Source organism: Elaeis guineensis, chromosome 5, assembly GCF_000442705.2.
Source record: "Elaeis guineensis isolate ETL-2024a chromosome 5, EG11, whole genome shotgun sequence".
NCBI lineage: Eukaryota > Viridiplantae > Streptophyta > Magnoliopsida > Arecales > Arecaceae > Elaeis > Elaeis guineensis.
This window is the reverse complement of record NC_025997.2, coordinates 17125371-17197459: the sequence shown is the minus strand read 5'-3', so window position 1 is coordinate 17197459 and position 72089 is coordinate 17125371. Positions and strand designations below refer to the sequence as shown.

Sequence of the window (72089 nt, the reverse complement as noted above, 5' to 3'; positions counted from 1 at the left end):
CAATTCCCAAACAATCCACAATTAAAAAAAAAAAATAGACAATACTATAAGAGTAAGAAAACAATACTTTAATAAATGTGTCACTCATTAAAAACTGAAAAGTATGTGTTACTGCTCAAAACCCCATCTGATAGGATGGGTAAGTAAGCTACTTTGCTTAGTGGAGATAGGGTGTAGAACAATGCTTGTGTAATTCTGAAACCATAGAAAACGATCAATGGTTCGCTGGATCACATCCAAAGGGAACCCTCTGTTACTTAAGTGAGGCAGAGTTTTAAGGAAAAAAAAAAAAAGTATTATATGAGAGTTTCTTTCATCGTATCTTAAAATTTCTTGTGCTTGGTATTTATAGAAACGAGGGGATAAATCTGCATGATTGAGATCACGAGATTCATGGATGATCAGTAAAACTCTTTCCTTGTCTGCTAATCGGGGTGATGAGGATATATTTTATCAGGCATGGTGTGATTTATACATTTTTTAATGTCTTAGTTACAATATGCTAAATTATAACTAGACTGTAACCGATTGTTGATTGTTTCGGAGAGTTGATTGGCTATTGATTTAGTTGGACATACGAGCTAAATTATCAATTGAAACTTTTGGGAGGCATATTGCAACCGACCACAAAATAAAAAAAGCACTCAAATCACAATGCACTTCCTCACTACTATAATCATCAGTGGAGGAAAAAAAAAAAAAAAAAGCTCAACTACTCATCTGCAAATCTCGTGATTCAACTCTCTTTCATATTGCTTGTGTCCTCTTGAAATTTTGTCTTGATTCAATTATCAAAGGATCCCACACAATCTTCTACCAAAAAAAAAAAAAAAAATCCCACACAATCCGACGACCTCCTAATCATTTTCTCTGATTGCATATTACTATGCTATAGTCCTCCATGTTTATCCAGCAAAGCGGTTTACTCATGCCTCTTATCAGATGGGATTTTAAGCGGCAACAATATGATTTTCTTGATAAAAGAAAAGGCTAATTTTCAAAAGGCTGGGGTAGGAGACCAGTTTGAAAAAGGGCCCTTTATGCAGGACGAGGCTTTGATGTGGCCGGTGTCAAAGCGTACGAACTGCATCATCCAATTGGTTCTCCTCTCCGCAGGTTCGACCGTCAACGTATCTTTTTGAAAATTCAGGACGCACCTATATTTGGTTAACGCTGTAAGAACTAGCCGGGGCGTTTGGTGATCCAACTTAGATCACTATAATAATTAAAAATTATTAATAATTTAAATTTTAAAATAATCTAATTTTTAATGATCTAAAATTATTATATTTAATTTATTATAATACAGTGATTAAAAATTTCTAGTGCTACAGAAATTCAAAATCATCAAGTTGGGATTAAAGAGTGGGATAAAAAAAAAATAGAATAAAATTAAATAATTTTTTTTTTCTAGTCAGCCCCATTTATCACATGGGGTTGCACGTAACAAATATGAAATAATAGAATTATTTATATTGAAAAATTATGAGGGACCTATTCTTGAATTCTAAAAAGCAAACCAAAGCAGAGGAAAAGAAAAATAATTTGTAAAATTATTTTCTTCTAAATAAGGGTAACCTGAAATTTGTCATGACGAAGGCCACAACCTGTTTCTTATTTGTCGGTACCGAGGCCTTCCGTTGTCAGGTTCGTGTGGTCAACAGGAATCTCATAGGCCATCCAAAAATCTCAGCCGTTTGTTTTTAATTTGGTAAAGTCTATTAAACATTTTTCTGATCAGGTTTTAAGTCAATATTACCAAATGCATGTAAATCTAACTAGATCCAACATCATGCTTAGATAGCTAAATCATATGAGTAGGTTGGCCCCAAGTCCACGTTCTAGCCTCTCACTTTATCAATGCACAATCTTAAAATAAGACAAGATGTTTCGATTTTATTTTTGACGTGCCTTTGATTTTCCTATGTTTGGTTGCAAGAAAAACTACTCGGAAAACTCATCCTTCTTGAAAAATCTGTTTTTTCTGGTTATTTGTTTCATAATGAATTTGGAAAGTTTATAACTAGTTTTGAGCTATTCAACCAACTGATCATATACCTGATATCATAAGGAATAACACCGCCTGCATGCCAATCGACACACATGTTATTAATCACAGTGCTTTTTATAGGGACAAAGAAGGACTAGAAAATTAAGCACTTGAAGATGATAAGACAGGAATATATATATATCTTAGAATCAGATAAAATCATTCTTAGATTTGCATGAATGCTGGGCGAAACATTGGCCTGCTTAGATCTCGCCATCCCAGAGTTCCTCCACGCTTTTGTAACCACTTTGAGGCTGAACAGCAAAGTTGCCCCTAATTAGCCTTGCCTGTACATCACAAACCGCAAGATCTCTCAGGAACAAAAGTTAAGCACCCTTCGACTTCTACAAGCAGTAAAATATCCTTTTCATTATAATACAACTAGCCTTTTTCTCTTGCTCAATAATGTTTAGGTTCCACTTTCTTCCCCCTTGAGGAAAGCTAAAAGAAGCAATCTCATTGGGTCCAAAACTAAAAGACCATTTTCAATGATGGCGAATCAACAAGATTTTTATGTTTGAAAAATGATAAATTGCTCACATTGTTATCATTGTTTATAGAATGACTTCTGACTTTTTATTTTTGTTTTCTGAATTTTCTCTCAACTATAGCTGTTGGGGGATACCCGCTGACCGACCGACTGCTGGAGGGCCCGACCGACTGCTGGAGGGCCCGATCGACTGGAGGGCCCGACCGACCGGAGGGGCCTAACCGACTGGACGGCCCGACCGCCCCCGTTGGACGACTCTGACTGGCCGAAAAGCCGACCGATCGTCGGTCGACCGACTGACGGGACCCATCAGCGACTAATAACCGTCCATCCAACGGCCCATCGCCGACTGGGGGTATGTCGGGCGTATCCATCCCGGCCGACCGAACCTCGAGGTTCGATGGCCGACTTACATGACGCTCGCCGACCAATGGAGGGGCCCGACACCACTTCGCTGGCTACCGACGTTGGGTCGATCGGCTCCTCCAATCGCCGTACGGCCGCCAGACGTTGTCAGCTCTGACACGGACATGCGGCACAGTTACCTAGGGGCATTGTCCCGCCGAGAGCCGGGTCAACCCTGGTGATTAGACGGATACACGGCGACATGACGTTTTCACGGCGGCTCTGACAGCCTACAGTGAGTTGACAGTTCCTCACTTGTCCGCGCCATTAATGACGGCGCCATACCGTGCTCCACTATATATACCGGGGAAGGCAACAGTGCAAAGGGTCGATTCACCCGTCTCTCCCACACACGCAGGCTCGCTCCTCTCTCTCTCCCTCTCTCTTTCTCAGAGCTCTCTGTCTGCATTTCACTGTTGCCCAATCACCTCTCTGACTTGACCGTCGGAGGGTCCCCGCCGGAGCCGCCTCCGGTCAGTGCGGACTTCCTTTTGCATGTGCACGCTTCCCGACGATCGGGCGACGAGGCGATTGGCCGCAACAGATTGGCGCGCCAGGTAGGGGTCAGCATGACAAAGACAAGAGCTCAACGATCGAGAATCACTGGGTCGGCAAGGCGCTCTTCCCGCCGGGAAGAAGCCTCCCCGCCCCCACCGGCGGCGGAGCCTAGCTCTCCGCGCCCTGCAGTGACCACGGAGGCCCAGATTGCGGCCATCGTACGGCAGATGACCGTACTGACCGACGCAGTCAAAAGCCTCCAGCAACAACCGACGGCCCGACCTATGCCTTCCAGGAGCAGCCGCCGACGGCCGCGCCGACCCCTGTCGCCTCCATGCGAGCGCTCCCAACAGCGCTCCCACGGAGAGGAGGAGGGGCGACTACGGCGCGACGACCGACGGTCCCAGCGGCCCTCTCCTTCTCCGTTGGAACGGGCGAGGAAGGAAAAGCGGCCGCGCACACCGTCGGCCTCTCTTTCAGAATCCTCCGGAGGCTCCACCCCCGGGGTCTCCCAGCATCGACGAGCGGACGACTACGAGCGACGGTTCGAGGAGATCGACCGCCGACTCGCCCAACTGCAGATGGACGGCCAGAAGTCTTCGAACGACGTCGACTTCCAGACCGCCCAGCCTCTCTCTCGACCGGTCCTCGATGAGCCGATTCCCAGTCGGTTCAAAATGCCGAACGTGGAGCCATACGACGGCTCCACCGACCCAGTCGACCACCTCGAGAGCTATAAAGCTCTCATGACGATTCAAGGGGCAACCGACGCTCTTTTTTGCATCGGCTTCCCCGCCACACTTCGCAAGGCTGCCAGGGCTTGGTACTCCGGTCTTCGATCGGGCAGTATCCATTCCTTCGCGCAGCTCGAGCACTCGTTCGTGGCCCATTTCAGCACCAGCCGAAAGCCGCCGCGAACGTCGGATAGCCTTTTCTCCCTCAAGCAGGGGGAAAATGAGACGCTCCGACACTTCGTGGCGCGATTCAACGCGGCCACGCTCAAGGTCCGGGACCTCAACGAAGACATGGCAGTTTCAGCCATGAAGCGGGGCCTGAGGTCGTCCCGGTTTACTTATTCTCTGGACAAGACCCTCCCCCGAACATACGCCGAGCTACTGGAGCGCGCATACAAGTATATGCGCGCGGACGAAGGAGCGTCCGACCGACGCTTGGTCGAGCCCAGAGGTCCGAAGGAGAAGCGAAGAAAAGGTCGGGAGCCTACCGAACCAAGCAGGCCCCCGGCCAATAGTCGGCTTTCTCCACCCCGACAGATCCAAAAATCACCTCGCCGACAGACTCCGAGGCCGGTGCGTCCCAGGTATGACTCCTACACTCCTCTCTCCGCTCCCCGTGCGCAGATCTTGATGGAGATCGAAGGGGAAGAATACCTGCGACGGCCTCCGCCTCTGAAGGCAAAGGGCCTCGACCATCGGAAGTACTGCCGGTTCCATCGGAGCCACGGCCACGACACCGAGCGATGCATCCAGTTGAAGGATGAGATCGAAAATCTCATCCGCCGGGGGTATCTCGGCAAATTTCGAAAGGGTCCGCCGACCCGACCGGCTGCCGATCGACGCCCCCAGCCGACTGAAGAGGCTCCGACTAACCAGCCGACGGCTGGAGTCATTAACATGATCTCCAAGCGGCTGGGATCGGGGACGTCTACAGGGGGGGAGCCGACGAAAAAGTCGCGCCCGGACGACGTGATTACCTTCTCAGAAGACGACGTTCGGGGCATCCAGACTCCCCACGACGACGCTGTTGTTGTGTCGGCGACAATAGCCAATTATGATGTAAAACGAATTTTTGTTGATAATGAAAGTTCGACAAATATTTTGTTTTACTCAACCTTCTCCCGAATGCGACTACCGACTGATCGACTTAGTGGGGTCTCCACGCCCTTGATCGGCTTTGCCGGAGACACCGTCACGACAGAAGGAGAAATCACCCTGCCCGTGACGGTCGGTACCGAACCACGGCAAAGCACAGTCTCCCTCATTTTCGCGGTCGTCCAAGTTCCTTCGGCCTACAACGCCATACTCGGGCGACCCGGACTGAACGCCCTCAGGGCGATCGTCTCGACGTACCATCTCCTTGTTCGATTCCCGACCAAAAACGGAGTCAGGGAGATGCGCGGAGATCAACAGCTCGCTCGACGATGCTTCCAAATCTCCGTCCAAAGCGACGAGACAAAGGATCCCCTGACAATCGACAAACTGGATCAACGGGAGGAGGAAGAGCGGGGTTCGCCGGTCGAGCAGCTCGAGGCAATCCCGGTAGGAGAAAATCCCGACAGAAAAGTTTGGGTCGGGTCTCAATTGCCCGACACCGAACGCCACCGACTGGCGGAGCTGCTGACGGCCAACGCCGACATATTCGCATGGTCGGCAGCAGATATGTCGGGCATCCCCCCAGAAACAATTACTCACCGACTCAACATCGACCCGACAATGAAGCCGGTGAGGCAGAAGAAAAGGTCCTTCGCCCCAGAAAGGCAGAAGGCCATTGACGAAGAAGTGGACAAGCTGCTCGAAGCAGGCTTCATTCGGGAATCCACGTATCCCGATTGGCTCGCCAATGTCGTCATGGTCAAGAAAGCCAACGGGAAATGGAGGATCTGCATCGACTATACCGACCTCAACCGAGCATGCCCGAAGGATAGCTTTCCACTCCCGAAGATCGACCAGCTGGTGGATGCGACGTCCGGATTTCGACTGCTCAGCTTCATGGACGCCTTCGTCGGGTACAATCAGATCCGGATGACGCCTGAAGACGAGGAGCACACCGCGTTCGTGACCCCCAAGGGCCTCTACTGTTATCGGGTGATGCCCTTTGGATTGAAGAATGCCGGCGCCACCTACCAGCGACTCGTCAATAAGGTCTTCAAAGACCAGATCGGGCGTAACATGGAGGTGTACGTGGACGACATGCTGGTAAAGAGCACGCAGATCTCGGACCATGTTCAGAATCTCGAGGAGACCTTCCGCACCCTTCGACGACACCGAATGAAGCTCAACCCGACCAAATGCGCCTTCGGGGTGACCTCGGGGAAGTTCCTCGGATTCCTCATTTCTCAGAGAGGGATCGAGGCCAACCCTGAGAAGATAAAGGCGATCCTCGACATGCGTCATCCGAACACGAAGAAGGAGGTCCAACAACTGAACGGAAGAATCGTCGCTCTTAGCCGATTCATTTCCCGATCAGCTGAAAGGTGCCTCCCGTTCTTCAAGACCCTGCGCCAGGCGAACGGTTTCTCTTGGTCGGATGAGTGCGAACAGGCCTTTGAAGACCTGAAAAGGTACCTGGCTTCCCCGCCGCTGCTCGTAAAGCCGCAGGTCGGGGAGACCTTGTATCTCTACTTGGCCACATCTTCTGAGGCGATCAGTTCGGTGCTCGTTCGGGAAAACGAGTGCCGAACCCATCAGCCCATCTACTACACCAGCAAAGTGCTCCACGGCGCCGAAGCCAGATACTCGGAGACGGAAAAGATGGTTTTCGCCCTGACCGTCTCCGCGCAACGGCTCCGACCATACTTCCAGGCCCACGCCATCGTGGTACTCACCAACCAGCCCCTGAGGGCCGTACTGCGCCGACCCGACACATCCGGACGACTCGCTAAGTGGGCGATGAAGCTTAGCGAGTTCGACATTCAGTACCGACCGAGGCCTGCCTTGAAGGCTCAGGTCTTGGCCGACTTCATCGCTGAATGCCCGACGACCGACCGAAAGTCGGGAGCTGAAGGCCCGGGACGAGATTCGGTCTCTGAGCCAGACCCGATCTCCACCTGGGTACTTCACATCGACGGAGCCTCCAACGCTAGGGAAGCGGGGCCGGGCTCCTGCTCACGAATTCGGATGGGGTAGTCACCGAATACGCCCTCCGGTTCGACTTCAAGGCCTCCAACAATCAAGCCGAATACGAGGCACTCCTCGCGGGCTTGAGGATGGCGAAGGAACTGGGCGTCGACAGCCTCCGGGCATTCTCCGACTCTCAGCTGATCGTGGGGCAGGTCAAGGGCGACTTCGAGGCGCGAGATCCGACCATGATCAAGTATCTTCAGAAGGTAAAGGATCTCGTGGCCCGCCTCGAGCATTTCGAGATCTCCCACATCCCCAGGACGGAGAACGCCCGTGCCGATGCTCTCTCCAGATTGGCAACGTCGGCCTATGATTCTTTGGGTCGGACGTTTGTCGAAAACCTCCAACAGCCGAGCATCGATCGGGTCGAAGAAGTACAGCAGCTAACGTCTGAACCAAGTTGGATGGACCCGATCGTCCGGTACCTGTCCGACGGGACCAGTCCCGAAGATCCCGCGGAGGCCAAGCGACTCCGATGGTCGGCGTCGCAATATGTGATCATGGACGGCCGACTCTACAAGAGGTCGTTCTCCCTCCCTCTGCTCAGGTGCTTGGGACCGACCGACGCGGACTACGCCCTCCGAGAGGTTCACGAAGAATTTGTGGGAATCACTTGGGGGGCAAGTCCTTAGCCTTCAAGGTCTTACGACAGGGCTACTACTGGCCGACCATGAGGAAGGATGCGGCAGAGTTGGTCCGAAGGTGCGAGCCATGCCAGAAGTATGCCAATATTCAGCACCAACCGGCCAGCCAAATCACTCCCATTGTCGCTCCATGGCCCTTCGCTCAGTGGGGAGTCGATATTCTCGGCCCCTTCCCACCGGCGTCAGGCCAGAGGAAGTTCATCGTTGTCGCCATCGACTACTTCACGAAGTGGGTCGAGGCCGAGCCCTTGGCGCAGATCACCGAGCGGAAGATGGAGGACTTCATCCAAAAGTCCATCATCTTCAGGTTCGGATTGCCGCGCACCATCATCACCGACAACGGACGGCAATTCGACAACCAAGACTTCAAGGCTTCTGCGCCAGGTTCCACATCCGTCATCGACTAACTTCAGTCGGGCACCCACAATCCAACGGCGAGGTTGAGGTGACGAACCGAACCCTGCTCCATGGACTCAAGACCCGACTGAACGAAGCCAAAGGTCTCTGGGTCGACGAGCTGGGCTCCGTCCTGTGGGCTTACCGAACGACCCCCCGCGTCCCGACCGGAGAGTCGCCGTTCAGTTTGGCCTACGGGACAGAAGCTATGATCCCGCTCGAGATTGGCCTGCCATCTTCAAGGGTCGAGCAGTACCGCGAGCCGGACAACTCCGAAAGCCGGAGGGCCGACCTAGACCTTCTCCCCGAACTGCGAGATGAGGCTCAAATCCGAATGGCCTCATACCGACAGAGGGTCGCCCGGTATTACAACGCCAAGGTCAGACCAAAGCTCTTTAAGCCTGGCGACCTAGTCTTGAGGAAGGCAGAAGTGTCGAAGCCCTTGGACCAAGGGAAGCTGACTCCCAACTGGGAAGGACCCTACAAGGTTGCTGACACCTTCGGGCCGAGGGCCTACCGGCTGGAGACCCTTGAGGGGAAGCCCATTCCCCGGACTTGGAACGCCGACAACTTGAAGCTGTATTACCAGTGAATTCTGTAATTCAATCGTCGGAATACAAGTTCAGTTTGAAAAATCGGAGTTCTAACTCTTCGACTACTGATCGGCGCTCAGCCCCGACGCATCGACGCGGACCTGGCACCGACGACACATCGGCCCCTTACACGGACCGATGCATCTACGATGACGGGAGTTCATACTCCTTCTACGGTCGAATTTTCGGGCAGAATCCATCGGCCGACTGGCCGATCGGGCCCCGACCGAAGAAAGGCTAAAAGCCCACGCGGCTATTGCCGCGACTTTCGACAGGCTACGGCCGGTCGAGGATATTCGGCTTACCACCGTCTATCACATGACGCGACCTTAGTCGCACCCACTACTCGCCGACCGACCTACGGCCGGCTGAACGACACTCGGCTTGCCACCGTCTGTCAAAGGACATGAAACCCGACGCAAGAGCATGGGGACCCGACTTACTATCGTGCCCCCGACACTGCGCCGGACGATGATCGACTAAGTGCATCTACGGAGGTCCGGCTGCCGAACCTTGGCAGGTTCGGTCGGCTTCCGGCTCAACAGATGGACCCGACTGGCAACTTCGACTACCCGAAGCCGACCTAAAGTCGGGACCCATTCCGCTTTCAGGGCTATGCAAGTTGTCGGAGTCCTACCGACTCACGTGAGTTAGTGGCTTACTTAAGTTAGCAACTAAAGTTCGACATCGCAGCAATGGTCGGCATTACAAACAAGAAGGAAAAGAAGAAAATTTCATTCGTTGATAAAAGAAATTACAGAGTCGGACGAAGCCCGATTACATGTATTTTCAAAAAAGACAAAAATAAAGATGGTCGGCAGGGCCGATCACCCGTCCTGATCGATCTCTTCGACCGACGGAGGATCGGGGATGATCGGCGTCTCGGCCATAAGCGACGCTTGGTCGGCCGCCGAGGGATGGGCTTTGGTCGACAAAGGAACTTCGGTCGGCACCTGCTCCGGGACGGCTTCCTCCACCACGATGACGCCTCCCGACGGCTGGTCGGCCATCTCTTCCGTTCCTTCTTCTTCGGCTCCTTCCTCGGCGAACGGCGGGACGACGCGGCTGACGTCCACCTCCGGGTACAAGGCATGGACGGCGTCCCGACCATCCTCGAACCCGACCCGGTATGAGGCGAAGCCCGATTCGAGCATCTCCTCCCGGTATCGGTCGGAGGACCGGAAGTCCTCCACCGCCCGTTCGGCCGACTCTCTCGCCGACACTGCCTCGTCCTCAGCTCGGGCGAGCTCCTCCCTCGCCGACTCCGCCTCGGCCTTCGCCATTTCGGCGTCGATCTGGGCGATGGACAGCTCCTCTTCGGCTTCCGCGAGCTTCTCCAGGCTGGCCCGGAGTTGCTCGCGTTCCCCTTTGAGCTCGCGGTTGCACCATCCCGTTCGCGTCGAAGGCGGCGTACGGCCCGACCTTTGTGCCTGGCCTCCTTTTTGGCCGACTGCAGTTCGGACCCAAGCCGGGAACCTCGTCGACTAACTTGGCCTCCCGGTTGGCCGACTGCAGGAGTTGTTCGGCCAACATCGCCCTCTCTGCTTCGGCCGCCGCCGACCTCTCCTTGAAGGCTGCCCGAACGTTGCCGAACCTTCGGTACCCGGCCTCAAGTTCGGACATTGTGAAAATCAGCTGCCGATCAAAAAGCTTCGTCAGAATTGCATGATAAGCAAAAATTCCCAAGGAAAATCTCTAAGGAAGAGAGGACCCGAAGCTTACCTCGACCATCGTCGGGTAGAACCGAGACAACATCTCGGACACCTGCCGAGTTCGCAGCAACCCCACATCGGTTGGGAGGAGGATTCCTTGGCACAACCTCCTCGCGAGATCGTGGTCGGCCAACGCCGACGAACCCTCGGGGTAGTAGTTGCTTGGAGGCATCGACCGGCCCCCGATCTATCCTCCTCCGCGGGCTCCATCGGGGCTTTCCCCCGATCAGCTGCCCCGACCGACGGGACTGGCAGCGACGGGACGCTGGAGTTTGATCCGGCGCCCCCGGTTGCGCCGACGGACGCCGCCGGACGATGTTCGGTTTCCCGAACGTCATCCGGCTCCACCCGCACGGGCGAAGACACCGATACTCCTTCGGCCGCCTCTTCAGTCGGCCCCTCTTCGACTTGGACCGCCGGAGCCGCAAGAGCTATGACCGGCTCCGACCGGTCGGTTGCCGACGACTCGACGATCGGCGGGGCTGGGGTTGGCTTCTTTACAGGACGCGAAGGGCCGGCCCCCGATGCAGGCCTCTTCCTCTTGGCGAACTGCCGAATCTCGGCATCAGTCGGCCTCATCCTCGGTGGTGTCCCTGCAATACCGACAAAAGAGTTAATGGCTGGACCAAAAGCCGACCAAAAGATGGATAAAAAGAAAAGCCGGAGGATCGGGCGATACCTATTCGGGGACCAGACTCAAGCCGGCGTCATAGAGAGCTTGTTCGGTAACAAGCTCCCTCTGCTTCGGTACCGACATGTCCTTCAGTCGGTAAAGTCCTCCCGATCGTCCGCATCCACCCGACTGTTTTCGTTGGCCTCGGTTCGGGGTGTACCCCAACGAGAAGGAAAGCCCCAAGAGGAGGAAGAGGAAACAAAGAAAAACTGGTTCTTCCATCCATGAATGGACGATGGAAGACCGGTTATGAAGGCAAGACCCTTCCGGGGGTTGAAGAGCCACCACCCTCGGGCTTTAGGGTGGGGTCGGAGCACAAAGAAGGCCCGGAAGAGGGAAACGCGGGGGTCGGTCGGCAAGAGCTGACACAACAGCGCGAAAGAAATGATTAGCCGGACAGAGTTCGGAGCCAGTTGCGCCGGACAGAGTCCGTAGTAATCAAGCAGATTCCGGACGAACTCCGGAATCGGAAGTCGAAGACCCGCACGAAGGTCCTCAACATACAGCGCCAGGTCGCCAGGCGGAGGGTTGTTGACCCGACCGCCGGCCCCTGGAGCGGAGAGCCGAAACTGCTCCGGGATGCGATAGTGCTCCCGAAGCTGATCGACGTTCGGCCCCGAAAGCGAGGAGGCCTCATCTTCCGGAGCCGATCGGGTGTCGTCGGTCGGGTTCCCCGACCGAGCTCCCTGAGTCGGTTTCCTGGTCATTGTGCAGGGACCGAAAGAGGAGAAAGAGAAGAAAGGAAGGAAGAAGAGGAAGGAGGACCACGAACCGGATCCGGATGGACCCTCCGCAGGCGAAGAAGAGCTCTGCCCGCGACGACTGAAAAATCGCCCGGACAGAGTTTCCCAGCGAAATGTGGCAAAAGTGGGTCAGGGTCCGGGAGGTCCTATATATATAGGGCCGACCGACGGCCGAGATCCTTCCGCGCCGACCAAAGTCCTGCAGATGCGCGACGCGTGGCGCCCCCCGGTTGGCGGAAGATTCGGCGCGCCCTGCCTCGGGACGGCCGCACCACCCGCATTAAATGCCGGAGCGGGCGCCAGCCAACCACCTTGACACGCGGCGCGCGGGGCGCGGTCCCGCATTCACGCACCCGCGCCGGTTCGCGTTCCCGATGGGATGCCTGACAGCGGCCCACTCTTCCGCAATCGGCGCCGAATATCCGATCGACTGACGCCGTATCGTCCGGAGCCCGATCTTCTGACACCGACGTGACGACTGGCGACGACAAGACGTGGCGTCTGATGCCCGACGCCGACGTGACCTCTGACATCGACTGGACGTCCGGATCGCTGAGCATTCATGAGGCGTCTGACATCGGACCATCCGACAGTACGGTCGGATCTACACGTGCGACAAATCCACTCCCAGTCGTCCGGGATTGCTGCCCGAATGAAGGCATCGGCCAGCTCTCCACCCGACTTAGGAGTGGAGGGGGGCAACTGTTGGGGGATACCCACCGACCGACCGACCGCTGGCGGCCCGACCGACCAGAGGGCCGACCGACTGCCAGAGGCCCGACCGACTGCCGAGGGCCCGACCGACTGCTGGAGGGCCCGACCGACTGGAGGCCCGACCGACTGGACGGCCCGACCGCCCCCGTTGGACGACTTTGACTGGCCGAAAGGCCGACCGATCGTCGGTCGACCGACTGACGGGACCCATCAGCGACTAATAACCGTCCATCCAACGGCCCATCGCCGACTGGGGGTATGTCGGGCGTATCCATCCCGACCGACCGAACCCCGAGGTTCGATGGCCGACTTACATGACGCTCGCCGACCAATGGAGGAGTCCGACGCCACTCTGCTGGCCACCGACCTTGGGTCGGCCGACTCCACCAACCACCGTACGGCCGCCAGACGTTGTCAGCTCTGACACGGACATGCGGCACAGTTACCTAGGGGCATTGTCCCGCCGAGAGCCGGGTCAACCCTGGTGATTAGACGGCTACACGGCGACATGACGTTTTCACGGCGGCTCTGACAGTCTACAGTGAGTTGACAGTTCCTCACTTGTCCGCGCCATTAATGACGGCGCCATACCGTGCTCCACTATATAAACCGGGGAAGGCAACAGTGCAAGGGATCGATCCGCCCGTCTCTCCCACATACGCAGGCTCGCTCCTCTCTCTCTCTCCCTCTCTCTTTCTCAGAGCTCTCTGTCTGCATTTCACTGTTGCCCAGTCACCTCTCTGACTTGACCGTCGGAGGGTCCCCGCCGGAGCCGCCTCCGGTCAGTGCGGACTTCCTTTTGCAGGTGCACGCTTCCCGACGATCGGGCGACGAGGCGATTGGCCGCAACACTTCTGTTTCTTCTGGAGTAATGAGATTCAATAATATGAGTATTTGGATAATTTTGATTGCATCAAAATGCCAGTACATCCTGGAACTCACCTCTGGATAAATTTACGTGCGTATGATAATATGCCACAGCTTGAACGTGATGCTGGTCGCTGGTTGATTGCTAGGATCGGATGAACTTCTGTCCTCTTGGTGCTTGTTCTTTGGTGTACCGCTTTCGCATCAACAGGTTCATGACTTCAGATGCCTTGGGGTTTACTGCTCGGATGAAGAACAGGTATATTCTCCTCCATTCGAATCGTTACCTGCTATGCTATTGCAAAACTTGTCATCGTTACTGCCCAGCATTTTCAATGGGAGTTCAATGTGAACTTTTGGTAGTTGCCAAGATCCAACTTCCTTGAATAATACTTGCATGGTTTGCTTTATTGAAGTTACTTGTAGCTATGCACTTAATACTTGGTTGAAGTCAGTGGATTCACCACTCGGTTCAAATGTTACACCAATAGAAAGGAACCACATGATTCTGAGTATTACTTCAGGTTGTTTACATATAGGGTGTTTGAAACCCATTCAAGCCCAAGGATGTTCAACATTTACTCAATTTTAGTGTATATTCGTTTTTTTTGGTAGATGTATAGATCCTTAGCTAATAATTATTTGGAAAAACTAGGGATCATTTATTAAAATTTTGATGATTTCCTTACAAGAAGGTTTTTTGGGAATAAAAGCAAGAAGAAGGTGTCTCATTAGAAAACAAAGAAATTAATGTTAAAAAATTGTTACCGGTCGAAAATAAAAACAGATAGGAATTTGAACTATTTCGGGCCATTCCTTCCAATTCTTTATTTTAGTGTGGCTATTCTTCTTGTTGAAATTGTTATGTTACATAGCATTGATGCAGTATCAGATCATGATTTTATCTTGGAGCTCCCATCAAGCCAATTCCATTACCGCAATCAATTTTTCGCAGCTGTGTGAAGAATGAGTTTTGTGGGCATCAGAGGAATTTGGATTCTTGACCCCTAATGACTCAGTATCCACAGGAAGCAGCATTATGCCTCAGAAGAAAAGTGAAACATTTTGCTGTTTAAATTTGCTGCTTATAATTGATAATTATAATTGTTTCACCTGGAGCAAGAAGACAAGAAACCTCTATTTGATAGTGTTAGGACTATACTAAGAATGCTTGAAGTAACAACTGAATTTGCCTACAACATTACCTTCAACCGTGCAAAAATTGAAAGAGCTCTACCAGCTGGGCATCTTGATGCCACAACCCTTGCAGATTACCTTGTGAAGAAGGTAGGCCGATTTTTGTGTTGCATTTCACACGTTGATGGAGCACTCACTTTAAGTTTCTCTGAAGTGCATAGTATAGTACTTCTACTCAAAAGAGACTGTCAACTAAATTTAAAGAAGGATTAAGTGCAAAGTTTGCTTTTAAGTTCCTGAAATCTGCAATTTACTTATTTAAATTTCGGAAATTAGTTTTAAATTCAAATTTTCATGCCACTAAAAGTCTCAGATTGCTCTCTGCAAGTTTGGTGACATTCCTTGCCTTCTATTTTATTAGTTGATCAAAGAACAACTGCTACATATTCATGTTTTAGATTTCCCTCTTAGCTTTTTTTTTTTTTTTTTTGGCACCTTGCCAGTTTTTCATAGCTTTGCCTTTTGTTGCGCAGGGGATTCCATTCAGAACTTCTCATGAAATAGTTGGAAGGTCTGTTGCTTTGTGCTTTGCAAGGAACTGCCAGCTTTTGGAGCTTACTCTTGATCAACTACAGAGCATAAATCCTATTTTTGAGGAGGATATCTATGAATATCTTGGAGTAGAAAATTTGGTGAAGTTTGGGTCCTATGGGTCAACGGGTTCAGGATGTGTGTCCGAGCAACTCAACTCTGGGTTTCAAAGCTTCATATTGACCAAACCCAGGAGTAGATCAGACAATATCGACATTATCGAGTTGTGAATGATTATTGAATTCAGTTCTGTGACTTAAAGTGTATATTCCCATCAGCTGGTTTTTTTGAATTATCATTGGATATCAGTTTCTTGGGAAAAGCTAGTAGCAGGCTAATTTTCTTGGCTTATAAATTTGCTTTTGTAAAGCTCTTAGATTTCATCTGATACTCTTTCATGTCCCTCACACCCTAATCATCACCATACCACACGCACAGACACAGAAATAATCAAGTGCTAATTCAGTTAACACTCCTGAACATCATCTATAACTGGAGTTCTGAACATGTGGCAATTCAATCGAAAAGCCTACAAATATACTCGACTATAGTTTTATTACAGCCTGTTCTTTTCTGCAGCTGCTTTCATTTATAATGAATTCATATCTATGAGGTAGGTGCTACTTCATGTTGATCAAACTTGGCCTCCTACAACTAAGAATTCTCTATAAAGTGTTCTTATAATCCATTAATTAATTAATTAATTAATTAATTTAAGGACCTTATCAACCCAGAGACCAAAATAGATTATGAATAATATCTTTTTGACAATCTGTTTACATACTTAAACTGAATAAGACTCTTGGAAAACGAAAGGAGTCAGCGCTGATCGAACCTTGCCTCCTGCAGCCAAGAATTCTTTAAGAAGTGTTGTCATAATCCATTAATTAATTAATTTAAGGACCCTATTGACCCTAAGGCCAAAATAGATTATAAATCCTACATTTTTGATAATCTGTTTATATACTTCTAGTAACCAGATATTAAATCTGTCAAATGTATATTACAATCCTAGAGTAAAGTTAACCCAAATAATAAGGCTCCCTACAGTCTAGAGAGATGGTGATAATCTGTAAATATTCTTATGGAACACCAAGTTACACAATGATGCTAACTGAGAGTAGCAAAACCTGACAAAAATTTAGTAGAACAGCAAACTAGTAAATGCTTATGATTTTAAAGAAAATTCCAATCAAATTTTAGAATAGATGGGTAGTGAGGATGATTTATTACTTCATTCTCTAAAATAGCACCCATAATACAATACTTGACTATCAGATTATTGAACACCATAAGAAATTTGACATTATATCGGGTATTGCCATCTGCTTTAACCCAAGAAAAAGAAAGAAACCAGGCGACAATCATCCACATTATCAGCAGAACAAACCATGGCTGGAAAATTCGGGAGTCCGCAGCAGCTTCATCTGTCTCTGTCTAGAGTTCATCCTGAAATCATGAACAGTAAATAGATAAATACACCCATAGATTGGCAATTTTTTCAGATCTTTTAATGATATTACAAAAACATTGGAGCTAAAAAAAATACATGTGGTTTGTCCTTGTCTTCGTCTAGGTGTATATCAACATCATCATCTTCTTCCTCTTCTTCATCCTCCTCATCCTAGAGCAGAAAAATATGCCCAGAATGCAATTAAGCAAAACTAGATTTGCTGACAAATTTACAAAGAACACATCATTATGCAGAAATTACCTTTCTAATTGGATCATACTTAGATTCCTGATGGGAAACACACAGAAACACACAAGTTATGGAGGGTTAATTAATCTAGGAGGAAGGAAAAAAAAGTAATTTACCACCTTTCACTACAGCACTGATCACATATACAAATATATTTTAACCAAATTATCAGACTCATGCATTAAACAAATCAGAAAAGGTGAGAGGTCTCGTCAAATGCTAATAACAAGTTTGATGATGAAAATACTACACATTCATGTACCCATTCATAATAAATACAAATCACTTTGGTGCATCAACTACCATGATCAAATTATACTGTGTATGGAGAAAAATAAATTTCTTCCACTTGATAAGTCCAGATTATTTCATGATGCAGCAGCATGTAGAACTCTAATTCTCTTGCATATGGGAATGCACTCCATTTAGGGCTTGTGAAGGTGAGCCCAACTGCAAAGTAAGTAGAGAAGGGCATACTTTTTCATTGGAATAATTTATCAGAGGGGTAATGTGGAAAAGTAGGACAGTTCGGTTTTTGAAATAACATTATTTTGATTTCAGAATTTATTAACCATCAGATCTTATGCAAAATAAAAGAGTTCTGGCTTTTAGAGTAGTCGCACATGTCCACATCTACATGCTTGCTAAATCTAGTAACCTATTGTTACTAATAATTTTACATAACAAATCAATCTTTAATTTTAACATTATACGAGGGGTTATACATAAATGTAAAATTTCTGGACAAGCATCAGCAAAGTCAGCCTACTTTAGTTCAGTTGTGATACCTATACTGCATGAGGGATTATGTGTAAATGTGTAATTTTTTTTTTTTGCAAGTTAGCAAATAATTCATTCTGTGGACTTCAATTATATTCTAATATTTACACATTGTGAGGGGTTATGTGTAAATGTGTAATGCTTCCACATTTTCCTACTTAGGTTAATTATAATGTTTACATTATGTGAAGGGTTTATGTGCAAATGTGTAACTCTTCAGTGTAAGTCAGCATCGACATGCAGACTTTACATTAACAGTAAGCTTCCCATTTATGAGGGGTTATGCATAAATGTGTAATTTGTCATCCTACGTCGGCAAGTTTGTTGCCGGCTTTCATTCAACTCTAAACTAGAGCTGGTGGTCTATTGCTGGATCAGCTTCAGATTTAAACTAATTTGCAACTTATGCTGAATTAGATCAACGCAAATATTACATTGTGCTTGTACCTAAACTAAGTCGGCATTTATGGATATTTGTTCAATTTTAAATATGAGTTTCAAATCATTTTGTGCTTTCTCCCTCTTACTACACCTTAATTTGCATCATTGCTCTCTGTCTTAATCTATTACTTTGGGGAGAACCCATCTCTCCTCGCCATCAAATCCTGCCTACGTTGAGACACTGGCATCAATCTCACCATCAATCTTTCCATCCTTGGACGCCCCCTTCAAAAATGCTGGAATGCCAGAGAATTCCTCCAGATCCATGGAGAGAATATGTAGTCAGCCAAGGAGAGAACATTAAGCCATTGACATCATTCCTACCATCAAAGCTAGGACCAGGGATCAAAAAAAATACTTAAATCTACCTATCTGATCAACATGACAAGAGTACTTTCATAATAAAAAATAGAAGCATTATCGATGCAGTAATTTTGGTGACCATACCTCCTCTTCTTTCCTTCTCGCAGCCTCATCGAATGCTTCCTTAGCTTCCTTCTCAGCCTGCAAATATGTTGCACCTTAGAGTGAACTCGTAAGCAAACATGACAAAAAGATTCTATTGAAAACCGGAATGCTTAAAGACATACATCCTTGTTTTTGCCCCAGGTTTCTTCAGCAAAACTCTTTGCATATTCAGGGTCATCACAAATTAAAATGTTGTCAAACAGGGTTCCTGATTTAACCTGGAAAATAAATTTATAAAGTCAGTAGAATGCACGAAAAGTTCCGGTCAGACCTCATCATAGATTTACCTGCCACAGCTCATGCCTACATATCTTAAGTTGGGATAAACATAAATGTCTGGATCTTCCTTGTAATCTGCAATGAAGTGGCAAGTTAGATTCCAATTAAGTAATTACAATCTGACCAAATGGTTATGAAAAAAAATAAAATTATAAAATAACAAACATAGATACGAGTCTAGAGATAAGAACCTGGATTATCAATCATTGGAGGCTTCCATTTTCCCTTGTAATTGGGGTTCTTGATTTTCTGTCCAGAAAAAAAAAAAAAAAAGAAATCATTAATCACTTCTTTTATTAATCCTTCCTTAGAGTTGAGCTCTATAGTCAGAGGGATAATGCTTAGTTTTTGTTATTGCTGAAGTAATTAGAGTTACTTGTTTTACCACGCAGCTAACAAGTTAAAATTGGACATATACCTTTTGTTTCCATGGCCCCTTGTATTCAGGATTTGGCTTCATTGGGGCCTTCCATTCACCATCCTTTTCATCATTCCAGTCTTCTGGCTGCATCACAGTTTAAAAAAAAAAAAAAAAGAATAGAGTAGCCGTAAACTAACAGCACAACATTTCCCTTCAGCATAATGTTTTCCCAAAGTCTTAAAAAAAAAAAAATAAAAATAATTTTTTTTAAAAAAAAATGCAAGGGTGTGAAGCTCAATCAACCACCTTCTTAGCATCAAGATCAGGTATCTCCTTGGGGATGTCATCATAGCCCTTCATCAATGATAGAAGTTTGTTAGTCCACTCAGAAAAATTGTTTTTGTATTTATTATAGTGATAATACATATCAAAGAAACTGCTAAACAAAGTAACCTACGGCACAGATTGGACATAAATGGGCTCATTTAGAACTAATATGCCAGGGGTATATAGAAAGACGTATATGTACCAACTTCAACCAAACTCAGGCTTCAATATAATGCACTCCATGTAATAAGTCATATAGAAAGCAGAACATAGGAAAATTTCAATGTACTAAAAATGCCTAAACATTCTCCTAGCCAGAATAAGTTGTTCAACAAGTTAAACCAGATAAACAGCAAAAAGAGATAGAAGTTTCTTAACTTCTGAACCAGTGAGAGAAAAATAAATACAAAACCTCTGGTTTCTTATGTTCAGGATCAATAATAAATTTCTTGTCGTCCCAATCTTCAGGCTGTAGATCAGCAACAACAAAGCTTTCAGTAAATTTTCAAACCAAATTATGCTCCTGGAAATCTGAAGGAAGCAAGAACTACTCATGGAAACTGTTCACCTTTTTGGCTTCGGGATCCTCAATTTGCTTTGGAGGAAGAATATCCCAATCAGTATGTATGCTCCCTGATTCCTTCTCTTTGTTATCTATTAGAATACTGTATGTAGCATCCGGGCGGATGATGAGAGTGTAGACATGAGTCAGTTGATCATTCTCACATGGCACATCCTTCTTGTTCATGTGGTTCTTTCCATTTCGTGAAAGAATGGCATGAACCTTCTTCGTGTTCTGCCCACAGATGTCTGGTCCAAACATGATACTGAAATTTCCATGCACACATGTTTGGTATTGCAAATTGTCAGGCCAAAAAGTAGGAAAGAGGTATTAGTGACAAGGAGTTAGTATACCTATAGGGTGTCTCACCACCAAACTTCTTTTGATCAATTTCACCACTAAGCAGCTTCATGTAGGCGCCTGCACAACCAAATTTTTGCTCGCGTTTCGCTGAAAATTGGAAAACCAATGTTTGTCTTTGTTACTGAACTCTGGAAACTCTGCTGAAATTGCATAGAATCTATTGTCCTCCATGGTTTGGATGCCTGCGCTCAAAGATAGAATACCCCACAAAAATGAAAAAACAAATTACATTTGGATGATTTTCATAGTGCAGAGTCAGAAGTGGTTTGAGGATATAAAAATGATACCTTTATCATTTGGATCACCACTCCAATTACCCGAAGTATGGCGCCACTTACCCAACATCTTCTCATCCTTCTTCCAATCAGATTTTACCCACCATTTCTCCCAGCCATCTTCAAGTTGAGGCAACATCAGTGAAGGAGAAGGCAAAAAGAAAAAGAAAAAGGAAAAGAAATATCAACTCAATAACAAGTACTTCAGAGAAGTTATATAACTGGTTCATGTGATCTTTGTTTCTTTCACCACCCTCAGGTTTCATGTAGTCAAGGACCAAGTGAAAAGAACTGGCAGTGCTAAGCATACGATGGAATCTTATAGAGTTCTTTGCAAATCTAACCAATTTTTTTTTTGTTGAGATTACATATAAAACTTTCCTTTATCACAATTTAAAGATCAATCCAGAAAATATCCATTTCTGCTAGAGCAAGAGCAGCAGGCTCCACTCAATGCCATTTCCTCCTCCTCCTCCGCCTGTAGCCATACCACTCGTGCTTTTAAAATCAAAAGAAGCGTATGACAAGGGACGATGGTGATTGTATAAATTTGGAAGTGAGAGAAATGGAGAGACCCCACGATCCTGTTTTAATTGGCCAGGCTTCTAACAGAAGTTCATGACAATGTACTTGAAAAAAGACGGAAGAAATTATTTGTTCATCATACATATTGGAAGAGATCACAATAACTATTTTTTCACTCTTGTGCTATGGAATCCAATACCAAAAATCCATAATCGGATAAGGGAGAAGAAAAGGAGTTCGGATCCTCTGCGATGTGTCTTTTGCATTACACAATACCGTACCAGGCCAATAGCTGCCGCACCATCCATCTCAGAGACGGACGGCTGCTGTTTGCTGTAGAAATCCAAGCAGTTGTGCTCAGTGCCACACATAAGACACGTGCTAGACAACCATTGGTCTCCGAGATGGATGACATGGCAGCTATTCACCATGGTACAGCATTCTGCGATGCAAAAGGCACACTGCAAAGGATCCTAGGTAGAAGATAAGAAAGGAGATACATGCTTAAGATTTCATTCAGAGGATATTTTGATCATTAAAACATGCAACGATGTCCCTCAACACATATAGTAATGGCTTCTTTGGGGTCAGTTCATGGAAACTTAACACAAAAGCCTAACTACAATTTAGACAGATATTTTCCAGACCGAACTGTAAATAGTGATATGAGATGTACCGCTGGCAGGAAAAAAAAAAAAAAAAAAATCTTAATTATATACACCAAGAAGGAAAAGTTGAAGGCTCTGCTCTTTTTCTGTTCTTGAGTCCAATTTGATCAGATTACTGTGACATGAATAACAAACTTTAAAATTCGCAATGTGACCCTGCTTACCACCATCAGTTATAAACAAGCAAATATTAAACCATACACCTGAACTATGAACACACTGAGACAGTCAAAAATCAGCACATATGAAATAGAAAAAACAAAGGTCCTCCAATAGAGTGCAAGACTTACTAAGCAAAAGCATGAAACTAGATAACTCTTGCTTTAATAATAACCAAGATTCCAGAACACAATGACATATTCATCTGAACTACAACTAAAACAGCAAGTAATGCAAAGTACGACAGTTAGCAAAAGGCATGATATCTTCAAAGAAGGCATCAATAGAGTTCTTTTTTTTTGTTTTTAACTGATCCAAAGGCAAATAGTGATCAAACAGAGGAGTAGAGAACAGAAGAAAGGTCAGCAAGAGCCAGAGCGTAGTACCATTGAAGCGCTCCTCAAAGAAGACTTCTGCGGAGGCAAGCGAGAGGAGAGAAAGCAAGAGGGAAACGAAGGAGATGAGCGGCGGCTTCCCCGAAATCGCCATTGGCCAAGGGAAGGCAAGGGAAGAGGAGAGCTCCCTTCCGGAGAGGAGGCTCGGTATTCGGCTCCACTGTTGCCAGAGAACGAAGAAGCCAGAATATAATATCGACGTGGGAGCTGACTACAAGCACCACCCGTCAGATTACCTCCACATGCACGACAATCTTTATTATTTGTTAACTCTTCTTAACGAAAAAGATTATGTGAGATAAATGCTACCTGTCCCGCAAAAAATTATGAAAAATCTATTAGTTTTAATTTATCTTTTCCTAGAAACTATTGAGGGACAAATTTAGCATCTTGGTCTCAAATGACCAACCTAACTTGCCTTCTGTCGCACCATAACTAGATTTATACTAATTTTTGCATATTTATTTTTTCTAAGCTTACGGTGAAATTTTGCATTGCCCAAATATTAATTGATTTTTCTAAATTTTGATAAACACATATCAATAACTGAAATAATGCTGCATCTAATTAGCAGCATTTGTATGGGGATAGTATCATCAGACCATGCTGCTTGAATAGAATACAATCAGAAACCTTTTCTAAAAAAGATACATTAGCATTTTTGTTATTGTAATATAAAGCCTTTCATCTATATGATGTATTACAAACATTTTCTCTCCATAATTCTCTATACATACATCCATCTTTACTAAATACATTTTCACGAATTTAAGGCCTGTTTATTATTGCTTTATCTTTTGTTTCCATTTTTAGAAGCCCACTGACAAAGAATAAACTGGTCTGAACGGCATGCATGATAAACCTTTTTGTTTTCTTGAATTGTTTGTAAAGTCATTAGATTTTATGGTAGATGAAATTATTGTTTTTTTTTTTTTTTTTAAGTGAGAATAAAAGTAACGAATAGTACAAATGCTATCTTCATCAATCTTCGTGTGGCATTTCACTTCTGTAACGAATAGCACAAAGTCTGTAGATTTTTCCTTTTTCTTTTTTTTTTTTGTAATCTCTTAAGATTGATTTTTCCTTTGAGGTGCCTCTCACCAGCCATATACGAGTTGACGAAGGCATATATATCAGCTTACGGTGCGCATAACCGGCGAATAGCCGTTGCTAACCGGCTACATTGGTGCGAGTATAAGTTCCACGGGTTTCTGTTCTCATGAATACAAGGATTTCCCTGTTTTCCACGTTCTCCTCTTTTAGCCGGTGAATAATATCAGCAATCCGATGGGCAGAAAAGAAGAAAAAGGAAGGTGGCAGGAAACAATACACAATTCTATCTATTTTTGAAACAGCAGGATAAAATATGGTGGAACGTTAACTACGGATGCTAAGAGTTAGATTTCATACTATAAACGTGGTTAACTCCATCAAGCAGATTAGTCATCTGTGTGGACATAGAAATGGATGAATGGTGAAAAGTCTTTTATGATGGCTATATCTCATTTAAGTCTTACGTATTGTCTTCATTAATAAAGTAAACACCCAGAGAATATATAGAGAGAGAACTTCTTTTTCGATGTAAACAGGGAGTAGCAGGAAGCTACGCCCTTTTTATTGAAATAAGGCAAAGAATATGTTACAGGAGAAGTACTACAAAAGAAATAGGATGGAAGAAAGTTCTATCCATAATAAAACAAACAAGGAGAAAAATTAGATATGTAACAGAGCAAGCTAAATCTAACTAGCTGCTGATCCTTGCATCATCGCAAGAGGTAACCAAGATTGCAAAGCATTCCAAAATCTCTCATGATCGTCCACGGTCTTCGAAGAACAAATGTGCTTCTAGTTCTGCAAACTTCACAGAATGTTGTACAAGGCGGAAAGAACATATCCATTCTTCTTCAAGAAAATCGGTTGTTTCTATCCTTCTAAACCTCCCAGCAAATTACTGTCACTAACTGATCCTTGCTGTTCTCTTCAACTTAGATTTATTCCTTGTCCTCCAATCCATTCACAGCTTAAGGAAGGGATTGGTTTACCACTCAACTTCAGTTGAATTTTAAAAATTATCGACAAGCTTCGAACAAAAGAGTATTTGAAGGAGAGATGATTTCTGGACTCCATATTTAACCCACACGATACACAACCAGAACTGATATTCCAATATATCTTAGCAAACATTTCCTCTATATGCAATTTGTTCTTTGTTGCAAGCCATAAGAAGACCTTCACTCTTTTCGACGACGGAGTGTTCTAAAGAATTTTTGCAAATAGACATTTTAGGCCTCCATAATTGAAAAACTTACAAAAAAAATTTACCAAGAACAAACCATCTTGAGTAAGCTTCTACATCGGCACATTAGCAATACAAGATGGTCGAATTTGGGCAAGAGTAGAAAGCAACAAAGTCAACTGAGACTCCTAAACAATGGTCAAGAGTCTTCTTACTTTGATATATAATCCTCAACTCCAACTCCAGTACAATAAAATCAGCATATTCAGTTTTAAAACACAACCGTCCAACTCTTCAAAGAAAGGATATAAAGGCACTTAGTCGATCCAAACATCCTCCAAAAATGGTTCGAATTGCTACTCCCCACCTTAAAAGCTACATAACTCCAAAATGCTGAAATTTTAGAACAAACATCCTTCCAGAGAGAACAGGGAGAAAAATTCAAGATAATATTTGAATATTTGCATATCCCATAAAATACTTGGCTCTTTTAGCCTCGTAGTGCAACTTATCACGTTAATGGTGAGATTCTTGAGGGGATCTCAATTGCATTTATTTGTTGGCCACATGGAAGGGCTTATGTACATGTTTTCAGCTGTTAAAGGCGGCCGATCGGACACACTTTTCATGCATTTTAATTGATATAAGATAAAGGCCTAATTAGTAGGAGCAAAATTCATATCCTTTGCATCTTTGTTTCTAGCTTAGACACTTGGGAGAAGCTCTCAATAGGTGTGCCTTCCAAAAAAAAAAAAAAAAAAAAAAAAAAAAACAGAATTGTTAAGTTACTTTTAAAATACCGGGCACATGCTTCCCCTGAAATGAAAGGTGAACACAGCAATCATAGGAATGTAAAGAAAGAAGGGATTCAGAAAGAAGAGACACTTTTTTTCATCCCTTAAATTTATAGGAGTTGTCATGATGGTCATTGTTTTCACACAATTCTTTAAGATAGGATTCAACTCTAGAGTAAAGAATTCAATTCCAGATTAACTAGTTTCTTATATGAAGGAATTCAATTTCAGAAAAGCCTAGCAGTCAAGTTTCAGGATTATTTTTGTTTCAATTTCTAGTCATGCCTTCTAACTTGGCTGGTCATGTGTTTGTCATGTTGAATTGGATTCTTTTCCTGGCAAAGAAATTCATCTATTATGTTGTTTTGCATGATAAATCATTGTATGATGTACTCCAGTGGTAGCCAACAAAATACCGACTGCAAGCTCCCTTTTTTTTTTTGTTTCAAGATGGTCATCAACGCTTGGCAAAAAGCTAAATCTGAGTGTAATTGCTTACAAATTTCTGCAGCCACTCATGAGAAGCGCAATCCCCGAGAAATAACGAACTTGAATCAGAATATAAAATTCTAATCGTCAAATTACTCTCACAAATATATCCTAAGAAACATATTGGAATCTTAAGAAATTGGGCATGGTCAGCTGTGAAGGCTGTGTACTAGCATGTGAAAATCCTTCAAGGAGAAGAAATCTTGGGCTCATTAATTTTTTATCTTTAGATTTGTCTGCAGGTATTTTTTTTGTTTGATTAGCATCCTTTATTAGAAAATGTCATAGGACACAAATGGTGCACAAATTTCATGTTTAACATTAATTAAAAAAAAAAAAAAGAAACAATGGGATAGATGTTGAAAATTTTCTCTCAAAAAAGTCAAAAAAAGTTACTCAAGTATATTCAACTCAATTTCGTTCTTGATCTTGAAATGAGGAGTGGGAAAACCCTATTTGACAATCCTACATTGAAATGATGTCTTGATATGTCATCCCACGAGAAAATAGCAAGGTAAGGTATTAATGAGCTCGTTCGTATTCAGAAGCGCTTCCATCCAGTCCTTTTACATCCATGTATTGAGCTCCTGGGAACCGCAGTACCATCTTTGGAAGATCCTCTTACCATTACTGGTGCTTAGATACATAGCCCCTTTTTACTGAAAAAAGAAAAAAACCACAAAAAACACGTTGCATTACAATAAATACCACAATGAACTTTGGCTGCTGCTACTTTATTTTTTTGTTACAAATACTAAATGATCCCGACGCAGGGAAGAGGAAGCGGCGTTGAATGCTATTAAAATTTGGTGTATTTTGAGGGGAAGAAACATTCACATTTTTTTTTAATGAAATAACATATGCAATATTGATATTGGCATTGTTTATTGTTGTGATTTACCAACCATTTGTATTTTTTTTTATCAACAAATTATTATATTTTTTATCATGATTTTGATTGCTACTGTAATTTTTTTTTTTGATTATAATATATATTTTGATGAAAAAATTGAACAAAAAAGAGAGAAGAGAACTTCATAATAAAATAGTACGATAATAATTTAATTATTTACAAAGAGAAGTGCAATGATTTTATTCATCCAAAAAGATTAGCTGGAAGGTGTTATTATCCAAATACATGTTCGTCTCGATGAACTCGTGCTGCAGTATCCCTTAGTCCGATTATAGATCAGATCAGATCTGATACCATTTATAATAACTCAAACCTCATTCAAAAAGACTAGCCAGAATGTGTTATTTAGATTCTTTTACCTTATATAAGTATTCAAAATTTTTTTAATGAATAATTGATATGAGATTAAATACACGTCCATACAGATCCTTATAAAATAAAAAGAAAGCAAAAGAAATTCTTTTACCTCATCAACCAGATAAGAGCTAGTCTTTACCTTGCGACACCTCACCCAATAAGTCTCTTCCACCTCTACTTCTTTCTTCCCTTCCTTGCAGCCTAAAAGCATCCGGCTCCATCATCATCGTACGTCCAAAACTATTGCATTGATATATATCCGAACTGATAAGGATAATAACAATTCTGGCAAATCTTCACCCACCTAACTATAATGGAGATATATGCAGATCCATTTTGTTAAAGTTATTTGTTATAGAGTTTATTGTATCTTACATTCATTGTATGTAGACACTTTATTATGCCTATGATTGTGTATAAATAGAGATAGACCAATATCATCATTGGTGGGGTCTTCAAGCTTTCTAAAATTTTTTATGGTATCAGGGCAATAAGGACCAACATCCTCTTCCTTTCTTCTAATCTCCTCCAACACATAGCTTCCTTCTTTAGCCCCTCCACCACCCTCACATTTGTTATCTCTAATATTTTTTATCTTATTTCATAAAACTAGATCATCATAATTATCTATTATGGAGGTTTTAGTGTTTACTTGTTTTTCGTTCCTGTAAACTATTGAGCTTTGTTGATAAGACCCATGAATGCCCAAAAAAGTTTCTTTAGGACACTGATGGAAAACTCACAATTTCATTCAATCCAAAGTACAACCAATGACATGAGCAAGATCAACATCTTTTATCATGGATTAATGCTATGCTTACAAAGGGTATCCTGACCTTTGTTGTCAGCCTTCCAACTCTCATGCAATTTGACTTGCACTTGAGAAAAGGTACTCCTCTCCTCAGACTCTCATATTCTTGAGTTAAAATTTCAACTGCAAAATATTAAGAAAGAAGGATTTAGCATGTCTGATTATCTTCAGAAAATTAAAAGTTTATCTGATAGTTTAGCCGCAGTCGACAAACCAGTTGATGACAGTGATACGATCTTGCATATTTTGAATGGTTTACCATATGGATATAACTCATTCAAAACTTTTATTTGTACTCGTCATCCTCCACTTTCGCTGGAAGAATTGCATGCTCTTTATATTGTTGAAGAGTTAGAAATAAACACTTTTTCCAAAGATTCTATAACTATAGAATATGGCACCATTGCTTTTGCTGCCTCCCATACTCATAACCGGCCACCTCAAGAATGTGACGGTGGTCGATCTAATGGCACCAACAATAGCCGTGGTAAAGGATGTGGCCATGGTAGTTTTGGTCATGGAAGTAGAACATCTTCATCCCCACCATCTTTTAATTCATTTTCTTGACCAACATTGAAGATTTGCAATCGAGTGGGTCATATTGCACTTGATTGTCATCATAGGATGGATTTTGCTTATCAAGGATGAATTCCTCTATAAAAATTTCAAGCTATGGTGGTTACCTCCAATGTTAATACTGACAATGCTTGGTATGCTAATATTGGGGCAACCAATCACATTACATATGATGTGAACAATCTCTCTTTCTGCTCTAAGCATCAGGGACATGATTATGTTGTTATGGGCCGGGTAATGGATAAGATTTGTCTATCTTAAATATCGATTCTTCTTTCCTTCATCATAACAATCACATCTTTAATCTCCACAATATTTTGCATGTCCTAAAGATTTCCACTAATCTACTTTTTATTCACCAATTTACAAAAGATAACAATTGTGCTTTTGTATTTGATTCTTCTGGATTCAACGATTCATCATACAAGACAAAACATCGAGGAAGATGCTTTTCTGTAGACAAAATGAAAATGAGCTTTATCCTTTCAAAGTCTCTTTTCAGTCTTCTAATAAAGTTTGTCCAGTAGCTTTCGTTAGCAAACGAGTCTTTGCTTCACTTTGGCATCTCCGGCTTGGTCATCTCTCAACTACTACTTTAAAGTCCATGTTAGCTCAGTCGCACTTTTGTTCCATGGCTCTAGTAATAGTATTTCTTTATGTCATTCATGTCAAGTTGCCAAAAGTAAATATTTACCATTTCTTTTATCTTCTAGTGTTTCACATGAATTTTTACAAATAATTCATACTAATGTGTGGGGTCCTAGTCCTATTTTTTTCAATGGTTATAGATATTATCTTATTTTTGTGGATGACTTTTTCAAGTATTTATGACTTTCTCCACTATATAATCATTCTGACGTTTTCCAAACCTTTATGGTGTTTAAAAATAAAATATAAAATTTGTTGGGAAAGAAAATTAAAACTCTACACTCTCATGGTGGCAGTGAATTTATGTGTCATCAGTTTCAATCTTTTTTAGCTCGTGCTGGAATCTTTCATCAACTTTCATGTCCACATACTTTTGAGCAAAATGGTATCGTCGAGAGAAAGCATCACCATCTTATTGAGATGGGGCTTGCTCTCTTAGCACACTCCTCTATGCCACCATCCTATTGGGTAGAATTTTTCACTAGTGCTACTTTTCTTATTAATCACCTATCCTCCAAAATTCTACAACATAAATCCCCATAGGAATTGCATGCTCTTTCATTGTGCTCCAAATTATTCTTTTTTATGAGTTTTTGGTTATGCATGTTTTCCACAGCTTCACCCATATAATAACAATAAATTAAAATTTTCATCTCGTCTTTATGTTTTTATTGGCTATAGTCTCCAACATAAAGATTATCGATGTCTACATCCATCTACTGGTCCTATTTATATATCTCATCATGTTATTTTTGACGAATCTTACTTTTTTTTCTAGTCCCATTTTTGATAGACTGCTACCACTATGGCTCGTGGAATGACAAATGTCTCGATTTTTGGTCCAATAATTGCATGGATCCCTACATCCTCTTCTATGCCACCATCCAATACTAGCCAATCACCATCCATATATGCTTGAACCTGCACCATATATGTCTATATCTGAACTACGGCCACCAAGTGCACCTCCTACAACATCACATTTTACATCCTCTCAATCTACTTGTCCCCCATCCACTCAACTTCTAAGTCATCACTCTCTACCACATCTCGAGTCTCATCCCCCCACCTCCTTACTTACATCAATTATCAATTCCCATCCTATGGTCACTCGCTCCAAATTTGGGATCTGCAAGTCGAAGGTTATCCAGTTCACTACCAAACATCCACTACCTACAGCACTTATCAATACCACTGATCTTGTTAAACCTGCTTTCTCTACTGCTACCTCTAAAAGTTTGGATTGGAGGGCTACTATGGCTGATGAATTCAGTGCGCTTCAATATAATAAAACTTGGTCCTTGATTCCATACTCTTCTCATATGAACTTGACAGGCTGCAAGTAGGTCTACCATCTTAAATAGTGATCTGATGGATCCTTGGAACGATATAAAGTCCATCTTGTTGCTAAGGGCTATCATCAACAATCGGGCATCGACTATATGGAGACCTTCAGTCCTGTTGTCAAACCTTCAATGATTCGTCTTATCTTATCCTTAGCAGCTCACTATGGTTGGCATATTTGATAGCTTGGTGTCCAGAATGCCTTCTTACATGATGTTCTACAGGGGAAAGTTTATATGCATCAATCATTAGAATTTGCTGATCCTCAATATCCTCACTATGTATGTCATCTTCATATAGTTCTCTAAGATCTCAAACAAGCCCCTCATGCTTGGTATAACCGCCTGACAATTTATATTTTAGAATTTGGCTTCTACTATTTACATGCGGATTCCTCTCTTTTTGTTCGCTGTCAAGATGTTTCTCTTACTGTTATTTTGATTTATATTGACAACATTATGATAACCGACAGTAGCACCTCATATTTATTTTATTTATTTATTGAACTTCATTCTCAATTTGTAATGAAAGATCTGGGCTCTCTTCATTATTTTTTTGGAGTTGAAGTTCAGTGAACTATTATTGGTCTTTTCTTTTCTCAAACAAAATACACTGTGGATCTTCTTAAGCGAGTTTCTATGAATGGTGCTAAATCTTGTAGCTCACCAGCTCTTACTCCTACTAAGCTCTGTGCTTTAATGGGGGATCCTTTATCTGATCTAACATTCTATTGGAGTATAGTTGGTACTTTACAATATCCTACTCTCATATGATCTGATATTACTTTTGTCGTCAATCAAATATGTCAGTTTATGCATGCTCCAACTTTTGTGCACATGGTTGTTGTCCAACAACTTCTCCGATATCTTAAAGGTACTATAACTCATTGCATCCACATTGATCGAGGCCTTTTAAGCTATATGCTTTTTATGATGCTAATTGGGTAGGCAATCCTGATGATCATTATTTTACCGATGGTTTTTATATTTTTCTTGGGTGCATTCCTATATCTTGGAGTACCAAAAAAAAACATATTATTTCATGCTTTTCTATTAAAGCCGAATATTGCACCTTTGCAACTACTACTGTTGAGTTATATTCGATTCATCATTTGTTAAAAGGCTTGCACATTTTTTTATCATAGCATATGTAATAACCTATCCAAAAAAAAAATCCAAAACCACATTTGCTGTGCACGTGAAGCTAGGCCGAGAGTTTTCCTCTTTTCCGACTTTGGTTGGGAAAAGGGTGTTTTGGGCTTTCAAAAATTTGAATTAAATCTCTAAAAATCCATCTATAAAAGGGCTCTCTCCCTCCCTTGAATTTTCTCATGAATTCTTTAAGAAACCGTCATCGATTCCTTAGAAAATTGCCACCGATTTGGGTCTGTTCATTGAGTTCCTTTCTTGGGATTTCACTGGAGAGATCGTCGAAAATCTCCTATGGCTTCTCCGGACTGTGGTAACTCCTTTCATTTCCTCCTTTTCTTTCTTTTCTCGATCATCCTCTTGTCGTCAGTGCTTGGATTGGAGCCAGCGATCCCTGGATTTATCTTTAAATAGGGCAGCCCCTGTTTTGTTCTTGGTTTCACCTTTCGCTATCGACAACAACCACCGTTGGGGGCCATCATTGGGGTTGCGGCTTCACCATAGTTGGGAGCCATCATGAGTGGCTGGTCTCGATCGCCCGTGGCCATGCATGGAGAGGGACAATAGGGAGCAAAACCCATGTCTGAAGAGAAGAAGAGGAGAAGAGAGGGCTCTTCTCTCTCTTCTTTGGCTTATTTTAATAAAATAGTTTCTTTTATTAGTTGGCCAATTAATTAATCAATTAATTATTTTCCTCTTAGATGGATTATGGGAAACTCTAGAAGAAAAATGTTAAGACCGGGCGTGGACCCTAGTGAATCTCAACAAAGGGTTCTACATGATTAATTTGATTAATTTGATTTATTTTGAAATATAAATTTGAATATATGGGAGAATAATTTCTTGGACAAGAGGACATTAAGCAAGGTTCAATTTAGATTATAAATCTAATGAGTTTTTCTCTCTATTTTCTTCCTCTACAAGCTTCTCTCTATTTTCTCTCTCTAAAATTTTCTCTCTCTTCATGGACTTTTCTCTCTAAAAGTCTTATGGACCAGTGGAGGATCCAGGTACTTAAGTAATCCTGATCTTGGTTGATCCTAGGAGAGGTCTTGGATTTATGTTATTAGGGTCGTTTATCCGCAATTTCTCCATATATGATTTTTATGCTTGATCTTGGTCACGTAGAGATGCGACTGTCTGCATAAAATGTCGAGCAGAATATTTTATTTTCAAAATTCATAAATGAAAGAGTTCGTTGATTGATGTGCTTGGATCAATCACTGATAAAGATAAGAATCTCTATACATGATCATCATTATCTACTACTTTTATTGTTGAATTTGTACCATTGATTTTATGTTATTAAACTCATGTTGATGGATTTATTATGTTTGAGATACCATTATTTATTAATTTTTAGCATGAATACCTTATGTGTGGACTATATATATATTAGTGATTGATTATATGAGTATGTGGATATGATATACTTAATTTGATCAACTATAAACTGAAAATTGATATGATGAAAGTAACCTAAATAATTAGATGGGAAAGATATAGTTTAGACTAGCCTAATCATGTAAACAGTCGATCAGAAGCTTATGTCTGGGATAGTCTCTAAGAGCTTATGCCTAGGATAGTCTGTCAGGAGCTTATATCTGGGATAGTCTATCAAGAACTTATGCTGGGACAGCCTCTAGGAGCTTATGTCTGGGACAGTCCGTCAAGAGCTTATATCTAGGATAGCCTCTATGGACTTATGCATGAGATTTTGATCAGACAGCTATTGAAGTATGATCTTGATTAGTCCAAAGGCGGAAAGAAAAGATTAAGAAATTTGGAATTGTCATAAGAGGAACAAATAATGAGACATGAAATAATGCTGATAAAAGATTTCACTTCTTGACATAGGATAACACATCTCTTTTGACAAGATAGATGATTGATATATATTTGACATATATTTGATATATATTTTATGGATGTTTATAATATTTGAATATTGAATATAAGATTTCATGTTATATTACTTATCATTATTTTCATATTATATTATTATAATGGTGTGACATGTGGGATTCTTACTGAACTGTAAAGCTCACAACATTTTTTTTTTTTTTTTTTTAAAGTTACAAGATACTTATGATTGACTATGATTTGGATTTATAGATAAGTGGATGAATAGATAGAGCGTTATTAATATCCAGTCGGATGATAGAAGAAATTGAATTTGTAATAGTATAAATTTTGCTCATTATTATGAAAGCAGACCATTTTTATTTATAGATATTGAGGTATTGTAAGAAATTTTATGGGCCTTGCATATTTTTTAGGACTTGTTTAAGGGAGTATGCGGCTATCATATATCCGATCCAGATACTAGGTTCGGGGTATGACAGCATATCCATCATTTGGTGTGACAACATTAGTGCTATTTCTTTAGCTTGCAATCCTATTTTTCATGCCTGAACTAAATATATTGAAGTCGATTATCACTTTATTCGGGAGAGTCATGCACAAAGATCTAGATGTTCGTTATGTGTATGCAACAGATCAGATTGCTGATATATTTTCACCAAAAGTCTATCTTCTTCTCAATTTTTGCTCGTGATGAAAGATAAACTGAAAATCCATGACCAGCCCATCAATTTAAGGGGGCATGATAAGGATAATAACAGTCCTAGCAAATCTTCACCCACCAACTATAATAGAGATATATGCAGATCCATTCTGTTAGAGTTGTTTATTGTAGAGTTGTTGTATCTCATAGTCATTATACATAGATACTTTATTGTACCGATAATTGTGTATAAATAGATATAGACCCACATCACCATATTGGTGGGGTCTTCAAACTTTCTAAATTTTTTCATGATCCACTCCTGGAACTGTCGTAGACGAGAACAACGTCATCAGTTCCGACATAGATCTCAACACTTTTCGGAAACTTTGGTTATCGGGAGTCGTGGGCAGAGAACAAAGTAAAACCTGATTATTAGGGGCCGTTTGCTATTAGGTCCGAAACCAGATTATATCCTTTGTAGAAGAGAGAAGCAACAGCTTCTGTTGATACCCGATCACTGGCAAGCAGCAAATTGCGAGCATTTAAGGTTTGAATGGGCATTTCACCTTTTCAGAATATGCAAAGCTTAATTTTTTCGATTTTGTCAAAGGTGAGCATATGTTTTCTTCATCGAAGTCCCACGTCCGATGATGAGAGAAGGTCTAAAAGCATCATTTTCCCGCTCAGCTAGTGGGACGATCACATGAAGCTCTCTTTTACGTAAGCTCAAGACAACTCCTTCACATCCTGTAGTGTCCACGCAGGGTTGGGGTCACACATAATTTGATACTAACTATGATTTGTAAGGTCTTTGTTACTGCCCCTCACCTCTCGCACTCTCCTCCGCTTGTGAAGTTCTCGTTACTAACTCCTTTTTGTACATTTCTAATATAATTAATATATTATTCGAGAAAGCTACTTACTTCATTCATTTCATTAAAAAAAAAAAAAAAAACGAACCATTGCATGGGCCATGCGCTTGCCTCGCAACTCTAGAGTCGGAGAATGGCAGCGCCACTTCCCTGCCAAGGATATGGCCATTTTATTTGCATCTCATCAGTATGTATTTTTATATATTTGTTGGTGTATTAAATCAGTCTCAAAACACGTTGCATCATTGTATGATATCAAAAAAATATCAATCTGGAGGTACTAGATCCCAGCAGAACAATTTATCGATTGGCAGATTCAGCTCGGTATTTCATCAACCTGAATAAAGAACATCTTTGTGTTCTGACCGGATGACGTCTCAGCTAATAAGAAAATATTCAGATCGGATATTTACTGACCTGAACCCCGATACCTCATCCGGAAGGAATGTTAGGACTCTCTATTTCACTCCGGTCATCTATCGAAGTGAACTATTATGCTGACGGATTTGATTGTTCTACAAATGCTTGTGGTGGTTTTCTCAATCAAGCCACGATCTCATGTCCAGCTCATATATACAGCTATATGCCAGCTCACTTATAGATGACTTTTTAACCACCTAACAGACTCCTCTAATGGTCTAACAAACTCTAAAACGGTCTCCTCAATCTCTTTATAAATAGGGAGTCAGTGATCTTCCAACGGTAAGTTCTGCTCTCGAAAACTAAGGAGATTCTACCGGTAGAAAATTAGGTCAGGCTATTGGCTTCCACTCAGTTCTTCTCCAATTTCACTCAATCTTTCTTGCTCTTTTATTCTTTTCCACTCTTGTTCTCAAGACTCGAACTAATTTAAGTATCGGAGAATCAAGAATCGGATGATTCTCATTCGATTTCTTGATTAATTTTATAGATTGGAGGAGTTCTCGTCAGATTGCAAAAATCATTTTAACCCAATCTCACTCAAATCGATTCACTCTATTTCAAATTTCGAGCTCAGCAGCAACAATATTGAATCATAGTGCCCAGCCAAGGGAGACTCCGTGGTGCCCATGGCAGAGCCACCCAACCATTTGCAGCACTCTTTCTAAAACTTTTCAAGATTTTGGGGAAAACAATAGTGGTCAATCTAAAGCTTTAGATATCTGGCCAAAAATTCACAAAAGATGGGTAACATGGTACACAGCCCATCTGTAATTAAAAATGATAAGATTCAGAAATGAGGTATGGATTTGGGCGATATCCAAGACTAATGAAGCAAAGGTATCTAATCATGAGATCCTACCATAAAAGAATGTCGTGGTTCATGAACTAAACCCAAGATGATCATAATCATGAAATCATACCACACAAGGAGGTCCTAGAAAACCGAGGATACGTAAAAGAATCAAATCCACTAAATTTTACTATATAAGGAGGCTGCAATTAATTCATTAAAATTATAGTAATTTTAATACTTCAAAAAATGAAATTCGTGGAAGCATTTCTCGCTTTTATCTTAAAGTAAAAACTTTGTGACAGGACAAAAATTTACTCCAGCTAAACATTTTATTGATTTTTTAGGACTTTGCCATCCATCGTATACTCCTTCCTTGGTCTCCTACATTGCAAGTGTTGAAAGCTCGCATACATGCAAGTGAACAAAACCTTGTCGACTTTATGCTAAATGTCACGCCCCCAGCCCGAGATCGTGAGCAGGAGTCGTGACAACCACCGCATACTTATGAAGAATTCTCTCCATAAGCATACAAGGCATCTCATCACGATATCAATACATCACAGCAGAATAAATTCAAATAATTATTATTCAACTTTAATTCAAGTAATTAAAACAAATATCTTACATCTAATAATTTTTTTTTACTAATAATAAAATAATAGATCTAAGTTAATGAAGTTGACAATGCTAATCTCGCCTCTAAAAGCTCTGTCCCAATATTTCTTCCCACGCTCGAAATTAATTATCTGAATCTGAAAAATAGAAAGAAAGTAATGAGCTAGACAGCCCAGTAAGTAACAAATATCTCAACTAGATATTTCAGATATTATATAATTTTAAGAACAATATTGTAAATAAACATAAAAATATATTTCATGCTGATTTAATACAAATCCAATATTTTTAAATATTCACATATAATATAATCATAAATCCGATTCGATTTAAAACACTCGTAACTCAACAGCCTCGACTATGACCAACGTTTAACCCCCATTGGGGGGTCCACTGAATACCAATGCACACCCCCACTGGCAGGATTCACAAACACCAGCGCACAACCCCACTGGCAGGTCCACTGAGTACCAACGTATAATCCCATTGACGGGGCCCACTGAAACATAGTTAGGCTGAGAGCATAAATCCGATCTGTATCAAAATACTTTGTATCATAATATATCATAATTTTTTACTGAACATGTGCATAATCGACGTACCATAATATTTCAAAAGCATTTTCTTTCAAAACATAATTTCATAAATCATGCATAATTTCAGAGAATAATTATTTATTTTTCAGAATAAATATGAAATATCTCGAGAAAATGGTTCATTACTTACCTTTCACGGAGCACTGAATGAATAGATCGACTAACTTCTAGGAGATTCTTCAGTGCCTATTATCCAAAATTATATTTTTTTAATTAATTTTAAGTCAAAATTCAATCTAAACAAATTTCAAATCAAAACCTCACTTAAAATCAGACTCTTCCCTAAACTCGATCAAAATCATCAAATGAAGCCTTCCACTATACTAATCCTAGAGAAATAACTTTAGAGAGAGAGAAATCCATCAAGAGAGAGAAACAATCTAGAGAGAAAAGTAGAGAGAGAAAGTCCAATTCTGGAGAGAGAAAGTAAGGTTTCAGACTGAAAGAAGAGAGAAGAGAGAGAAACTCTCTCTCATTTTTTTTTTTTTTATTTATTTATATATATATATATTTTTATTATTTATTTATTTATTTTTTTTTCTTTTCTCTTTTTCTTCTTTTTTTCTTTTCTTTTCTTTTCTTTTCTTTTTTTTTCTTCTTTTTCTTCTTTTCTTTTCTTTTCTTTTCTTTTTCTCTTTTTCTTCTTTTTCTTTTCTTTTTCTTCTTTTTTTCTTCTTCTTCTTCTCTTGGGCTCCTTCCAGGCCGAACAGGGGACCTGCAGATCTCCGACCTTGACCGGCATTCAGGCCACGGCCAGCACGGTGGACCCGCCGGCAGGAAGGGCCACTCTCCCGGTTCGGAGGGGCAAGGCCGGCGGTCGGTTGCGATCGCCGGCGCCGGAAAATCCACGGGAAGAAGAGACCAAAACAGAGGTCTCTTTTTCCGACCAAGAATCGGTGACTCCCGTCGCCGGCAGCCGCGCACAAAGGCACGGGAAGAAGGGGAAAGAAGAGAGGAAGAAAAGGAGAACTCACCTCGGCCTCCGGTGACCCCACCGGTGAGCAATCACGCGAGAACAAGATGAGTGTCCGCGGCTCCAATCGGGAAAAAAGGGAGAAAGAGAGGGGAAGAGGGCCGATGATCGGCTCCTAAGGAAGGGAAGGTCCTTTTATAGAGAACCTAGGACTCCGAGAGGTCCTAGGATTTCGATCTCCGAGATTTGATCGGAGAAGAAGACTCCTACCGGAGTCTTCTTCCCGATCCCTGTTTCTCACTGTTTTTTTTTTTTAATGGGCTTGGGTCTTTTAAATCGGACTTGGGCTTGGGCTATAACATTCTTCACTCCTAAAAAAAATTTCGTCCTCAAAATTTTTCATACTTGTCACCATTGTATTGGAAGCCTGTGCATTCTGTTGAGTAAGCGCATAAACTCTTTCCTGGTTTTAGAAATCTGTCCACCCCCCTTATGTTGTCCTTCATAAGTTCTTTGGCCAACTTGATTTTCTGTATTTAGCGGCAGCTAGCAATTTTATGATCCATCTGACCACATTTGAAGCAAGCACCTGTATTCCAATGGCAATCCTTGTCTGCATGATTTTTGCCACATCTGGAGCACTGCTTACTGTCAATCTGTTGAGTCTTATTATCTATTGCTCCCTTAGCTGAACTTTTGATTTTTTATTATTCTGTCCTTGTGTATCATTTGATTTTGCTCTCTTTCTTTGCTTTCTTTCCCTTTCCATGCATTCTTCATTGACTTCTCTTTCAATTATCAGTGCTTTGTTTACCACATCGGCATAAGTTGTCAATTCATATGGAACCACTTATTTTCGAATCTCAGTTCTCAGTCCCATCTCAAACTGGTGAACACTTCTTGCTCACCATCCATTAATCTCAAGCAAATTTTGCTAACTCTGTAAATTTTGCTTCATATTCAGTCAACTCATACCCTTTTGCTTCAAATAAATAAATTCTTGCTCTTTCTGATCCTTATACTCCGAGAAAATACTGATATAGAATGCAATCCGAAATCTTTCCCAGATAAGTATTTCGCCTCTTGTTCATACTTGCGCTGTAGTCGCTGACACCAGTTGTATGCTTCTCCTTGTAGTAAATAAGCTGCATATCGAATCTTTTCTTCATCAAGACACTCTGGGACAGCGAAGGCCTTCTCCATCTCATTATCCAGTTATCAGCCTCCAAAGGTTCAGTAGTCCCCTTGAAAGCTGGAGGAGCAAGCTTTTTAAATTCTGAAATGTTGTTCCATTGTACTGGTTGCTCTCCATGTTGTGGTGGTGGATGCTGATGTTGTTGTGTATCTCGTTGTATCTGCTGTTGTTCAAGCATTTGCTGCTGTATTTGTTGTTGTGCTTGTATCATCCTGATTAGGGTCTGCATTAACTGAGCCATATCTGGTTCCTGACGTGCTCTCGAAGTACTCCCATTAGGATCTACGACTCCCTCCTCTGAGGGTGCCACTGGCAGATGGGGAGTGTTACCATCCCGTAGTTGTGATGTCTCTCTTGCAATTTCTTGAGTAGTTCTTGTCATTCTACGGGGAGGCATGATAACCTTGTAGTAGTAAAATCTTATTAATTCATTTATCTATTTGTTAGGATGGGTTTATTATGATGCTCATACTTTAACGTCCCAATATTTCTAATGTTTACCCACCTACACTCATACTATGTCTAATTCTATGTGTCATAATTTATCCACTTATGCTCTGATACCATATTAATTGTCACGCCCCCAGCCCGAGATCGCGAGCAGGAGGTCGCAGCAACCGCCGCATACTTATGAAGAACTCTCTCCATAAGCATACAAGGCATCTCATCACGATATCAATGCATCACAGTAGAATAAATTCAAATAATTATTATTCAACTTTAATTTAAGTAATTAAAATAAATATCTTACATCCAATAAATTTTTTTTACTAATAATAAAATAATAGATCTAAGTTCAATGAAGTTGACAATGCTAAATCTCCATCTAAAAGCTCTGTCCAATATTTCTTCCCACGCTCGAAATTAATTATCTGAATCTGAAAAATAGAAAGAAAGGTAATGAGCTAGACAGCCCAGTAAGTAACAAATATCTCAACTAGATATTTCAGATTTATATAATTTTTAAGAATAATATTATAAATAAACATAAAAATATATTTCATACTGATTTAATACAATTCCAATATTTTTAAATATTCACATATAATATAATCATAAATCCGATTCGATTCAAACACTCGTAACTCAACAGCCTCGACTATGACCAATGTTTAACCCCCATTGGCGGGGTCCACTGAATACCAGCGCAAACCCCACTGGCAGGGTCCACAAACACCAGCGCACAACCCCCACTGGTAGGGTCCACTGAGTACCAACGTATAATCCCCATTGGCGGGGCCCACTGAAACATAGTTAGGCTGAGAGCATAAATCCGATCTGTATCAAAATACTTTATATCATAATATATCATAATTTTTTTGAACACGTGCATAATCGACGTACCATAATATTTCAAAAGCACTTTTCTTTCAAAACATAATTTCATAAATCATGCATAATTTCAGAGAATAATTATTTATTTTTAGAATAAATATGAAATATCTCGAGAAGATGGTTCATTACTTACCTTTCACGGAGCACTGAATGAATAGATTGACTAACTTTTAGGGGATTCTTCAGTGCCTATTATCCAAAATTATATTTTTTTACATTAATTTTAATTCAAAATTCAATCTAAACAAATCCCAAATCAAAACTCACTTAAAATCAGACTCTTCCCTAAACTCGATCAAAATCATCAAATGAAGCCTTCCACTATGCTAATCCTAGAGGAATAACTTTAGAGAGAGAGAAATCCATTAAGAGAGAGAAATAATCTAGAGAGAGAAAATTTTAGAGAGAGAAAGTAGAGAGAGAAAGTCAATTCTGGAGAGAAAAGTAAGGTTTCAGACTGAAAGAAGAGAGAGAGAAACTCTCTCTCATTTTTTTTATTTTTTATTTATTTATATATATATTTTTTATTTTTATTTATTTTTTTTTTTTTCTTTTCTCTTTTTTTTTCTTTTCTCTTTTTCTTCTTTTTTTCTTTTTTTTCTTTTCTTTTTTTTCTTTTCTTTTTTCTTCTTTTTCTTTTCTTTTCTTTTCTTTTTTCTCTTTTTCTTCTTTTTCTTTTCTTTTTCTTCTTTTTTTCTTCTTCTTCTTCTCTCGGGCTCCTTCCAGGCCGAACAGGGACCTGCGGATCTCCGACCTTGACCGGCCGTTCAGGCCACGGCCAGCACGGCGGACCCGCCGGCAGGGAAGGGCCACTCTCCCGGGTTCGGAGGGGCAAGATCGACGATCGGTTGGATCGCCGGTGCCGGAAAATTCACGGGAAGAAGAGACCAAAACAGAGATCTCTTTTTTCGACCAAGAATCGGTGACTCCCATCGCCGGCAGCCGCGCACAAAGGCACGGGAAGAAGCGGAAAGAAGAGAGGAAGAAAAGGGGAACTCACCTCGACCTCCGATGACCCCACCGGCGAGCAATCACGGCGAGAACAAGATGAGTATCCGCGGCTCCAATCAGAAAAAACAGAGAGAAAGAGAGGGGAAGAGGGCCGATGATCGGCTCCTAAGAAGGGAAAGGTCCTTTTATAGAGAACCCTAGGACTTTGAGAGGTCCTAGGATTCCGATCTCCGAGATTTGATCGGACAAGAAGACTCCTACCGGGAGTCTTCTTCCCGATCTTTGTTTCTCACTGTTTTTTTTTTTTTTGAATGGGCTTGGGTCTTTTAAATCGGACTTGGGCTTGGGCTATAACACTAAATTTACACTTTAAGGACTTATTCATATGTAATAGAAAAAAATGACTTATAAATAATTTAAGGTTCAGATGGAAATGCATAATTTTTAATAGTTTTCCCTCAACTGTCTAACATGCTTTGCCAAATTTATGTGAAGCAATTCGTTACCTATGGCTTATAAGTAATTTGCAACCCAACTACAGCTAATATTCTCAATGTATTCCCTCTTCAAGTTTGTGACTTGAAGCCGTATAAATGATTTGTCTCAACTACATAGATAAAAATATATATATATATAAATTCTTCAGGCGCATCATCCTGACTTATTATAATCCGTATAGTTTAAAAGCTTAAATAATTTGACCATCAACCTAGGACAAACAAATAATTAATCATGACATTTTTCACATCAATTGCGCTGGGGGTTTACAAGTTTGTGATCGGTAACTAAAATAAGTCAAGAATGAAAAAGGTGAGCGCCCACAAACCCCCCTGTTGCGGCCAATCTCTTATCGTCTGTCGCTGGTGAAGAGCATCTACATAATAAAATCTTCACAGATTAAAATTATGTCCGACAGGGACCTCCGATACTTAAGTCAGCAAAGAGTGGTGAACAGCAGATGAAGAATATTTGAATTGACAGAGTTTCAGCCCAAAATTATCTTATCCATGCTATTCATTTACCTCCCTTTTATAAATAATTCTGATGTAACTATCGAGCATGTGGTCCTACTTTTTATGGTGCTAAATTATCGGACCATAATCATAGAGTTAATGGATTATTTATATCCACTAATGACTGTGATACGTAGTTGATAACCATTTATAATGGTTAGATATGTAGGTTCATTCGATTATATATTATGAGAAATAAGCATATATATAATAGTATATAATTAATATTTTTATGCCATAATGATGTGATAGTAGTTGATAACATTTATAATGGTTAGATATGTAGGTTCCGCACATTCCGACCTTATATAATTATAAGAAGATAAGCCGACTATATATCAGTAATAGTAGTTGGTCGGTGGAGATCTGAATAAGCATCAAACGATGACTTTGATATGCCGATGGTCATCAGTCGGATATTAACTGAGTCATCGTGGTTGTCCGTTGTTGGTTGATAATAGTCGACTATCGGTCGGTTAACTGATTGTTAGTCAGAGTATTGTATTTATAAGGTTGATATAGAGTCGGAGTCGAGGGTTGGTTAAATGGTCCCAATAATTGCCCTCCACTCCCAAGTCCAAGGTAGTTTGACGTGTATATCATCATGTAGTCTATCACGTTGGACGAAGGAAGTTGTCATATGTCGTCTCGAGCCCCGACTTGACTGCTGATATTAATGAGTTTTTGGAATACAAGAGATCTCTGGCTGTTTTGCTATTTCGACAGTTGTGAAATCATTATTGGGCTGCCATTTCGATAAATAATTCGATATCCAGGACATCCAGACGATTTGATTCTGATTAGTAGATCTTGGCTATGTATCCAAACATTATTGGATTGAAGCTGTTCACGCAGATAACGGTGAGGTGGCATGATCTGGGAATAGATGGATCGAACCGTCCGACCAATGGTCGGTCTTGATGTCACCATGTGTCGACATCAGGAGGAATCTTGATTCGATTGATTTCATCTGGATCATTGAGGGGTCATATATATAAAGTCGCTTTCAACCAGACTTTTACTTTGCATTTGTCACTATCCTCTGCAACGAAAAGTTCTACTGAAAGGCTGCCACAGTACTAGGAGCTCCGAGTTTCTTCTTCGCCCCGCTTTAGCTTCAGGTCAAGTTTTCTTGACTTTATCCTTGGGTTCTTCTCCTCTTAGGGTTTTTGTTTTAGGGCTTTCTTCTCTTCTCTAGTTTTTCATTTTTATGGCCAGTAAGAAGGCTTCTTCTTCTCGAGATAGTCGATCAAAAAATCCAATTCACGAATCTTCATTGGGTCCGAAAATGGAAGCTCTTCCTTATCCGAGCCCAATGTTGAATGGCTCCGAAAACAATATCGTATTCCAGAGCAATAACAGCTTTTCGCTTCTAGCTCGAATGGTCGAGTGAATTTTTCTCCTCCAGATCAGGTTACAATTTATGTCAGGACCTTTGGGTTGGTCTTCGATTCTCGATTTCAAGCTCATCCGAATCTTCTTGATTACTACAGCCTCTGCCCTACTCAGCTAGCTTCGAATTCTATCCGACTGATCATCAGTTTTGGCCTATTGTGTCATTTTATACCAACCATTCCTTGTCTTTCTCTTTTTCAATTTTTCTTTATCCTTCATCCTCATCCGAAGGTCAAAGATTGGTGGTTCTTCAATCTGAGAAAAAGGTCTTTCTTTCATTTTGATCTTCCATCGTCCATTCATGGATGGAAGAACCAATATTTTTTTATTTCTTCTTCTTCTCCCTGGGGCTTTCCTTCATGTTAGGGTGATCCGAAGACTGACCCCAACGAGAACAGTCAAACGTAGGCTAATGATCGAAAAGATTTCATCCGACTGAAGGATATGGCGTTCCACCACAGCGAGAGCTGATGATCGAACAAGCTCTCTATGATGCCGGACTTAGTTTGGTCACTTCTTTAGGTATAACATAGTCGATTACTTTGTCTTTCTTATATATTTTTGAACTTTATACTGATCTCTTTGTTTTGATTGCAGCTATGCAGCCAAGAGCATGAGTGTCAGTTGCTGATATCTACATGCACGCTGCCAAAAAGAAGGCAGGAACTGAAGCTAGACCCTCCCGACCATCGAAGAAGGGTTGGATCACTACTCCATTAATGAGAGAATCCGACATTCCATCAGAGATGATTTTCCAACTAGTTTTGGCATTGTCGACCCTGACAATGCTTCCTGAGGTGCCGTCTGCTGAAGATGGACGGTGGGAGAGGATGGAGTTGTAACAGTACCATCGACGGCTCCATCAGCAGAGGTTCAGATCGGAGTGAGAGTCGTGGTCGAACCCGAGCAGTCTGCGGCTATGCCCGCCGTTCCTCCAGCAGAATGTTCTCGAGCACAGTCGAGCTTGACTTCCTAGTGTTCTCAAATGTGGGACTGTTGATTGGAGATCGGGAGAAGGTGCCAGTGACTTCAGCTGATGATGGGTCGTTTGCAAACCTTCCAACTCTTGTTGACATTCGGATCTCTGAGGATGAGTCAGCCTTGGCCAATTCGACATTGGCCAGGTGGCTCATCGAAGCTGCTATTCTCCTGACTGATCGAGAGAATAGGAAAAATGGATTGTCACTGAGATGTTTTCTTCCTTTTAACCAATGATACTCAGGGTAAATTTTCTTTCTTTTTTTTTTGATCTGATCTGACTTGTCTTCTGTTTCAGTGGGCGCATGACATGCATGATCTAGAGAGCAGCTATCGTAAGATTGCTGACTTTCATCGATCATGGATGGATAAGGTGGTGGCCGTCACCGTCGAGAAGACTGCTGCCATAGAACAACTTCAGACGGCGACTGAATGGGAGAAAGAACTTCAGGAGCAGATCTCCCAAATGACGGCTGACCTACAGTCTTCCAGAGCTGAACTTGAGTCGGCTCATCAAAATATCTCATCTCTTGAGTCACGAATCAAGAGCAAGAAGCATTCCATCCATCGACTTCGACAAGAGAGGAATGGATGCATTGATGAACTTGAAGCCAAATGTGAAAGGCATCGGGCCATCCTGGAAAGGTTGGCACTGGCCGATGCTGAGTCGGCCTCCACGAGAACTGAAGTAGAGTCGGCAAGAGAAGCTCTAAGTCTGCCATCGAGAACTTAAAAATTCTGAAGAATTCAAGAAAGAAATTTTGAAGGTGGATATGCTTCCTACTGCATTGGGTACAAGGACAACCGGGATGCAGTCGGAAAATTATACCCAGACTTGGACTTGAGCAGTATCATTCCTCCTTGTTGGGAGATGAAGCTACGAAGAAGGGGCTGCACCGATCGTCGATGCTGCACCGAAGCAAGGAGACGAAGACTGGTGATCGGTGTAGCATTTTTATTTTTTTTTTATAATTAGAAGTTTTATAATCGGACCTTTGGTCCAATTTTATAACTTCCTTTCAACGAATGAAAGAAAATTTTTCAAAGTATCAACTCTTTCCTCTTTTTTGTGTATCTATAATGTCGTTGAATCATAGTTTGACTATAGAATATAATCGATGAGTCGAACGTTCAGTAGTGATTGTAGAATTGTTCGTTAGTCAAATATCAATAGACATTACCTTTTAGGTATTAAGATAAACGGTGGTAAGCTGAATATCCTTCAACCGACCATAGTCAAGTCAGTATGTCTAGTTATTTGATAAATGATGGCAAGCCGAATATCTTTCGACTGATCGCAGTCAAGTCGGTATAGTTTCAATTCGATCTGGATCGTATTGCATAGTATTCTGCTTAATTAAAACTAAGTCTGCATAAATAGTCATTCGATTAGAGTCGATTTTTAAAATAAAAAGTTGAGATATAGTCGGTATCGAGATACAGTCGGTATATCAATTTTTACAGTAAAAATCGAGATATAATCAATGTGTCAATTTTTACAGTGAAAAATCAAAATGTAGTCGATAAAATTGACCGTCCATTTATTGGTCTAATATCACTTTGTAGTTGATCGAAATTTTATGATTCTGAAATTCAATATTTCATTCTGAGCATTGTATATATAAACAACTTTATTGATAATACATCTTTAAGTTGTCAGTATTCTATGTTCGAGGAATAGCTATTTTCTCAAAATTTTAGCCATTATGCATCCGATCTAAGTATCTCAATTATTCTGTAGGGTTCTTTCCAATTTGGAGATAATTTTTTTTGGTCCAAAAACTTTGAGACTTCTGCCCTTCTTAGAACCAGGTCTCCTGGATGGAAGACCTTCGGCTTAACTTTTGAATTATAATATCGAGCTATTCTTTGTCGATATGCTGCCATCCAAACTTGAGCTTGCTGTCGGATTTTTGAAATAAGTCTAAATCGCTCTCGACATTCTGAATTGTTTGGCTCACGGTATTATTCCACCCTTGCTAATGGTAATTCATCTCAGTAGGATCATTGCTTCTGTTCCATAAGCCAGATTGAATGACGATTCTCTCATTGGTATGCGAAGAGTTGTTTGATATGCCCATAAGATCGGATATAGTTCTCCATCCAGAGATCCTTAGCTTCATTCAGTCTGGTTTTGAGTCCGTGTAAGATTGTTCGGTTTGTCACTTTCACTTCACCGTTGATTGTGGATGGCCGATTGATGTGAGTTTGTGTGTAATATAAAATTTTGCATAGAACTTTTTGAACTTCTGATTGTCAAATTGTCGACCATTGTCGGTGATGATTGTATGTAGTAGATCGAATTTGCATATGGTTGACTTCTAAATGAAGTCTTCCATCTTACTTTCAGTAATCTGTACCAGAGGTTCAGCTTCCACCTACTTGGTGAAGTAATTAATGGCAACTACTATGAATTTTTTTTACCATATGCCGAAGAAAAAGGACCTAGTATGTCTATTCTCCATTGTGTAAAGGGTCATGGCGCAACAATTGATGTCAACTGACTGACCGATTGATGCTGTATATTTGTATATTTCTGACATGGTTCACACCTTCGGACAAATTCAACTGAATCTTTCTTTATGGTGGGCCAATAATATCATTGTGGTAAGACTTTATAAGCTAGAGATTTGCCCCCCAAGTGATTTTCATAAATTTTTTCGTGAACTTCTATGAGTGCATAGTCAGCATCTGTCGGTTCCCAAATACTTCAGTAAGGGAAGAGAGAATGACCTCTTATAAAGCTGGCCATTCATCCAAATATATTGCGAGGCTATCCATCTGAGTCATTTGATTTCTTAGGGATCTGTAAATAGAGTTCCATCAATCAAGTACTGGATGATCGGATCCATTCAGCTTGATTCATTATTGATTTGTAACATTTCTTCAACTTTATCAATATTTGGCTGTTCAAGATATTCGACGAATGTTAGATCCAGCGAGTTGAAATAAGTGGTTGCGAGTTGCAAGAGTGCATCGGCTTGAATATTTTCTATCCTTGGGATGTGAAAGATCTCAAAATATTTTAAAATGAATGTAAGATCTTTCATCTTCTAAAGATACTTCATCATAACAGGGTCTCGGGCTTCAAACTCGTCTTTAACCTATCAGCAATCAACTGTGAGTCGGTAAAGACCTTCAGACTTGAATATCAAATTTTTTGATAATTTTTAAGCTGACTAAGAGTGCTTCGTATTCAGCTTGATTACTCGAAGCTTTGAAATTAAATCAGAGAGCATATTCGGTTACAATCTTTTTGGAATTGATGAGGATGAGGCCAGCTCCACTGTCTTGTGCATTAGATGCTCCATCAATATGTAGCACCCATGCTGACGTTAAGTCAGGCTCGAGAGTTATAGCTTACTTTATTTTATTGTCAGATTCATCCTCACAATTATTATTAGAAATTGTATACTCGACGACGAAGTCAGCCAAAATTTGTGCCTTCATCGATGGATATGGATGATATTAGATATCAAACTCACTGAGTTTTATTGTCCACTTTATCATTCGATCTGAAGTATCAGGTCGGTATAAAATTATCTTCAATGACTGATCTGTCAAGACGACAATAGGATGTGCTTAAAAATATGGGCGAAGTCATTGTGATGATATGATTAGAGCGTAGATCATCTTCTCCGCTCTTGAATATCTTACTTCGGTATTGTGAAGCATATTGCTAGTATAGTAGATTGATCATTGAATTTGATTTTTATTCTCCTAGAAAGTACCAAACTAACTACCTCCATCGAAGTCACTAAGTAGAGATACAAAATTTCTCCGACCTTTAATTTTGTAAGCAATGATGGAGATGCCAGATATCTTTTTAGATCTTCAAAGGACTGTCGGCACTCGTCTGACCATGTGAAGTCTTTTGCTTGCCTCAAGTTTTGAAAAAAGACAAGCATCTTTCTATCGATTTTGAGATGAATCGGCTGAGTGCGGTGATCTTTTCATTAAGCTATTGTATCTCTTTCTTAAAACTATGATGTTTCATATTGATGATAGCCTTTATTTTTCGAGATTGACTTCGATTCTTCATTGTGACACAAGAAATCTCAAAAATTTTTCAAAAGTTACTCCAAATGCACACTTAGTTGGATTTAATTTTATCTGATGTCGTCGAAGTATGCTGAAGGTTTTTTTCAATTCTGAATATGATCAGTAGTTTGAGGATTTTTTATCAGTATATCATCCACATAGACTTTCATATTTGCCCAATTTACGTCTTGAATATCTTGTTAACTAGTCGTTGGTAAATCGCTCCGATATTTTTTAAACCGAACGGCATTACTTTATAACAGTAGATGCCCTTATCGGTTACGAAGGCTGTGTGCTCCTCATCTTTGGGTGCCATCCAAATCTGATTCAGCTTGCAAAGGCATCCATGAAGCTTAGGAGTCTATGCTCCAAAATTGCATCAACTAATTGATCAATCTTTGGCAAAGACAAATTGTCCTTCGGATAGGCTTCATTTAGGTTTACGTAGTCAATGTAAATTCTTCACTTTCCATTGGCTTTTCTCACTATTACTACATTGACGAGCCAATCAAAATAATTTCTTCTATAATGAAATTAATGTGAGGAGCTTGTTGACTTCTTCGTCGATGATCTTCTGTCTTTTAGGAGCAAAAGACTTTTTATTTTGTCTCACCGACTTAATCTTTGGATCAATATTTAGTCATGAGTTATTACCTTTGGAGAAATGTCTGATATGTCAGTAGCCAACCAAGCAAAAATATCGACATTTGCTCTTAGTAAATTTATTAGTTGCTGCCATTCGGATCAAACAGCTGCGATCCAATTTGGACTGTCTTCTCAGGATCTTCTTCTTTTAGTGGGATGAAAACTAATTGCTCGCTGTTCACCTCTTTCTTCATTTTCTCTTGGGTCTAATTTATCAACGGACAAAGAGTCTTCAAGTTGATTATTCTGGATGAAAACTAGAAAGCAGCATCGGAAAGTTGTTGATCTCCACGTATCTCTCCGACTTTTTCTTGTTAGAAATCAGACTAGCAGATATATGTCGAGACTACTGCTCTCAGAGCATTAAGTTCAGGTCATCCGAATATGGTATTATAAGTCGAGAAAACTCGGACAATCGTGAATGTCAATAAAACAGTACTCTATCATGGATCTGTTCCGACAATTAGTGGGAGAGTAATTTTTCTTCCACGGTAACTACATCCCCAGTGAAACTGACTAATGACGTCGAGACTCTTCTGAGTCGATTAGTCGGTAGTCGCATTTGAAAAAAAATTAAGTAAAATAGAACATCTGTTGAGCTTCCATTACCCACTAAATTTTTTTTTACATCATAATTTGCTGTCGTTGCTAAGACAACGATAGCATCATCATAGAGAGTTTGAATTCTTCGAACATCATCTTCTGAAAAGTAATTACATTATCGAGTCGTCGTTTCTTCGTCGACTCTTTTTCGAAAGTTACCCCCTATTCTTCTGTTGTCCGAAGATCAAGTTGATTACTCCCACTGTTGGTCGATTGTTGAGTATCTCCTCAGCTTGCAACTGAGGTTGTTGGTCGATGGAAAATTGAGTCGGATGATCATGTCAGAATTTTTTGAGATAGCCTTATCAAATCAGGGCCTCTATCTCATCTCTGAGCTGATATACTGTTCGGTATCATGATCGTGATCATCATGGAACCGACAGTACTTCTTCCTATCACGGCTCCTTGATGGTGCTTTCATTGACGAGGGGTGTCTTAAATACTTTTCTTCTTCGATCTCCATCAAGATCTATACATAGAAAGCAGAAAGAAGAGTATATGATTCATACCTGCCATAACTGTTCGCCTTCAGACTCTATCGTCGAGGTGAAGCTCGCTTATTGATAGTCGGCCTACTTGATTTGATCGGAGCTCCATTTTTCTTCTGTTTCTTCTTCTGATTTTTTTGTTTGTCTGGCGTCAGTCAGAAGCAGCTTCATCTGCATGAATATACTTGTACGCGTGCTCCAGAAGTTTAGCATAGATTGAGGGAGAGTCTTATCTAGAGAGTAGGTGAATCTTGATCCCCTCAGACCCCTCTTCATGGCCGATATGGCCATATCTTCATTGAGATTCTGACCTCAAGTGTGATCGTGTTAAAACAAGCCACAAAATCCCTCAATGTCTCACCTTGCTTGATAGAGAAGAGACTGTCTGATATCCATGCGATCTTTGGCTATGCTGAAGTAGGTCACGAAAGATTGTTCGAGCTGCTCAAAGGAGTTAATGCTCCCTGACTGAAGCCTAGAATACCAGGCTCGAGCAGTCTTTCAAATAGTTATCGAAAAGTCGATGCATAAGAAGACGTCGATTGCCTCCTGGAATCATCATAAGAGTCTTATAGCTCTCTAAATGTGATCGGATTGGTGGAGCTGTCGTATGGCTCCATATGTGGCATCTTGAATCGAGAGAAAATTGGTTCATCCAGGATGCACTGAGAAAGAGGCTGGACAGTGAGGAAGTCGTAGTCGTTGAAGGACTTTTGACCTTCTATCTGAAGTCAGACAAGCTGACAGTCAATCTCTTTGAACTTGCATTCATAGTCGTCAAGCCGTCGTTGCTGGAAAACTCCAGGGGTAGAACCCCTGAAGAGCTTGAAGATGGAGAGGCAGAAGGCATTCGCAGCCTTTTTCCTTTCCTGATATTATGTGCACGAGAAGGAGAGGGAGAGTGCCACGAATGATGGGTGGCACGATGGGAGTGCCGAGAACGTGGTTGTCCATCTCGATGAGAGTGTCGAGATGATCATCGCTCTAGAGAAGAGGAAGGTGAGCTCGTGAAGCACAGTGGTTGTGCCTAGATGGCATAGAATGAGCCACTGGCTCCTCTACAGGCGACTGCTGCTGCTGTGTTTGTTGCTGCTGGAGGCTCTAAACTGCCTTGTTAATACTTTCATTTGCTGCATAAGTGTAGCAATTTGCACGTCTGTTGTAACCACATGATGCGAAGAACTGGACTCTACCACTGGAGTTGAAGGAGGAACATCTCCCCGACGAAAGACTGCCTCACTGACCCTATCGAGTGTTGAGCTCTGATTTTTGGCATACTTGTTTGTATTCTCTCTCCTAGCTAGTGCACCAATCTGTTGCTGTCAATCCTCTATCGCCTGTTGTCGGTGAAAAATACTGGCAAAATAAAGTCCTCACAGATCCGAAATTTGTCCAGCGGAGACCCTCCGATGCTTAAGTCGGCGGAGAAGAGTGGTGAACAGTAGATGAAGAATATTTGAATTGATAGAGTTTCAGTCCAGAATTGTCTTACCCATGCTGTTCATTTACCTTCCTTTTATAGATGATTCTGATATAACTGTCGAGCATGTGATCTCGCTTTCTATGACGCTAAATTATCAGACCATAATCATGAGTTAATGGGTTGTTTATACTCACTAATGACCGTGACACATAGTCAATAACCATTTAGAACGGTTAGATGTGTAGGTTTCGTACATTCTGGCCTTATGTGATCGTGGGAAGATAAGCCGACTATATTCGGTAAAAATAGTAGGTCGGTGGAGATCCAAATGAGCATGGGATGGTGACTCTGATATGCCAATGGTTATCAGTCAAATATTAACTGAATCATCGTAGTTTTTCGTTGTTAGTTGATAATAGCCGACTGTCGGTCGATTAACTGATTGTTAGTCGGAGTATTGTATTTATAAAGTCAATGCAGAGTCAGAATCGGAAGTCGATTGAATGATCCCAACACTCCCAAACTAAGGATGCAAACGTGTCAAATTGTTTGTAAGCTATTTGAGTTTGACTTAAGTTCAAATTTGATTTGACTCAATTACTATCGAACTCAAGTCGAACTTCAATAATTCAAATAATATCTAAAGTCGAGCTTAAGTATTTGTTTCAAAAGAATGCTAATCTATTTAAATTTATATATATTTTTAATAATATTATATTTATTTATAATATTAATATATATTATTAATAAATTAATATTTAAATTTAAATTTAAATTTAAATTTAATAATATTTTGATTGATATACAAATTGATTTTGAATTATATCTATGTTTTATTGAATTTGATTCAGACCAAGTTGGAACTTCCAACTACTCGTTTTAGTTAAACTCAAATGCACTCTTATCCCAAACTTCAGTAGATAGGCCAAAAAAAGATTGCCGACTTTACTATTTTTGAAGAGGTCAGGGTCTTCTCGATTTTCTCCCACGTGTCCAAACGGCTCCCTAAAAAAATGCCGCGTCTAACTCCTCCACCGGCACGTGCCGTCGTTTGTCACACGTGGCGAGGCCACTTCCTCCGAGGTGCGCTTCTTCGGCGATCTCTCCCGTTGGCGGTCACCCCCCCCCCTCCCCTCTACTCCTCTCTCTTCTTCCATCTCTCTCTTCTTCCATCATACTCTTCAGACCCTCCTCATCCCTGTTTCTTACGTCTTCTTCCAATCCAAAAGGAATTTAACCATCGAAGAGGAAATATGAGCAGCAACAGTAACTTGGAGACGCGGACGCTGCTGGACGAAATCCGGAGCCTGGAGAAGGGCTGGCTCTTCGACTTCGGCCACCCCCTCCTCAACCGCATCGCCGAGAGCTTCGTCAAGGCCGCAGGGGTATTCCCGTCTGTTTACCTTTTCTACTCCCTCCCCTTCCCTCGCCTCGCATCCAAAACGTCGGTGAAGAACTGATTTTTATGACCGATTTGCCCTTCCAGATCGGCGCGATCCAGGCGGTCTCGCGCGAGGCCTATCTCACCGCGGTGGAAGGTACGTTGCTCACTCGTGCCGATCGGCATCCGAATCGAGATCTGCTCACCGCTCGGTGAGATGACTTTTTTTTTGCCCTCTCTTTCTTTTCTTTGTGTTTTGGTTTCAGGTGCCGGCGCGGATCCTGGTGCAATTCCGGACATGACGAGTAGCAAGAGGCATAGGTTTCCCGATCTGAGAGGTAATGTTAGAGAGAGAGAGAGAGAGTTATTTGTTACTGGGGCATGGTATTGAGAAATTTAATCTTGTTGCCACTGGTCTCGCTTTGCAGGAGAGAACTGCACGAAGTCACTTGAAGCAACGGTGAGGGGATGGACCAAGTTTGTGGGGATTGGTCCTTTTTTTATTAGAAAAAAATCTTATTAGATATCTTAACTGGTATCTTCTCTTAATAATATGGACTACTGTTTATAATTTGACATTCTGAGATAAGTTTAGTTCATATTTTTGTTTTCAAAGTCTTATTATGCGTGTGGTTTCAGGTAAAGAGCACCGGGAAAGAGGCATTCCAATGGGGTAAGACGTATTAAATTTGTTTAATTTTTACACTTCGGAAAAAAATGCCAATTTAAATTGACTCTGTGCGCAAACTATCAGTACCAAAAATAAATTCCACTGGTCTTGGAATTTCACGTATAACATTAAAAGACACAAAAGGTAACATTATAGGCATGGGGGGCAAAAGTTGTGATCTTCGGAGCACTCTAGTCCTTGATTTATATGGTTGATGTGGATCTATAATTGTTATTTACCAGTGATAGCTAGGAGTTTGTTGCAGGAATGGCTGCTGGCATGTATTCCGGCCTAACTTATGGCTTGAGGGAAGCTCGAGGATCTCATGATTGGGTTAGTTTCTAAGCTTCTATTTGCTTATGGCTCTTCAAATTTGGGCCCAAATCGGCTTCTATGTTCAAATCTTGTAGCTTTCATGCATCTAGAATGGCTAGGGAGCACGATTCCCTGCTTGACGGGAAACTTTCCATGGCAGATAAAATTATATAGTCTACTAAATAACTGTATGGTCCTCTGTAATGTAAGCCTGTTGTTACATTTACTAATGAGTTTTGATTAAGATTATGATGACATAGCTGGATGATAATTAGTTTAAATAAGGTAAGAATGGTAATCTGGCATCCAAATCTTGATTTAGTTGTCTGCTTTGAGTGGACAGTTTGCAAACCACCAGAAATCATAATTTAAGAAGCTGAAATTTTAGGCTAAATTCCGAGAGAGGAACTGAGGATGCTAGGCATGAGATTTATTTGTTTCCTGAAGACTGGGATTTGAGACCTCTGAGGGTATGTTATGCGACATAGTTTGATGGTGCAAATTTTTGCCATGTGTTTGCTTTTCTTTGCAGAAGAATAGTGCAGTTGCTGGTGCAATCACTGGAGCTGCAGTGGCTTTGACCTCCGATGACACTTCTCATGAGCAGATTGTTCAGTTTGCAATCACTGGTGCCGCACTTTCCACTGCTGCAAATTTACTCAGTGGCATATTCTAAAGCTGGCAATGAAATCTGGATTTAGTCTGGACGTTGTGGGGTCTGGAATTAGCTCCAATCGAGGCCTGATGATGTTTTGTGGGAACATGGTGGTGGTGTTCTCTCTTTTCTTTCCTCTTTTTATTCGAGTAGGAGCATGGTGTACTTGGTCTTTTTTCTACTTGCAGTGTTCATAAATCAGGTGACTAGAATTTGTTTAATTCTTGTTCTCTTCGGTTATAATGGGAGCTTGGATGTAACTCTTCCACCACCCAGAACACATATCTTTCTTTTTATAATGCTTTATTTAGTCCTGGCATGAGAACATATATATCTCCTTCACATGATAAAAGTAGATCCTTTGTCCTCAAAATCTCAATCCATGCCCTCGCGCAGCGACAGGAAAAGTTGAGCCAGCTACTATTGAGAATATGGGCAGAAATGATCCATAAAGGAAAAACCACATTATTCTTAAGTTCTGTCCAAATCCTAAAATATGTTCCTAATAATTTGATCTACATACAATGTGGATGCAGCGCACCTTGCTGGTTTTTAGGGCCATGATTAATGAAGTCCAGAGGTTCTCATGATTTTGCCATGCGCTGGCTCCTTCCGCAGAGGCATATCAGATATTTTGACCTACATTCATTGGCAAATACAAATCATGGCAGCCATTGGATGCACATCCGATCACCTTAAGTCGAGACCGGCAGCGGAAACACTCAGAGAATAAAATAAAAAAAAATAACATAAAAATTTTTGTGTAATTCAGTCCATCAAATAGATCTACATCTATGATCCCAAAAGAGATATCTTCATTAAAATAAAATTACTATAATTTTTGAACGGATAAAATTATAAACCTTCTCTTCCTCACAACTCTTCAAGATCTGGATTACACCTTCTTAGTTAATCCAAGACTTAGCTTGTTATGTGGGATTTTGAAAATCATTATGTTGGCCACAACAATTCCTCACTTTTTCAAAAATCCCACATATCTCTACTTTGTCGAAGAATCGAACTCTCTTCTCAATCTTCGTAGTGTCTATCCTTCTATTGCTTTCTATTTTCGCTGACAAGATATATTCATCTAAGTAGTAGATGTTCTTCATTTTCTTTCTTTCTTGCAAAACTAAGTTTCCATCTTTGTACACTTTATACCAATTCCCAATGCCAACATACTTGTACCCATTTGAAGCAGACTCACCCAATGAAATAATATTAGCTCTACCAGTAGGTACATACTTTAAATCAGAAATTACTTTGACTTTATCATTATGAAGCTTCAGACGAACTCTTCCAATGCCTCCCATCTTTTGCTTTAGATTGTTTCCCATATTGACATAGTCAAAATCTCTTTTAATGTGCAAAGTGTCAAACAAATCTTGATTAATGCAAATTGTTAGATGAGTGCTCTAAAAGCTAATTATTGACTGGCACATTATATAATTTCAAGACATAATTTCATACTTGTAATATATTTATTATTAATAAAGAATAATTTTATTTCAATCATATTTATGTATTCATAATTTATCTTAAAAATTAATAAAGATGATTTTATATATTTTCAAAGTGTTGAGAGTTGAGATATATATTTTTATTGGTTAGTTTTTAAATGCTCTCGATCGAAGGATCGTCACGGTCATGGAGGATAGCGATCAATCAATTTTAGATCGATGTACGGATCACTTCTCATTTGGGTAAATGAGTTTCAGATCTGTAGCGGAGGGACATTGTGGTGAGAGTGCAGGTGATTTTTAGAGAACAACTTGTATTAAGCATGACCAACACGAGAAATCACTTGAATATCTATTCACTTGTCAGTAATCTTCTCGATGCTGCAGTGGTGTGAGTGATCTTTTGACCTATTGTGTATTGGCTATTCGCAGTAAGGCTACTATAGTTTGACTGTATATTCATTTAGTTCCTAGTCATTCGGATCCTTACTATATATATTGGTTACGGTGGGTTCAGATTCGTTGTTAGGAGTAGGATGCATTTAGATGGAATTTATCGATTTTGGTAGGAAAAGAGAAGTCCTATGCGATCGTGAGATTGAGTTCAAAAAGTCTTTGATCAAAGCAAGTCTGAATATTGAAAAAGAATTTTCACAGAATTCACAAATGAACTCAAGTCGAGTCAATCTGGTATATAACTGACGTTGAGGTTTGACTAGTTCTCCATGACCTCCGTCAAGTCGGAACTGATCACGATAGAAGGATTAAATCATATGATAACTGTACCTAAGGGTTCGATATTTTTATTTTATTGAATTATCATTATATACTGCTAGGTATCACTGATGGATTGTGAAACTCATCGAGCATCGTCTTGATGATCGATGATCCTCGAATGGCAGAGTTAGAATTATTTCAACTCATCGAAAGAAGTTTCAACGATATTATGATGGAAATCATAATATATTTCACTACCAGATAGAATAAAACCTATGGGATCACACACAAAAGAGATTTTTATCCGATCAGATGGTTGATTAACGATTATAAATCGTTGAAGGATATAATCATCAATATGATTGATGATTAATCTTAAGCAAAAGTTGTAATTATGTAATTTACTAAGTATTAAAGAATTATAGGAGAATTAATTAATAATTAGATTGCTAATTGACTCAATTTGATTGAGCAATGATGTTCGGATCAAGTCTAATTGAATTGGATTCAGTTTGACTTGGATCGATTTTGACTGGATCAAGCATGAATGCAAGGGAGACTAATTCTTGATTTGATCAGAACTTGAGTTCAGTTAATTCCTAATTAGATTAGAAATTTATTAAGAAGATTGGATTCCTAATTGGATGAGGTTCCTTCTTCTCCTTGGATCAAACCAAATTAGATTTGGATTGAACCAAAATAGGAAACCCTAGAGTTTCAACTTACTGGGTCTCTCTCTCTCCTTGCGCACACCCCAACTTCCATAAGAAACTTTTCACACTAAATGGTGTTTAGCGTGAGGAACATCTGTGTGAATAAGATGGGTGCAGAGAGGGTAGGTGGCACACCTGATGAGTCATCATCCTTATCCCTTCCTAATTTGAATTTGATTCAAATCAAGAGATAAGGATTAGAAGGAAAGGAATCGAAGGATTATTAGAAATTTTTATGGCGCCAACCTATCCTTGTGCACGTTGAGAAAGAAGTGGGTGTGAGAAAGAATCAGATCTGATTTCTTTCTTATGCCACACCTCTTTTTAGTGTGGAGAAAATTTGGACGTCTCTTCTTTATGGCATGTAAAAGGGTGGTGCCTCCTCCTAACCCTAGTTCCTATGCCCCTTATAAATTGGGTCTAAAAGTTGAACGCCAACAATTAAGAGAAAGAGAAAATTATTTTCTGAAGCCGAGCCTCCTTTCTCTTCTTCCTCTTTCCTATTCCTTCTCCAATTCTTCTTGATCCCATAGAGTGTCTGTGAGATTTGAAGAAGTCACTTCAACTATCAAAGAGGAGATCTCTGCAAAGAAGCCAGCATGCTGGAGAGATCACCAACCTCTGATCGGAACAAGTGCTCATGTGGATACCTGTGGAGGTCGGACACATACGCGGGTAAAGGAACCGTTCAGATTCACGATCATCGATTATGGTGTAGTTCGACCTGCATAAGATATTGAGATCTGATCTTAATATTTATTTTTATTTTCAGATGATATGCATGTCATAGATTCAAACGCGGATAGTTATAGATCTGATCTATTACATGTGGGGTTAAAGACTTTAACCTAGATCTATTTTCATTATGTTTCAAAATTAGTTTTGAAATACATACATGCAATCTATCCATTTTTTAACACATATATGGATATCAGCAGTAGAATCTATCACCCAGCTAAAATTACTCTTAATAGCAGCCGTGTTTGAGAGTTAAAGTTCATTAGTATTGACCACATTTACGAAAGAATCATCCTTTGACTTATCTTTCAACTTTTTCAGACTTTTTAAGTCCTCTCTGAACTTTGGGTAGTGAACTTGGATGTGACCAAACTCTCCACAATAATGGCACTCAATAGTGCTAAAGTCTTTTGGTCGAGATCTCGATCTTCTACCATATTGATCATCTCTCTTCTTTCTCCCTCTCTCAGAACTCTCTGTAGCCAGTACTCAACTCTCTCTGGGGTAATCTTCATCTTCCATCATCTGATGATTCTCTTTCAAAATTTTCATCACCTTATTTAACTGCAGTGTGCTGTTCCCTGCTAACATTGACTGCACTAATGGTTTGTAGGATCTAGATAGTGAAGCCAACAAGAGCAATGCCTACTCTTCTTCATTAATCATCTCTCCTGCATTTAATAGTCGAGATACTAGCTCATTAAATTTATTTGAATGGTCAATAATATTACCTCCTTCCTCCATCTTCAGTGAATACAGATCTATCTTCATCATCAAGCGGTTAGTTAATGTCTTTGAGAAATACTTGCTCTCCAACATATCTCACAACTTCTTCGATGATGTCTCCTTCAACATCGTGATTTTAATTTGTCAGGCCAGTGCCGTCCGAATCATACTAACTGTCTTTTTTTGGATTGTACTTCAATCTGAATCTTTCATCTCATTCGACTTTTTATCCAACAATGCAAAATCAAGACCCTACTGCATCAAATAATCTTGAATTATGCATTGCCACAAAGTAAAATCAATCTTTCTATCAAACAATGAAATCTCATTCTTCAATGTAGTCATGGTGTTTAATAAATCTCCAATTAAACACCTCTCATCAAATTACCGATAATAAATACCATAACGGACCTCAAAAATGAAACCAGTACATCAAGATTAGTCAGAACCAATCTCTTCCAAAAAATAAAATACTGATGTGATATTGGGACCCGCTAACATGGTGCTGATTGGTCTTCCACTTGGACTGCTGATGTGGCACTTTCTGCTCCTTTCTCTCTCTTTTTTTCGGTCAGAATCTCGCTTTAATACCATTTGTTGAGATCGACAGCAGAAACACTCATACAAATAATAGAGAGAATAAAAAAGAAGAAAAACAACACAAAAATTTTTATGTGGTTCGGTCCTTCAAATAGTCCTACATCCACGATCTCGAAAGGAATATCTCTACTAAAATAAAACCGCTACAATTTTTGAACGAACAAAATTGTAAACCCTCTCTTGCTCACAACTCCCCAAGACTCCGATTACACCCTCTTAGTTAACCCAAGACTTTGTTTGTTGTGGTGGTTATAAATAAGAACCAGAAGGTCTATTTATAGGAGTATTAGGCTCCTTCTGTTTTAGTCTCAACCGATGTGGGACTTTAAAAACTACTATACTTGCCATAACACCCTGTACTAGTCATTCCTCTAGATGTGGATATTACTAGGACGGTGGAACACTTCAACAAGTTAATCTTGTAGTGGGATAATACTCTTTCATTTTGTCAACATTCAGCAAGATGATACTTAATATCGTCTCGCAGCCTTGCAAGAAGGCGTTTTCTGCGCCTATGTATGTGGTGTGGCTCTCTTGTTATCTGTAAAGGCTTCTCACTGCATGCAGGGGCACAGGGAATCAGACACAAAAAAGATCATGCATGCTCGTCTAGATGAAGTTCTGTAGTGTTCGATATCTACTCTCAGAGGTCTTTCAAGGATACATATTCGTTCAAGTTGCATCATATTGGTACTCTTAACAGTCATTTTCTAAATGGCAGTACCTATTTTTTCACGCATAGAAGTACCAAGAAGTTCAAATTCTACTGTAGACAAGAGCATTCCTTCAAAAGTTAGGCTAACAGCTTCAGTAAGTACCGGCTCGTCGAGCTACTCCAAACCTGTCAAATCACTAACAGAACTCAATATCGTCTTCTGTCTCTAATCTTCCCTGAAACCTGTTTCTTTTTCTGTGAACCGGCCAACCTGAAAACCTGTAAACCTGCAAAACCTGTAAACCTGTCTCTTTTGCTGGTGGACCAAAGTCAACCGAACTCCTCTGTACTTACAGCTAAACCCCTCATCCAAAATAATAAATTCGGGTGGTAACACCTCCCGCTTTCATCAAAAAAAAGTTAGGCTAACATGCAGCAGCAGCAACAACAGCAGAAGCTAAAATTCAGAAAAGATTAGGCAAAGCATCACTTTCACTAGGCAAATGGAACAAATATGACATTCAAACCGAGTCAAACCGGAAGAATTAACTTCCACCCCATCACAAACACATCACTCAAATCTCCCTTTATGGAGGCACTATATATATCTAATGGCAGATCAGTTGCAAGCCACCCACCTCGAAACTCATCTTAGAAATAACATACAATTCATCACCCCCATACAACCCACAGCAAATTCTTATTCAATCCCTGCCAATTTATTTCATTGAAGCTTATGATCTAGAGCGAGTTGGAGTATAGTAGTAAGATGTTATAGAGAAGACGGTCTGTTGATGGTTAGAACCAGCAGAACAATGGCGGCTAGCAGCGAGATGATGGACCATGGGTTGCTGAAGTACTCGCGCACCAGCTTTGCTCGCCACTTGTTCCACTTGGATCCACAGTGCGTGTTCACCTTCTTGAAGAGCTCGGCGTAGGTGTTGCTTTCCGCCGTGGACGTGACATCCACCAGCAGCCGGTTGAAGAGCAGTGCGACGTCCTCGTCGCTCCCCAGCTTGTTCTCGAGGATCCCCCAGCTCTGGAGGATGGCTACGTCCCTTGGCGTGTTAATTAAGTCATCTATCAGCACTGCATAAGATGTGAAATAGCTCCCTGCACTCGGGCAGCACTGCTCGAAGGCGATGAGGTTACGGAACAAGGGGTTGGTCGAGTTACCGATCGATAGCAATGGCATTTGGAGTACACGATTGCTGAATGTGACATCCAAGAAGCTCTTGCTCTCCTTCTTCCTAAACCGGACGCCAGCCTCCCTGAGCTCTGACGCACACGGGATCGTTCTCGGGGTTCGATCCTCGGTGAAATGAATGTCCGAAGTGGCTCGTCGTAGAGGCAGAAATTTTAAGAAAAATTTAACCAAGGGATGACAGCAAGTGGGGGTGGAGGGTGCTGGAGGTGGAAGGTCACATGAATGAAACAAATGGTGCAAATGCAGCAAATGATGTGGTTCGTGATCATACATTTTTGGAGGGATTTCAGTTTCCTTTCCATGTGTGATGTAATTGAGTGCTAGCACCATGAGTGAGGGTCGATTTTCCTGTGAGGAACTCTGCACGACATCGAAGATGGCCTTCAGGATGATGAAGGGAATCTGGTTCTCGAGTATCAGCAGGTCATGCCTTATGAGAGGTGACATCCAGCTCACAACATAGATAGGATCGCCAGCTTCCCTCCTCTTCTGTTTCCTTGCTTCATTTTGGTTCCTTTGTATCAAGAACTGGATGATGAAGCAGCCGTCGAGCAGCATCATTTCCGCAAACTTCTCGCTGCTGAGGTCAATTATTTCAGAGTAGCAGTTCCTTGCTACTTTCTCCAGCTCCTGGATCCTTTTGACACACTTCGTGATGTTGGGTATAAGGTTGGAGCCAAGTAGTTCGCTGAGGTACCTCATTTTGTGCACTTCCATGGCTTGGAGCTTTAGAGCGCCACGGTGGTATGGGCCGATTGATAAAATTTTGGGATTGTAGGCATTTTCGTCACGCTTCCGGATGTTGAGGGGGACCCGGTGGATTGTGCGGAGGCCATCTTTCCATGAACCACTGTCTCCCAGAGAGCGGACTTTTTGTACCATCGAGTTTACCAGCTGCAAATCAATATCTACCGAGTGCTCTTCAGGTTTTGCTGCCATCTTTGTTTGTGCTCAAATTAAAGATGAGTGGAAGGAAAATATATAAGCGCAAGGATGCTGAGAGTTGAAGGAAAGCATAAAGAAGGAAGTTACTGTGTTTCTATTTTGGTTGCAGGAAGAATTTATTTAGAGTACATGTGAGCAGTGGACGTGATAAAGCTTCCTTCTTTATGTTCTTGACAGGACATGAGAATCCTTTTCTTTTCTTTTCTTTTTTTTTTTTTTTTTTTTTTTTTTTTGGGATGTGGTGAAGAAGGCACCAATGCAGCACTTCAAGTTGCTACCGTAATATTCATCATTCTTTCCCTATTATTAAGAAATAAATAATGGGGGGTTTTTGTTAAGCGTGGGAGTTGATGGTTAGACTGCATTATTGCATTATTATTTCTAATAACTGATATATGTACAGTGTACAAGTCTACAACCATATAGAGATCTTCTGTTTCATAGTTACAGCTGTAGAGTTCTTTTGTTCCTAAAAGAGAGGAACATTCTGATAATATGATTACAACAATAGAAAAATCAATAGATATTTTGTTACTGTAGAAGATTCAAGAGGTATTCTATCCTTATCCAGTGCAAATACTTGAAGTGTAGGAGTCCAGAATACCAAATTGATGCGCAGCCAGATAATGGCCACGACGCCCCCTCAAGTTGGAGTGCGGAAACTATGAACCAACTTGACAATTAGATACTGAAACTACTCTCGGCCAATGTGTTTGGTAAATAAATCCACAATATGTTGATGGGATCATGGGCTGTCCTCGTGATGTAATCTTAATGAGAAATTTTTTGTGCACCGCACGTGATATAGCATTGAAGAATAATTTTTTGTGCACCGCATACAGTATGCGAACATGCACACCACGTGTGATGATTGACCCACGCATGAAGTGGAGCAAAAAAACTTTTTTTTTTCACATCATTATCCGATCCTATGTGTGAGTTATGTGTGAGTTAATCACGGTGAATGATGTATATATTTTGTACCATATACGATGCATAAAAAATTTTTCTAACGTTGAATTCGCTTATAAATAAATGATAGTAAAGCTTGATATGTTTGATTCTCTCGTAAATGAATCACAAAGACGATAGCTAAAAGCACCCATATCGACTAAAATGTCTAATGCATATTTTTGTTGAAAAAAATAAATTTTTTGAGTGGATCATGCAACTTCAATTTTAAAAAAATATTTGAGAGGCCCCGAATGGGATTTTTAGTTTTCCATTTTTTTTTTTTTTGAAAGTCCAGGAGGGATGGGAGTTTCCCCGGAGGCTCATTCATTGAAAGTAAAAAATGTGCACAATTTCGTGTGGGATCAGGAGTAGTTGACGCCTGACTGGACTGCATGTTGTGATAGGATCCCAGGTGATTTACAGGTGGGTTAACAGAGGGATGTGATTGAGCTCAGAGGGTTCACGAAACAAAAGGTGTTTTGAGTAACGAAACAGAATGGTGTAGTTCTCCGGCTTAGAAGAGGAGCGCTCGCAAGCACTATTCTTTCTTTTCATTGGGACCTTCGCTGCTTGTTCTTGTCACCGGCTTGCCACTAACTTTCAATAGCGCCGATAACGACGGTGTTCAATGAGCAGGCGGAGGTCGGTGCGCCCCCGTTTTCCTTAGCTCTGTAATCTAGGAGTGTAAACTTTTTAGTGCATCTCCAAGGCGTGGCTTATTTATTCCGACCTTCTGCATGGCCAACGACGTCCAATCCAAAAATATGTGAACTGATCTCTTTGCCAGCTCTTGCACCTGCAATATCTTGTTCCTTTTGCTAAAATTTAAAGATCCAATCCCCCTGTAGATGGGCGATACTCTTTGGCAATTATGGATGGCATTTTTCATGCATTATAGATGATCATAAGATTGTAACTTAAGAGTAATTTAACGAGAGGTGATCAACAGTCTCATCGCATCATAGCATAGATTACAAAGATGGTCGGTCTGCAGTCCCTCTTTGTTCAAAATTTCTTTTGTTGGTATTTTGTAGGTCAGTCAATTAAAAATCTTGACTTTCTTAAGGAGTGGTAGAGTCCATGGTATTGTTCCGGTAGCTTGATATACTCTTTCATCTATAATGAATGGATAACAGTCTTTAACGCTAAATCTCACTATCTTACACCACTGCCAAATTCTAGCATCTTTCTCCTCTGATAGTTTTACGTCTGAGAGGTAATTGATGAGTTTTGTGTAGTCTTCCATAGCTGCATCGCTTAGCGGGGCGTTGAAATTTGACCGTCAATTATTGTATGCTCGGAACCCTGCAATGCTTATCAAAAAATTATTGGCGAAGCATTGTAGGTCGGGAAGGACCTTACACAAAGCTGAATCTGATGCCCAAACATCGTACCAAAAAGATGTGTTTCTCCCATTACCAACTTTTGAGATTGTGAATTCTTGGAAGAGTTGGGAGAGCTTTAAAATTCCCCTCCAGAAAGGCAAGGCCATTTTTATAGTTGATCTGACGGTGGGCAGCGGTAAGTGGATTTGTAGTATACACTTTGTATTGTCTTTGCCCAGGGCCTTTCTGGTTGGGCATAGAGGTTCCACCACCATTTTAGTAGGGTACGATTCAGAACTTTTATATTTCTGATTCCCAGACCTCTCCATTATTTTGGGCGATAAACCATTGTCCAGTTTGTCAGATGCTTAACTGTTCCGCAATGCTCGCCTCCTCCCCATAAAAATCTCCGTAAGTAGTATTGATTTTACGTATAACCACGTTAGATAGCAGGAAAACACACATCCAATAGATCGGAATGGCGCCGAGGATGTAGTTTGTGAGAGTTAAATGACCAGCTAAAGATAGAATTCTATGCTTCCATCCTGTGAGTTTTTTCTTAATCTTCTCGAGAAGGAAGTTCCAAACATGCACTTTCAATGGTGCTTTGTGTAAAGGTATCCCTAAGTAGTTAATTGGTAGTTGTGCAGCTAAACATCCTAGCATTACTTCTGTAGTCTCCATTGTTAGTCCCAAACCAACGATATTGGATTTACTGAAATTTATTTTTAGCTCGGTAAGTAGTTCAAATGTGTAAGAATGGAATTTTTAATCAACGAGCGTTTTAACAAAATTAATGATAAAAGAATCGTTATTAGTTGTGATAATTGTTGGAAAAAGCAAATATTAAATATATTCGAAGAAATCCAAAGGTCATTTTGTAAACTTAATTGAAGTGGGAAAAACCAAGAGTCACATGGAAAAACCAAAAGTCACATGGAAAAGCCAAGAGTCACATGGAAAATCCAAGAGTCACATGGGAAGTCTAAATGATAAATTTATTAGGGGAGTCAAAAGGTCATTTCTTATACCTATAAATAGGTGGTTGTTGTAGAATTGACGGGTGGTGAAGTGGTATCAAGAATAGAAAAAAAGGAGAGGGTTTGTGAGAAAAAGTTGTATTCTCCATTGTTTTATATAGTTTCTCATACTATTGTTGTATGTTCCACCACCATTACATATTCTATCAAAGTGGTATCAGAGCTCGGAGGTTGGAAATATGTCCAACAGCATGCAATTCCCCATTCCACGACTCACCACCACCAATTATGAGAATTGGAGCATCCAAATGAAGGCATTGCTAGGCTCTCAAGATATTTGGGAGGTTGTTGAAAAGGGATATGAAGAACCCCAAGATGACCGCGCACAAACGGCGGCACAAAGAACGGCGCTTGTCGATCAAAGAAAAAAAAGACAAGAAGGCCCTTTATTTCATCTATCAAGGGCTAGATGAAGCCGGATTCGAGAAGGTTGCTTGTGCCACCAACTCAAAACAAGCTTGGGAGATCCTTGAGAACGCTCATAAGGGCGTTGAGAAAGTGAAGAAGGTGCGCCTCCAAATGTTGAGAGGCGAGTTCGAGACTTTGAAGATGAAGGAAGGAGAATCCATCTCGGATTACTTCACAAAGGTTCTTTCTAATGTAAACCAAATGAAAAGAAATGGTGAGAATGTAGAGGACAAGCGTGTGGTGGAGAAGATCCTAAGATCCTTGGATCAGAAGTTTGACTATGTTGTAGCTGCAATTGAAGAGTCCAAAGATGTGGACACTATGACAGTTGATGAACTCATGGGTTCTCTACAAGTCCATGAGCAAAGGATCTTGATGCGGAAAGAAGAATCCTTGGAGCAAGCCTTGAAGTGCAAGCTCACCATCAATGAGAAGAAGGATGGCCCAACTAGTGAAAGCAGTCAAATAAATCGCGGTCATAGTTATACCCGCGGATACGGTCATGGACGAGGCCGTGGACGAGGACGAGGTTCCTTTGGACATGGCAGAGGAAGAGGAGGCACAGGAGTCTTACCTAATGAAGAAAGCACACAAGGTCCCTCTGGCGGAAGAAGGCAACGAGGTTTCTCAAGAGGAGGACGAAGGTATGACAAAAGTAAAATTAAATGTTATACTTGTGGTAAATATGGTCATTACTCCTCAGAATGTTACCATAATGAGAATAACCAAGTGCATGAGAAGGTCAACTATGCAAAGAAGGAGGAAGGAGAAGATGGTATCTTGCTACTAGCAGAGAAGGGAGAAGAAGGTTCCAATGAAAATATTTGGTACTTGGATACCGGTGCAAGCAATCATATATGCGGGTACAAACACATGTTCAAAGAGTTAGATGAGACAGTGGAAGGCAATGTTTCTTTCGGTGATACCTCAAAAGTTCAAGTGAAGGGGATAGGTAAAATCCTAATTCAACTCAAGAATGGTTCTCAACAGTTCATTTCTAATGTTTACTATGTGCCTAATATGAAAACAAATATCTTAAGTCTTGGTCAATTATTAGAAAAAGAATTTGATGTTGTTATGGAAGGTAGATATCTTTACTTAAGAAAACATGATCAGCTGATTGCAAAAGTACCTATGACCAAGAACCGAATGTTTATATTGAACATCAAGTATGTTATGACAAAGTGCTTGAGTGCATGCATGAAGGATGACACATGGCTATGGCACTTGAGGTTCGGGCATGTGAACTTTGGTTCCTTGAAACTCTTATCTTCGAAGGCAATGGTGAAAGGATTACCTCTCATTGAGGATACCCCTGAAGGAATATGTGAAGGATGTATTATTGGAAAACACTCAAGAGCTAGCTTTCCAAAAGAGTCATTTCATCAAGCCCGAAGGCCTTTGCAACTCATCCATACGGATATTTGTGGTCCCATCACACCGGCCTCATTTGGAGGTCGTCATTATTTTCTAACATTTATTGATGATTTTAGCAGAAAAACTTGGGTGTATCTCTTGAAGGAGAAATGTGAGGCCCTGGAGACATTCAAAAGGTTCAAAGCTCTTGTGGAGAACCAAACCGGGTGCAAAATCAAAGCTTTGAGATCAGATCGAGGAGGAGAGTTCACCTCGAAGGCATTTGAGGAGTTCTGCAAATCTCAAGGTATTTGGAGGACTTTGACTGCACCATACTCACCCCAGCAAAACGGCATAGCAGAAAGGAAGAATCGGACCATTCTTGACATGGTGAGAAGCATGTTGAAGACGAAAGAAATGCCAAAAGAGTTTTGGGCGGAAGCTGTGAATTGTGCGGTATACATTCTCAACCGCTGCCCAACAAAGAATCTTGAAGGAAGGACCCCTCAAGAAGCATGGAATGGATATAGGCCAGATGTATCTCATCTGAGAGTATTTGGTTGCATTGCCTATGCACACATCCCAGATCAAAGGAGAAGCAAGCTTGATGACAAGAGTTATCCTTGCATCTTTATAGGATATGATCAGAGATCCAAGGCATACAAACTTTATGATCCAAAGGCGAAGAAGATCCTCATAAGCCGTGATGTGAAATTCAATGAAGAAGGAATCTGGAATTGGGGCACCAACATGATAGAGGTGCAAGAAGAAGAAGAACAAGTGAAGGCTCAAGTTGAAGATCCCACATCACCTTCATCACCTAGCACGAGATCTCCATCTTCAAATGAAGAATCCAGAAAGACAAGAAGCATTCAAGATCTCTATGAGGTGACGAGTCCCCTTAATCTCATTTGTTTATATGCTAATGAGGATGTAATCTCTTTTGAAGAAGCAGTGAAGAATGAAAACTGGAGGATGGCCATGAATGAAGAGATGAAGGCAATCCAGAAGAATAACACATGGAAACTTATTACTCTTCCAGAAGGTCATGAACCCATTGGAGTGAAATGGGTATATAAGGTAAAGAAGAATGCAGAAGGAAAGGTGGAGAAATATAAGGCTCGATTAGTAGCTAAAGGCTACAAGCAGCAAGCCGGAATTGACTACGAGGAGGTATTTGCTCCCGTAGCACGCATGGAGACCATTCGTCTGGTGATTTCTTTGGCTGCACAGAGTAATTGGAACATCTACCAGTTAGATGTGAAGTCGGCATTTCTAAATGGCTTTCTAGAAGAAGAAGTATATGTTGAACAACCCAAAGGGTATGTGAAGAAGGGACATGAAGAGAAGGTTTTAAAGCTAAGGAAGGCACTTTATGGTTTAAAACAAGCTCCAAGAGCATGGAACTCAAGAATTGATGGCTACTTCAAAGCAAATGGCTTCAAGCAATGTCCCTATGAGCATGCTGTGTATGTAAAGGAGAAAAATTCTAACATTCTACTTGTGTGTTTGTATGTGGATGATCTTATTTTTACAGGTAATAATCTACAAATGTTTGAGGAGTTCAAGCATGCCATGATGAAGGAGTTTGAGATGACAGACATGGGGTTAATGACATATTTTCTGGGTTTGGAGGTCAAACAATATCAAAAAGGAATTTTCTTATCTCAAGAAGGTTATGCCAAAGAAATCTTGAAGAAATTCAAGATGAAAGATTGTAACCCTATAAGCACCCCCGTTGATTGTGGAGCAAAGCTGTCAAAAGAAGATGAAGGAGAGATTGTGGACCCTACTCTCTATAGAAGCTTGGTAGGATGTCTGAGGTACATGACATGTACTAGGCCGGATATTCTATATGCAGTCGGCCTAGTCAGCAGATTCATGGAGGAGCCCAAATTAATGCACTGGAAGGCAGCAAAGAGAATTCTTCGTTACATCCAAGGTACTATTACTGATGGACTATTTTATTCTCATCATAGTAACTTTGAACTTGTGGGCTATTCGGATAGTGATTGGGCTGGAGACATGGATGATCGAAAGAGTACTTCCGGATTTGTATTTTCTATGGGAGATGCAGCTTTTTCATGGATGTCAAAGAAGCAACCTATTGTTACTCTTTCTACATGTGAAGCCGAATATGTTGCTGCATCCGCATGTGTATCACATGCTATATGGCTAAGAAGCTTGCTAAAGGAAGTTCATTTTGAGCAAAAGGAACCTACCAAGATAAGCATTGATAGCAAGTCGGCTATTGCTCTAGGAAAGAACCCAGTGTATCATCAAAGAAGCAAGCATATTGATGTGCGTTTTCATTCAATCCGGAAACATGTGAAGAACAAAGAAGTAGAGCTACTGTATGTGAAGACACAAGATCAAGTTGCCGACATATTCACTAAACCATTAGGAGCAGAGCTCTTCACCAAGTTTAAAAGTTCTCTTGGCATGATGAAGAAAGAACAATTAAGTTTAAGGGGGGGTGTTGGAAAAAGCAAATATTAAATATATTTGAAGAAATCCAAAGGTCATTTTGTAAACTTAATTGAAGTGGGAAAAACCAAGAGTCACATGGAAAAACCAAAAGTCACATGGAAAAGCCAAGAGTCACATGGAAAATCCAAGAGTCACATGGGAAGTCTAAATGATAAATTTATTAGGGGAGTCAAAAGGTCATTTCTTATACCTATAAATAGGTGGTTGTTGTAGAATTGACGGGGTGGTGAAGTGGTATCAAGAATAGAAAAAAAGGAGAGGGTTTGTGAGAAAAAGTTGTATTCTCCATTGTTTTATATAGTTTCTCATACTATTGTTGTATGTTCCACCACCATTACATATTCTATCAATAATATCATCCACATAAATAAAAATTACAGTGAAAAAAGTTGCCCTTATAGAAGTGAACAATGGATAGTCCACTATAGATTGAAGAAAACCAGCATCATTAAGTACAGATGAGAACTTGACAAACCAGTTGTGAAATACTTATTTGAGCCTATAAAGTAACTTATGAAGGCGGTAAACTCATGATCGAATTATCTGATTTGGCAAATCCAAGAGGAATTTTCATATAGACCCCTCATCTAAATCTCCATGAAGAAAAAAGCATTATTAATATCTAGCTAATGTGAAAGCCAGCTTTAACAAAAGCAACTGCAAGTAAACAACGAACTGCAATAAGTTTAGGAACGAGGGCAAAATTCTCATTGTAATTGAGATCCTCGGTTTATGTGAATCTTTTTGCAATAATTCAGATTTTATACCGCTCAATATTGTCATTAGAGTGGTATTAAATTTTGCAAACCTATTTACAAGCAATGGGTTTTTTATTAGGAGACAAATCAAGTATTGACCAAGTATTGTTGGCCAGTAGAGCTTCTGATTCTATCGCCATGGCTTCCCTCCATTTAGATTGTTTATTGGCTTAGGTGAAACAAATAGGCTCGGTCTC

General features: G+C 41.0%; 3 protein-coding genes across 3 annotated transcripts; 1 reads left to right on the top strand and 2 right to left on the bottom strand.

Annotated features, from left to right (window-relative positions):
* Positions 1-16526: 16526 nt before the first annotated feature.
* Positions 16527-22828, bottom strand: LOC105045043 (calreticulin). Its single transcript, XM_010923203.4, is given in 16 exon segments — positions 16527-16819; positions 16920-16994; positions 17085-17111; positions 18741-18797; positions 18884-18979; positions 19049-19062; positions 19065-19115; positions 19232-19289; positions 19459-19545; positions 19708-19755; positions 20141-20197; positions 20297-20555; positions 20644-20764; positions 20767-20835; positions 20941-21048; positions 22667-22828. Coding segments are annotated over 16 exon segments (1242 nt in total). The 5' UTR covers positions 22770-22828; the 3' UTR covers positions 16527-16807.
* A 31058-nt stretch (positions 22829-53886) lies between these two features.
* Positions 53887-56127, top strand: LOC105045042 (outer envelope pore protein 16-2, chloroplastic). Its single transcript, XM_010923202.4, has 7 exons — positions 53887-54164; positions 54266-54317; positions 54427-54498; positions 54589-54620; positions 54800-54833; positions 55096-55163; positions 55678-56127. Exons 1-7 carry the CDS (start codon positions 54033-54035, stop codon positions 55819-55821), a joined length of 534 nt encoding a protein of 177 aa, XP_010921504.1. The 5' UTR covers positions 53887-54032; the 3' UTR covers positions 55822-56127.
* Positions 56128-62181: 6054 nt separating this feature from the next.
* Positions 62182-63555, bottom strand: LOC105045121 (UPF0481 protein At3g47200-like). The gene has a single exon (XM_010923277.2). The coding sequence runs from the start codon at positions 63553-63555 to the stop codon at positions 62182-62184; it is 1374 nt and encodes a 457-aa protein (XP_010921579.2).
* Between the last annotated feature and the right edge of the window lie 8534 nt (positions 63556-72089).

What these genes read in the sequence shown, in the direction of transcription:
- LOC105045042 (XM_010923202.4), top strand. Translation starts at nt 54,033, where the DNA reads ATGAGCAGCAACAGTAACTTGGAGACGCGGACGCTGCTGGACGAAATC. An exon ending in CGAAGTCACTTGAAGCAACG is followed by an intron (nt 54,621 to 54,799) that starts GTGAGGGGATGG and finishes GTGTGGTTTCAG; the next exon opens with GTAAAGAGCACCGGGAAAGA. An exon ending in CTCGAGGATCTCATGATTGG is followed by an intron (nt 55,164 to 55,677) that starts GTTAGTTTCTAA and finishes TTTTCTTTGCAG; the next exon opens with AAGAATAGTGCAGTTGCTGG.
- LOC105045121 (XM_010923277.2), bottom strand. Translation starts at nt 63,555, where the DNA reads ATGGCAGCAAAACCTGAAGAGCACTCGGTAGATATTGATTTGCAGCTG.